The 70937-nt window shown below is 38.3% G+C and overlaps 1 protein-coding gene across 2 annotated transcripts; it reads left to right on the forward strand.

Moving 5' to 3' along the window:
• The first annotated feature begins 39328 nt into the window (after nt 1–39328).
• LOC121390474 lies at nt 39329–60403 on the forward strand. Of its 2 annotated transcripts, none has more exons than XM_041522298.1 (7): nt 39329–39851; nt 40505–40654; nt 42789–42969; nt 50444–50630; nt 52331–52468; nt 53025–53145; nt 55264–60403. In XM_041522298.1, the coding sequence occupies exons 1-7, from the start codon at nt 39528–39530 to the stop codon at nt 57511–57513; spliced, it is 3351 nt and encodes a 1116-aa protein (XP_041378232.1). In that variant the 5' UTR covers nt 39329–39527; the 3' UTR covers nt 57514–60403. The 2 variants fall into 2 exon arrangements, with proteins under 2 accessions (XP_041378232.1, XP_041378233.1); XM_041522299.1 differs by having other exon boundaries at nt 50465–50630.
• Nucleotides 60404–70937: the final 10534 nt, after the last annotated feature.

Below are 70937 nucleotides of genomic sequence, written 5' to 3' on the forward strand. Positions count from 1 at the left end.
TGTTAAAAGGTGTCCTGATGTTTGTACAAAAGAAAGAGAAAAAAAAAGAAAGAAGATATTAGGAATGAAAATGAAGTTTGAACTACTACAAACATTATAGGTCCATCAGAAACACACTGAATATACAAACACTGATATTGTTAATTTGAAAACATTTAGTAATGTAATTCTAGTTATTAGACAGTAGTCACAAGAAGTTAATTAAGGGTCACATGAACATTACATTTAGAACGGGATGGGGTGGGACGTAGCCCAGTGGTAAAGCACACACCTGATGTGTGGTCGGTCTAGGATCAATCACCATTGGGCTATTTATCGTACCGGCCAGTGCACCATGACTGGTATATCAAAGACCATGGTATGTGCTATCCTGTCTGTGGGACGTTGCATACAAAAGATCTCTTGCTGTTAATGGAAAAATGTAGCGGGTATTTTTGACATCCAATAGCCGATGATTAATAAATCAATGTGCTCTAGTGTCATTAAACAAAACAAAATTTAAATGTTTAGAATGGGATAGTTCATTGGCTCTGCCAGTGGTGTGGAGACACTGGCAATGGCTGGATCACAGAGTGGCTTACTTGCAGGCATCTGGCTACTTGTCTCATATACATGTACGCCATCATTCAACCATGCCAGCCTCAGCCACAGTCCAGAATGCTCAGTTTACATCCTGGTGGCATGTATTGTTATCAGAAACCAGATCTTTGCAAACAAGTTTATATCCTGGCAATTGTACTCAGACATGAAAAGTGTTAACATATAAAAAAGAAGGTTTACAGCAGGTGTCCAGCTTGGTCTAATAATTGTGGATTTTTTATGCATTTACCACACACTTTCTATGAGCAACCAAACTAGTGCAGACCGCACATTAAGTCAATACTTTTCTTAATGTGCAGGGTGAGTTGCTTCCCTCTATTTAGCAAATTTGAAATGGCGGGGAACTTTTAGAAGGTTGTCGTTGGAAGATTTATTTTGTTAATGACTTAAGTACTTCAATCGGGATTTAATAAGTACGGTAGGTTATATATTTTTAGTTTGTGTGTCCATTTGTTGCACTATTTCAGTTGAGAAACGGTTGAAACATGGTGCCACAAGTTTTGAATACCAGCTTAGATATACAGGGTAATGTAACCATTTTCAGACGTAGAAAGAACCACACTTTCTACATCTGTTCGGACTACAACCAAACAAGCTGTGAGTAAGAGATTGGTGTTTGTGTAATCTGCAATGCTGTAATTGTAACCTACTTTTTATTCCCTGTCACCAACCCTAAATAAATATTTATAATTTTTGAAAAAGGTAAAATTTGATACTGGCCCTTAACTTGTGAGTAGTATATAAAATTATCCTTTATGGTGTATACTATCAAATTAAATCCCATAGACGGCAATAGTAACATATGTGGCTAAAACTCCTACCTGCAGCGTATCAATCGACATTAAGGCCATGGATATAAATACCACCCCTCACCCTTAAATCAGACAAAACTGGGGGTCAAGCTGCTCATTTCTGAGATAACGAGTAGCGTCTATGACTACCCTAGTTCCGCACAAAATTCGAGTACTTTTTTTTACAAGTTTTATACATGTTTCAAGCACAATGCTACTTGACTCAGTGGTACTGGATGAAATAAAATTGCATACATTTTTTGCCCAGATGAAACTTTTTTTTTCACGACCAACACATTCACATTTATCACCAATCACAGGAATTGAGGTGTTCACTTCTCTATCAAAAGTTGGGTGCACCTTGAACTTTGACCCAGCCGGAAGTTATTTGGTTTAGTACTACCTATAAGCAGGAAACTCGAGATGGTCTAACCTAACAAGACGAAGGTTTTAGCACCTTAGGTGTTCAGATTAAGGATTGAACAAACTCGTACCCACTGGGGTTTTATTTTCATCCCAGGCAGTGCCCCACAACTGGTATATCAAGAACATGGTTTGTGCTGTCCTGTCTGTGGAAAAGTGCATATAAAAGACCTCTTTCTGCTAATGGCAAAATATAGTTCTAGGGTTTCCTCTGAAGACTACTTTGTTAAAATGGTTCTCTTTGATATTGATATTCAGATGTCTTATTAAACAATATGTGACATTTAAACTATAGTTTACTTGGTAGAGCTATTAGCTAAAAATACTTCTAAAAAACATTGCTTATTGTGTTGTACACAGACACTACGAACAGAAATGTAATTATATTTTTTAATGATATCTGACATTCAAACAACAGTCTATTGTTTGCGTCTTTGAAATTTTGTCAACTGAACATATAAAAATAATTAGTAAAAAACAATATGCTTGTGTGTGTTTAGCCTGACTGGAAAGCTGGTTTTAGTTTAGTGTTTGATTGATTCGTCCATTACAGTGCTCAGTGAGCCAGCACAGGGCTGACTGTCTGCTAGAATTGACTCGTTCAGCTGTAGTATATGAGGTATCCATGCAATGGGGGGTCCAACCTGCACATCCTGGTTCAGTGTGGGGCATGCCATGCTTTCCATTCATCACCACTGTCACATTCAGCTCACTGTGTATGTCTCACTAACTCACACACTCACATTCATCTCACTGTGTAAGTGACTAACTCACCATTTCACACCCTATTCATTGTATATGTCACTAACTCGCCTTCATCTCACACTATTAATAGAATGTCTCACTAACTCACCATCTCACACCCTGCTCACTGTATATCACTAACACCATCTCACACCCTGCTCACTGTATATCACTAACTCACCATCTCACACCCTGCTCACTGTAAGTCTCATTAAACTCATCTTTGTGTCAAACCATGTCACCTTCATCTGACACTATTCATAGAATGGCTCACTAACTCACCATCTCACACCCTGCTCACTGTATATATATCACTAACTCACCATCTCACACCCTGCTCACTGTATATCACTAACTCACCATCTCACACCCTGCTCACTGTAAGTCTCATTAAACTCATCTTTGTGTCAAACCATGTCACCATCATCTCACACTATTCATAGAATGGCTCACTAACTCACCATCTCACACCCTGCTAATTGTATATGTCTAACTCACCTTCATCTCACAATCTGCTCAATGGTTTAATTAATTCACCTTAATCTCATTGTATATATACCTCACTAACTGACAATCATCTCGTGTCTTGTTTATTGAGTATATGCCTCACTAACTCACCTTCATCTCACACTGCTCACTGTATGCATGTATATCTCACCATATCTCACACACTGCTTGCTGTATACATGTATATCTCACCATATCTCACACTCTGCTCACTGTATACATGTATATCTCACCATATCTCATACTCTGCTCACTGTATGCATATATATCTCACCATATCTCACACACTGCTCGCTGTATACATGTATATCTCACCATATCTCACACTCTGCTCACTGTATACATGTATATCTCACCATATCTCACACACTGCTCGCTGTATACATGTATATCTCACCATATCTCACACACTGCTCGCTGTATACATGTATATAATAATAATAATAATAATAATAAAATTCTTTATTTTCAGAGGGTAAACACATTCAGTACAAGGTGACTGGTCTCCCATGAGGCCCTCTCTAATCTATACATGATATTATACATACATACATTCAAAGAAACAACATCAACATACATGTAATATGTATAGCATGAGGAACAATAGCACATATTATGAATATATAAATAATATTTAAATCAATTTGTTAAGAAACTTGAGTCAGTGATAACTCAATACATCATAATTATTTTAACAAACACAAAATCAACAACAAAGGTATATCTTAAAATTGATTATTATTTGAATAGTGCTTAAAATAACTGGATTTGAATGAGGCGAGGGATTGAGAATATTTTATCTTTGAAGGTAGTGTGTTCCACAGTTTAGCTCCCCTGCATGAAAAACTATCTCACCATATCTCACACTCTGCTCACTGTATACATGTATATCTCACCATATCTCACACACTGCTCACTGTATACATGTATATCTCATTGTTCAATTAAATAAAGTTAAAAAAAAGAGTTTTTGTTTAACGACACCACTAGAGCACATTGATGATTAATCATCAGCTATTGGATGTCAAACATTTGATTATTCTGACATATGGTCTTAGAGAGGAAACCCGCTACATTTTCTATTAGTAGCAAGGAATCTTTATATGCACCATCCCACAGACAGGATATTACATACCACAGCCTTTGATATACCAGTTGTGGAGCACTGGCTGGAACGAGAAATAACCCAATGGGCCCACCAACGGGGATGAATCCCAAACCGACCCTGGGCTACGTCCTGCCCCAATTAAATAAGCTGTATCGTCATGTAGTGTGATCTAGTTTTTAGATGCTAAGATGATCTCAGAATATTACGGTGGCCTTATAAGACAGGTGGCTGCTTAATACACATCACTTTGTACTATATTAGTTTGTTTAAAACAGTAAGGTGCCCTGTAAAGATAGGTGGCAGTTTAACGTAGGTGGTTGATGAACCAGGTTTGATTGTACAGTGAAAGCTGTCTAAAGTGGAATCCTATCACAACTGGCCAAATTTCATGATCCCAAATTTTATAAATTCTAAAACACGATCCTCTAAAAACCAGATCCAGTTTAAATTGAATAAATATTTTGTCCCTAGCGTGAATCGGTTTAGACAGGTTTAACTGTATTATAATTTTTACAGACCACTATATAGATCAGCTTTTTAAATGGTGGCTGTTATATAATTGTATAGTGTTAAACCATGGGATTTACTCATGCAGCGAGGTGAGCTATGTACATGTATGTTAATTAGTCAATTAATATAGGTGAATATTTACAATATAACTGTTTAATGTAAAAGCATATTGTGCAATTAATGTTTAATTCCACCAAGATTAATATAGCCGGTTCTCTTTTCTGCGAGGGTATTCATGTGCAGTGGGTGAACATTTCTACTGATGATGGCTTTTCACGCCTTTGTAGCTAAACCAGGCCAGCGCTAATTGCCCATGGCAAGATAACAGCAGAGCTCTGATTAAACTCGCCATAATGAGACAAACCATGCAGTAATGAAATGAGGATTTTCAAAATTGAAGCACACCGAAGGAAAAAAAAGGTGCAATTTTTTCAAATACTTTTTTAATAACAGTGTGGTGTGTTGCCCCGGGTTTTGCCAGTAAGACGCAAGATTAGGGTTTTGTCAGTAAGATGGAAGGTTTGATGGACAGGGTAGGCGGGCAGAGCACGGTGGAGTGGAAATGCTGTAATGGAGCACACTTTCCATGTGGCTGGTCTTCATGATTGACTGCCTTTCAAACGCAGCCTGGCTATTTCCCAAGTCAGTTCATGCAGAACACCATGCTATTCGGTAACAAGTCCATTATACCGATCTCACTGGATTTGCCTAAACTGCAGCACGGGGAGAGTGCGTTTGGTTTCCGTGTTGGTCGGACCCTGTGAGACTACGTGAGACTGTGAGACAGGCAGCCGTGTGCACCCTGTACCTACATGACCACCAGGCGTGACAGGTGAGCTAGTAACTCAAGCGTTCTCATTAGCTCATTATGTAAACATCAGCAGCCTGACCTTTCTGATCTGACCTTATTTGTTATCGGTCTTCCCCCTGAGTCAGGCTATCACATTGTCGACTGTGTTTATTCATGCATTAACCAGAGGGGAGAACCAAATGCTGAAGAACCGCCTCACTGCTCCCAGCTAATCATTCAAGCCAGCAGTTATTGGGAATTGGGTCTGTGTATTTTTTTTTTCCTTCATCGTTTTCTGTGTGTGCGCCAGCTCTGCTTCTGACAATCTGTGTGTGACGGCAGACGAGGAAGAATACAAGGGAGTACTGTGGAGTGAAGTCAGCTCCGTTCACACAGAGAAGGATTCAGCCATGCCTGGCTATGCCTGGCTGTCCCTTCCTGATAACATATCATGTTATGTGGATCTTGATCAAGAGACATTGTGTTTCAACTCAACTAACCCGAACCTCGTATAACGCCTCACTGGAACACTGAACAAACTGGAACACTGGACAAACATCCAGCCTGGTCACACAACACAGTTGTCAACCAATTCACAGTTACTGGTATTTCATAGTTTGTGTTTTAATTATTATTATAGTTTAAAATCAAATTCAGGTATTATGTGCTTACTAATATATTTTCTCTTTTCTGTATAAATTATATTTGAATTGATTTCTTTCAGGAACTGTCTATAGTAATGTTTTTGAGTGTGTGTGTGTGTGTGTGTGTGTGTGTGTGTGTGTGTGTGTGTGTGTGTGTGTGTGTGTGCGTGTGCGTGTGCATGTGTGTGTGTGATATGGTACACTAATTAAGGGCTTTTCTACATATATTTTGTGTGTATACTTGGTATATTTTTTAAAGTACATATAAACACGTACGTACACACATTCACACATACACATACATGCATGTACACATGTGTAACAATCTCTATATTTTAACTAACTGTGTCAACAAGAAGATATTATTATATATATATGTTCAGGCCCATAGGAACAACATCTGGAGTGAGAGGCACAATTTGTAGTGGAGGGTAGCACAGTCTCTAGTGGAGGGTAGCACAGTCTAGTGGAGAGTGGCACAATCTCTAGTGCAGGGTGGGCAGTCTCTAGTGGAGGGGAACACAATTTCCAGTGGAGGGTGGCACAGTCTCTAGTGGATGGTGGCACAGTCTCTAGTGGAGGGTGGCACAGTATCTAGTGGAGGGTTGCACAATTTGTAGTGGAGGGTGGCACAGCCTCTAGTGGAGGGTGGCAGTCTAGTGGGGGTGGCAGTCTAGTGGGGGGGTGGGGTGGCCTAGTCTCTAGTGAAGGGTGGCCCAGTCTCTAGTGAAGGGTGGCACAGTCTCTAGTGGAGGGTGGACAGTCTCTAAGTGCAGGGGGACACAATCCGTAGTGGAGGGTGGCACAATCTGTAGTGGAGGGTTGCACGGTCTCTAGTGGAGGGTGGCACAGTCTGTAGTGGAGGGTGGCACAGTCTCTAGTAGAGGGTGGCAGTCTCCGGTGGAGGGTGGCACAGTCTCCAGTGGAGGGTGGCCCATTCTCTAGTGGAGGGTGGCACAGTCTCTAGTGGAGGGGGACATACACTCTGGTGGAGGGGGACACAGTCTCTAGTGGAGGGGGACACAGTCTCTAGTGGAGGGGGACACAATCCGTAGTGGAGGGTGACACAATCTGTAGTGGAGGGTGGCACAATCTGTAGTTGAGGGAAACAGTCTCTAGTAGAGGGTGGCCCATTCTCTACTGGAAGGTGGCACAATCTGTGGTGGAGGGTAGCACAGTCTCCGGTGGAGGGTGGCCCATTCTCTACTGGAGGGTGGCATAATCTGTAGTGGAGGGTGGCACAGTCTCTAGTGGAGGGTGGCACAACCTGTAGTGGAGGGTGGCACAATCTGTAGTGGAGGATGGCACAGTCTCTAGTGGAGGGAGACAGTCTCTAGTGGAGGTGGCACAGTCTCTAGTGGAGGGTGGCAAAGTCTAGTGGAGGCCAGAAGCCAGATTTTTTTTTCTTTATTTCTATAGAGTATAACAAAAAAAACCCCATGAATTTTCATACTTAAAGTAGGGCTGGGGTGGGAGATGGTAGGTGATGATGTTTTCACAGTTCCTTAAGGGCTGATGTTTATTATTTTTATATAGTATAGCAGTGATTAAATAGTACCACATGATTCCAAAGTAATTTTGACGTGTGTGTGTGTGTGTGTGTGTGTGTGTGTGTGTGTGTGTGTGTGTGTGTGTGTGTGCACCATTTCTCACAAACTATAAGTTCTACATAATGAAACTTGGTTTATAGTTACACCTATGAATGTTCATCTCAAGGATGTTGAAAAAAATAAATACAATTTTTATTTATTAAATTCACATTTTATTTTATTTTTAATTTTTATTTTTTTTTATTTTTTTTATGATTATTACTTTTTGTTTTAATTATTATTATTATTATTATAAAAAAATCTTTTTTCATCTACCCCAATCATGCAGTGTCCCTCAGCCATACCTGTTCTGTCTATGGAAAAAAATATATAAAAGATCCATTGGTATTTTCAAATGTTTGACATCCAATAACCACTGATGAATAAATCAATGTGCTCTAGTGGTGTTGTTAAACAAAACAAACTTTAGCTTTTAACTTTTCATTGGGAGTATGTGATATGTGGGCAGCGAAAGGTTCCTGTCTCTGTTGACCAAGTGTTGAAATAACCATATGCTAGACATAGCCATACATATAGTTTAACATGTGCTCAGCTTTTGTTATCAAGACAAACATTTCTTTTCTCTAATTTTCTTTCCTGTCTACGATGAAAAAGCATTTTGAACTTAGTTTACATTTTAAAAATAGTTTTAAGGCTCAAAATTGATTGCGAGGTGTACTATAGGTTGTGAGCTATTGTATGGGAATATGGTCTCAGTTAAAGGAATGCTTAAGCAATGCTTAAGCAAGGCTTTTGGACTGGTATGCATATTCAACAATATATAGTGCACATTATTGCTTAATATCAACAAGTATATTATTATATTTAATTAATAAAACACTTAAATGTGATGACTATTATATATAATGGGCGCAGCCATTTTGTTTCATTACAGTGAATACGGCCTCTGGCGAGCTGGTTGTTACGTAATACTTAAAGTGTCACATCAGGAATGAGTCTTATAGAACTAGAGAAACAAATCTACCTGGTTTTCGCAGGATGATAAAATAGTCATGCATTGCAATGTTCTGTATTAATATACATCCCAGTAAGCCAGCAATAAGTATATATTATTTTTCAATATAAAATAAACCACCATTGTCAAGGTGGCTACACAAGTCGAAATAATTATACCATATTTTGTCCATGCATTAACCTATGTACTGAAATGGAAACGGAGCATTTTCTAAAGTTAATTGGTCTCTTCTGTTAGGTGTCTCCACCTGTGATTCCTGATTGACAAGTGTGTATTTGATTGGTAACCAGACAAGCCAATTAACTGACACTGTCTAGACACAGAAATACACACCGGCATTGTGTAATATTACCTGTAGCCCCCAAAATGGTAATGGACATGGTTTATTAGTGTAAATAGTTATATAAAACTATTGATTAAGTAGACTTTCCCATCTAAAATCACAGGACTGACCAATTATGTAGACCCAAAGAAAAGAAAATTATCACTTGGGTATCGTGGGTTGTCGTTTTTGCTCCAACATAGCATACCAATAGGCCTAATAGTGTACATTTTCCCTTTGGATTATTTAACAGAGAAAAATACTATAACCACATTTCGTTCTGTTAATGCAACTTGAAATATATTTAGTTAAATAGTTTATTATATTATCATGTCATTTATATTGTTTTACAAGTCATGTTTTAGTTTACTCTCCCTTTAAGATCCTAGATAGATTTCAAGAACATGGGTAATAATTCTAATGTCATTGCTCACTTTTTTTTTTCAAAAACTATGTAGCACTTAAGTGGATTGATTTATCTTTTTACTCAGTCTACAAGACATGTTCAACAAGCTAGAATGACTGCTTGTCTGAGGTGCTTGGGTTCCCTCAGTTGATCCATTCTCTTATCCAGTGCCTCACAGTTGGTTTATCAAAAGCCATGATATGTGCTGCCCTGCCTTCGGGGAGGTGTATATATGTGTGTGTGTGTGTGTGTGTGTGTGTGTGTGTAATACATATATAATATTCCATGCTGCTAATGGGGAAAAACCCCGCTCGCTATAAACTCTGGTTGGGCTGCTTGTGCTCCCTTGCATTTGCCAAGCGGGGGAAGTCCCTTCTCACCCCCAACCCCTTTCCTGTCCTGGACAAAGGAGCCGGCCTAAGTTGACACCTGTGGTCATGACAGGCGTGCACTACAAAAGCTTGCTCTGAATGTGCATATTAAAACCTATGACCTGAGCTAATGGGGAAAAGTAGCAGGTTTCTTCTAGGACAACATGTATATATATATATATATATATATATATATATATCACAATCTCAAAAAAATTGACATCCATTAGCCAATGATTACTAAATCTGCATGTTGTACTGAGGTGTTGTATGCATCAAACCATCTGCCTTGAGGTTAGTATCCTAGTACCGGCTCCAATCCAGTGTACGTTTTAGTGAAATCATCTATCTTAAGGTTGGTACCCTAGTACCGGCTCTTACCCAGAGTACATTTCAGTGAAACCATCTACCTTAAGGTTGGTACCCTAGTACCGGCTCGAACCCAGAGTACATTTCAGTGAAACCATCTACCTTAAGGTTGGTACCCTAGTACCGGCTCGAACCCAGAGTACATTTCAGTGAAACCATCTACCTTAAGGTTGGTACCCTAGTACCGGCTCTTACCCAGAGTACATTTCAGTGAAACCATCTACCTTAAGGTTGGTACCCTAGTACCGGCTCGAACCCAGAGTACATTTCAATGAAACCATCTACCTTAAGGTTGGTACCCTAGTACCGGCTCGAACCCAGAGTATATTTCAATGAAACCATCTACCTTAAGGTTGGTACCCTAGTACCGGCTCTTACCCAGAGTACATTTCAGTGAAACCATCTACCTTAAGGTTGGTACCCTAGTACCGGCTCGAACCCAGAGTATATTTCAGTGAAACCATCTACCTTAAGGTTGGTACCCTAGTACCGGCTCCAACCCAGAGTACATTTCAATGAAAACATCTACCTTAAGGTTGGTACCCTAGTACCGGCTCTTACCCAGAGTACATTTCAGTGAAACCATCTACCTTAAGGTTGCCCGCTCCAATCCAGAGTGTGTTTCAGTGAAATCATCTATCTTAAGGTTGGTACTCCAGTACTGGCTCCAACCCAGAGTGCATTTTTGTGGCTTACATTGACATCATTACACAAAGGGTTAAAGAAATATTCCATTCAGTGTATTCATTACCCCGGTAGATGTATTTGACATCCACTAGCCAATGTTTAATTAATCAATGCGCTCTGGTGGTGTCATTGAACAAAACAAACTTCATTAGATGTATCGCCTACATTCCATCTGCTAATATACTGCCAGTCACACTTTCTATATTCCCTCTGCTAATATACTGCCAGTCACAGTTACTATATTCCGTCTGCTAATATACTGCCAGTCACAGTTACTACATTCCGTCTGCTAATATACTGCCAGTCACAGTTACTACATTCCGTCTGCTAATATACTGCCAGTCACAGTTACTACATTCCGTCTGCTAATATACTGCCAGTCACAGTTACTACATTCCGTCTGCTAATATACTGCCAGTCACAGTTACTACATTCCGTCTGCTAATATACTGCCAGTCACAGTTACTACATTCCATCTGCTAATATACTGCCAGTCACAGTTACTACATTCCATCTGCTAATATACTGCCAGTCACAGTTACTACATTCCATCTGCTAATATACTGCCAGTCACAGTTACTACATTCCATCTGCTAATATACTGCCAGTCACAGTTACTATGCATCTGACAGTCTGTTGGGATCTCACTGAACGAAAATTCCTTTCTTTTTTATTCATTATACAAAAATTACTAAAATTGTCGTCTTTGAATTTCCCTTGACTAATTATATATATAAGTACAGACAAATTAAAAAACCCCAACAAAAACATTCCTCACTTCTAACAAAAACATTTCCGCTGATTTCGATCTGTCTACATGTATGTTTGCAACAAGAGAATATTGTTCTATATTTAAACTAGTAATTTTATCAGGTATACACTTGTACTTATATTGCTGGTTGTATTGTTGAAATTGATTTCACTGATTTCTATTTGTGTAGACATTTGTCTCGGTTACTCTGTCTGGGAAAGGTGAGAAAGGATCTGCTAATGAGTAATAAGAGTGTGTCATATAGTGGCAGCTGGTTTCTTCTCACATGTAGACCAAATGACAGAATTAGTCGACCAGTATGTCTGACACTTGATAGGTGTTAATTAACGATGTGCTCAGGTGTTTTACATCCTGGCATGGACACAGACAGATTTAGCTTGATGGCAGAGCACTCGCCTGAGGTGTGATGGGTAGCATACTTAAATTGCAGCGTTGATTGGTATGCATTCTTACAGAATTGTAAACAATTAATATACATGTACTCAACAAAATTAATTACTGACCGTTAGACTAGATAGAATTAACAGCCCTCTACATTGCTACCGATATGGTCGCATATGCAACCCTTTTTCTCATTTGGCGACTAAAATGTTTCATATTATCTGTATAAAAAATACAAGTAGACACCATCTGGCTCCTAGGTGGAAAAGTTAATTGTAGATATGTTAGCAAGTTGTGATCACATATGATGTCTAAATGTTGTTTGAGCAAATTTTGACCAATGTTATAACAGTAAACAAATATGCGAGCTTTGTACATTGTACATTGTAAAACCAAACAAATATATTTTATTCCCTAAAGAAAAGTGCAGAAAATATACATTTGCTTACTCTTAGTGTGTAGCACTGTGATATTAATAAGTTTTAATTAAACTGTTGTGATTTGAATACAAACTAGCTTCGAAATTGTTTAATTGCTATATGTTACATACATGTGGGAAAGTTTTAAGAAGTCAGTCTGATCATCAGCTTGAAATACTTGAAAGAGCAGGAAGTTGAAACTTGTTTTAATCACTGTGATGAAGGAAGTGTTTCAGTGTTGTGTGGCTATAAACCCTCTGAATACGGCGTTTTACACATACTTCAACATGTATCTTACATGTACCCCTGATTGCTTCTAACTTAACAGATTAACTACTTCAGGAAACAGCTTTTGTATGTGGAAGATGCCAAACTGATTAGTCAAAACAACAATGTTTATTCACATAAAGACTGTCAAAAGTAGCACCTACTTTTCAACGATCCCACACCACCCCTGAGGGGCTGGACATAACTCAGTGGTAAAGCGCTCGCCTGATGCGTCGTCAGTCTAGGGTCAGTCCCTGTTGGTGAGCCCATTTGGCTATTTCTCACTCAGCCAGTGCTCCACAATGGGTGTAACAAAAGGTTGTGGTATGTACTATCCTGTCTGGGATATTGCATATAAAAGATATCTTGCTGTTAAATAGAAAGAGTAGGCCATTGTGTGGTGACAGCATGGTGAGCCCAAATTATAAGGAAAGACCACCTGTCTATTACGGACACTAGCTACGTATCCTGTCTACATACACATGTTTTATGCCTTTTTAATAGTCTGATACTGGACAGTTCACTTGTCTTATAAGGGTAGGATTTGATAGACGTGGAGCAGATAGAGGAAATAAGGTGGATTGATAGATGTAGAACAGATAAGGGAAACAATGTGGATTGATACGCATGGAACAGACAGGGGAAACAATGTGGATTGATAGATGTGGAACAGACAGGGGAAACAAGGTGGATTGATAGATGTGGAACAGACAGGGGAAACAAGGTGGATTGATAGACATGGAACAGATAGGGGAAACAAGGTGGATTGATAGACGTGGAACAGGAAAAACAAGGTGGATTGATAGACCTGGAACAGACAGGGGAAACAAGGTGGATTGATAGACGTGGAACAGACAGGGGAAACAAGGTAGATTGATAGACGTTGAACAGACAGGGGAAACAAGGTGGATTGATAGACGTGCAACAGACAGGGGAAACAAGGTGGATTGATAGACATGGAACAGATAGGGGAAGCAAGGTGGATTGATAGACTTAGAACATACAGGGAAAAACAAGGTGGATTGATAAAGGTGGAACAGACAGGGGAAACAAGGTGGATTGATAGACGTGGAACAGACAGGGGAAACAAGGTGGATTGATAGATGTGCAACAGATAGGGGAAACAAGGTGGATTAATAGATAGACGTGGAACAGACAGGGGAAACGAGGTGGATTGATAGACGTGCAACAGATAGGGGAAACAAGGTGGATTGATAGACGTGGAACAGATAGGGGAAACAAGGTAGATTGATAGACGTGGAACAGACAGGGGAAACAAGGTGGATTGATAGATGTGGAACAGACAGGGGAAACAAGGTAGATTGATAGATGTGAACAGACAGGGGAAACAAGGTGGATTGATAGATGTGGAACAGACAGGGGAAACAAGGTAGATTGATAGACGTGGAACAGACAGGGGAAACAAGGTGGATTGATAGACGTGCAACAGACAGGGGAACAAGGTGGATTGATAGACATGGAACAGATAGGGGAAACAAGGTGGATTGATAGACGTAGAACATACAGGGAAAAACAAGGTGGATTGATAAAGGTGGAACAGACAGGGGAAACAAGGTGGATTGATAGACGTGGAACAGACAGGGGAAACAAGGTGGATTGATAGATGTGCAACAGATAGGGGAAACAAGGTGGATTAATAGATAGACGTGGAACAGACAGGGGAAACAAGGTGGATTGATAGACGTGCAACAGATAGGGGAAACAAGGTGGATTAATAGATGTGGAACAGATAGGGGAAACAAGGTAGATTGATAGACGTGGAACAGACAGGGGAAACAAGGTGGATTGATAGACATGGAACAGACAGGGGAAACAAGGTAGATTGATAGACGTGAACAGACAGGGGAAACAAGGTGGATTGATAGATGTGCAACAGATAGGGGAAACAAGGTGGATTGATAGATGTGGAACAGATAGGGGAAACAAGGTGGATTGATAGACGTGGAACATACAGGGAAAAACAAGGTGGATTGATAGATGTGGAACAGATAGAAACAAGGTGGATTGATAGACGTGGAACAGACGGAAACAAGGTGGATTGATAGACGTGGAACAGATAGGGGAAACAAGGTGGATTGATAAACGTGGAACAGATCGGGGAAACAAGGTGGATTGATAGACGTGGAACAGATAGGGGAAACAGGGTGGATTGATAGACGTGGAACAAATAGGGGAAACAAGGTGGATTGATAGACGTGGAACAAATAGGGGAAACAAGGTGGATTGATAGACGTGGAACAAATAGGGGAAACAAGCTGTGCAGAGATCTCACATGATGTACTTCTGGACTAGAATCGAACCCCTTTGGCAGGCGCAATGTGTTATATCCGGTCCCAACTGGTATATATTAAAGATACTGTTCTGTTTATGGTGCTTTACAGGTAGGAGTAGCATGGGGTTTGTTTCCTCTCTCTCTCTGAACCAAATGTTGAAACAGATATTAAATACAAAATAGCCGTAATTTAAAATGTGCTTCTGTGTTGTTAATGAATTTTCTATTCCTATTGCTGGACCTAGTGACTCGCAACAAGCAGTGCACTACAATCCAAGTCAAATACTCACCATGGTGATTCAAACAATTCACTAGCCACTGTCTGATAGTTTTACTTTTTCTGTAAAGTGGATGAAACTGGACATCAGAATGCCCACGAACCAGACATCATTTTCCCAAAATCGAGGGTAAACATATTAAGGAAGATCACAATCCATAATTCCAATCTGTAAATAGTTTTTTGTTATAAATACTTGGATTGGTCCAAAAATGTGAGACTTTCCTCATTCACCTACTGATGGGGAAAAGCCAAACTGTAGAATGGTAGACCCATTTTTTGACTGAGTTTTTTCCCGCCATCCAAACGATCAAATGTTGTGGTATGGGCTGTTGTGTCTGTTGAAAAGTGCATATAATTATAAAGAATCCCTTGCTGATATGGAAAAATTTTGTAGGTTTCCTGTGACCTGTGTGTCAAACATTATGAAATGTTTAAAAATCCAATAGCTGTAATGATTGATTAATCAATTTGGTCTAGGGTGCTGTTAAACAAAAGAAACTTTAACTTTTTAATTACATGTACACCGGTCTGATGTGTGCCAAATGAAAGTCTAGTTTGATAATGGGTGAACACAGTATCCCTGAAGTAAAGATACAGTGTGATGACCATGAATACAGTGTAAATGTCTGATGACTGATGTGCACAGTGCAATCAGATTTCACTTTTATTGTCAGCTTCAGCCCAACATAGTCTGTTGGAAGAACACACATATTGAGTGTTAGTATGTTACTATCTTTTTACTATCTTTTTAACTACATGTGTAGTGGCCCTGGGGGATGCAAATTTGAATTGGCCTTTTGACCTAATACTCAGTAGAAGGTGTGGGATGGGTTTAAGTGCCATTCCCATGTTAACTATGTATTAGTCCTTCATTCAGATACTCTGGCAGTGTTTCTGCCAGAAAGACATTTTTAACCCTAGCCCTAAACATAACCCATTTTCTTTCTAGGGCACAGCGAGTGCATGCAGCATAAACATTGTAAATATTCACTTCAATTAGATTGCAGGATCTGTCGTCCTCTGTGAACTCAGGAGATTTTCCCATTCCAACCAGTGCCTCACAACTGATGCATCTAAGGCCTATCTTTGGAAAAGTGCATATACAAGATCTCAAGCAGCTTTTTATTAATATAAGTAACCAATGTGTATGGGGGCAGTGTTTCTGCCAGAAAGAAATTTTTGGGTATGGCACTATGGAATTGAATGCAACCACAGTCAACAGAAAAAAAATGGGTTACGTTTAGTCTTAGGGTTAAGAAAATAATACAGTAATGATAAGAGTCATTAATTTTGTCAAAATCTTCAAAACAATTTGGGTATGGCACCATATCCATTTTACCCACTAGCAGAAACCTGGGGGTGGGGTGGGGGAGATCTAGCTCAGTCGGCAGAGTGCTCATCTGAGATGCTTGTATCGTAGGATCGACCCACCTGAGTGGACACATTCTCTGATTGGGTGTTTTCCATCCTGACCAGTGCCCCATGACAGGCATATCAAAAGACTGGTCCATTCTGTGGCCAAGTGCATAATAAAGATTGAATGGAATGATGTGGCAGGTTTCCCCCAAGACTTTGTGTCAACAATTACCATATGTTTGACATCCAATAGCAGGCGATTAATATATCAGTGTGCTCTACTGGTGTCATTAACAAAATGTTAATTTTTAACCATTGTGTATGGTGGCATGCAGCTACTTTCCTCATTTCTCTTGACCAACTATCAAAATAACCACACACTAGCCAACCAAACAGCCATAGTTTAAATTGTGTATTCCATTCCTCGCCATGGAAATACTGAGCTAATTGTTGGTCAGTTACATTGGTATGACAAAGAGCTGCTGTTTGAATGTGGTGTTCTCCACACGTGAGAGTGATCTGCAGCAAGTCTAGGCTGACCTGGTATCAACTCTTGAGCTTCACCAGCTGGCAAATTCTGTTAGATTTGTGTTACCTGTTGTTATCTGCTTTACAGCTCATGGTTGCATACATGTCTGGCTATTGAGGACAACTGGAGTACAGTCACGTTTCACTGTTCACCAAGAAAGTACATGGTTGGTAGTCGGCACTCTTCCTAGAAAGTACACTGTCGATAGTCAGCACTCTTCCTAGAAAGTACACTGTCGGTAGTCAGCACTCTTCCGAGAAAGTACACTGTCGGTAGTCAGCACTCTTCCGCAAACTGTTCACTTAGAAAATACACTGTCGGTAGTCAACACTCTTCCTATAGAAAGTACACTGTCGGTAGTCAACACTCTTCCTAGAAAGTACACTGTTGGTAATCGGCACTCTTCCTAGAAAGTACAGTGTCAGTAGTTGGCACTCTTCCTAGAAAGTACTTTGCTGTTGGTAGTCAACACTCTTCCTAGAAAGTACACTGTCGGTAGTTGGCATTCTTCTGGTATACTGTTCACAATCAGCTATATAATTAAAATAATTTCATACAATCTGCTATAGAATAACTAGCAACCATTACTATTATCAGCTATATAATACATGTACACGTAACTAATAACTGCTATATATAATCAGCTGTATCAACTGCTAATAGCAGGCCCTAATCTAGAATTGAAAAAGTAGAAGTGACTACTTAAATTAATTCCCAGAATTGCTGAAAATTAGCCTTAAGCAATAATTGCTGATAACCTGCTATATAAACAGCTATTAGTCTTAAACTGTTGATAATCAGTTGTTAGTCCTCACTGCTGATAATCTATAAATGATAACTGCCGATATTCAGGTGTACTAATTAATTGCTGATAATCTGCTATAAATAATAACTGTTGAAAATCAGCTGTTAGTAATAATTGTTCTAATCTATACATTATAAATGCTGATATTAATTGGCTGTAAGTGAATTAATAACTACTAATATAACCTGCTATAACTGACAACTGCTCATAATAAGTAATAACTAAGTAATAACTGCAGATAATTTGCTATAGTAATAAAAAAGAAGAAAGTTTGTTTTGTTTAACTAGAGCACATTGATTAATTAACCATTGACTACTGGATGTCAAACATTTGGTAATTCTGACACTTTGTCACAAGAAAAATCTGAGCACTACATTTTTCCATTAGCAGCAAGGATCTTTTATATGCACTTTCCCACAGACAGGAAAGCACATACCACAGACTTTGTCCAGTTGTCGTGCATTGGTTGGAACAAGAAAATGACCAATCAGTTTAATGGATCCACCAAGGTATTTCGATCCTGCGACACAAGCACCTCAAGCGAGCACTCAACCGACTGAGCTAAATCCCCGCCCCCCACTATAGTAATAAATAAATGAATGAATGAATGAATGAATGAATGAATGTTTAACGACACTCCAGCATGAAAAATACACCGGCTGTTGGGTGTCAAACTATGGTAAATGCTATAGTAATAAGTGCTCATAATCAGCAATAAGTTATAACTACTTGTAATCAGCTATAAGTAATAACTACTCGTAATCAGCAATAAGTGATAATAACTACTCTTAATTATTCAGCAATAAGTCAGCAATAAGTAACAACTACTCGTAATCAGCAATAAGTAACAACTACTCGTAATCAGCAATAAGTAATAACTACTCATAATCAGCAATAAGTAATAACTACTCGTAATCAGCAATAAGTAATAACTAATAATCAGCAGTAAGTAATAACTACTCGTAATCAACAATAAGTAATAACTACTCGTAATCAGCAGTAAGAAATAACTACTCGTAATCATCAGTAAGTAATAACTACTTGTAATCAGCAATAAGTAATAACTACTCGTAATCAGCAGTAATTAAGAAATAACTACTTGTAATCATCAGTAAGTAATAACTACTTGTAATCAGCGATAAGTAATAACTACTCATAATAAGCAATAAGTAAGAACTGTTCCTAATATGTAAATGATAAAGGTCAACACCTCTCAGACTATGATCATTCAAGTTTTAATTTTGCTCTCAGATATATCACTTCTGCACAAGATTTGACCAGCTAGCAGCTGTTTGGTGTCTGTAAGTACTATATGATAATTGATTCAAATGAGCATCTCTTGTTGTTGCCCCACTGTGCTACTGCAGCCGTGGTTAAAGTGTACAGCCTCAAGGTGGGTAGGTGCTTGATTCACATCTCGGTACCGGATCCCATCCAGAGTCATAATTGTATGAGGATGTGCAAGACCATTACACTGACTTCTCATACTAACCACTAACAATTAATCATTGACCCTGGTTCTAGACAGGCAGTGAATACAGGTAGCTGAGGACAAAATAAATACAGTTTAAAAAGAAGAAAAAACCCACAGTGATTTAGCTAAATGATAATTGTTACACTTTGTCTTAGAAAAGAAACCCATTGTTAGAAATAGGGAACTCGTTCAGAAAGCGATTTGTTACTTCCCCACTGATGGAGCAACACATACCACAGCCTGACTACATGCGTAAGGTTAATGTCAAATGTTATGTAAATTAGTGCACTAACTTTAAATTATTTCCACTATGACTGTGTATGTTTGTTAGCTCTACAATGGTGTTTGTCACTGGAACTCTTCTCATACTGGTTTGTCCACAATCCATCCATCCAGCATTATCGTTCAACCTTTGTTTGATTTTAAACTACAGCTATTTGGTTCCCAACATATAGTTATTTTAATGGTTGCAGGAAAGTGTCACAACATGTCTAGCAAGGCTGGCTGTCATCAGTGATAACACCTTTTGTTTGTGTTACTCTTGTTATATCATGTCTATCAAGGCTGGCTGTCAGTTATCAGTGACAACACCCGTTATTTGTGTTACTCTTGTTATATCATGTCTATCAAGGCTGGCTGGCTGTCATCAGTGACGACACCTATTATTTGTGTTACCCTTGTTGTATCATGTCTGTCAAGGCTGGCTGGCTGTCATCAGTGACAACACCCGTTATTTGTGTTATTCTTGTTATATCATGTCTATTAAGGCTGGCTGTCATCAGTGACAACACCCGTTATTTGTGTTACTCTTGTTATATTATGTCTAGCAAGGCTGGCTGTTATCAGTGATGACACCTCTTGTTTGTGTTACTCTTGTTATATCATGTCTATCAAGGCTGGCTGTCAGTCATCAGTGACAACACCCGTTATTTGTGTTACTCTTGTTATATCATGTCTATCAAGGCTGGCTGGCTGTCATCAGTGATCACACCCATTATTTGTGTTACTCTTGTTATATCATGTCTATCAAGGCTGGCTGGCTGTCATCAGTGACAACACCCGTTATTTGTGTTACTCTTGTTATATCATGTCTATCAAGGCTGGCTGGCAGTCATCAGTGACAACACCCGTTATTTGTGTTACTCTTGTTATATCATGTCTATCAAGGCTGGCTGGCAGTCATCAGTGACAACACCTCTTGTTTGTGTTACTCTTGTTATATCATGTCTATCAAGGCTAGCTGGCAGTCATCAGTGACAACACCCGTTATTTGTGTTACTCTTGTTATATCATGTCTATCAAGGCTAGCTGGCTGTCATCAGTGACAACACCCGTTATTTGTGTTACTCTTGTTATATCATGTCTATCAAGGCTGGCTGGCTGTCATCAGTGACAACACCCGTTATTTGTGTTACTCTTGTTATATCATGTCTATCAAGGCTGGCTGGCTGTCATCAGTGATAACACCTCTTGTTTGTGTTACTCTTGTTATATCATGTCTATCAAGGCTAGCTGGCTGTCATCAGTGACAACACCCGTTATTTGTGTTACTCTTGTTATATCATGTATGTCAAGGCTGGCTGGCTGTCATCAGTGACAACACCCGTTATTTGTGTTACTCTTGTTATATCATGTCTATCAAGGCTGGCTGGCTGTCATCAGTGACAACACCCGTTATTTGTGTTACTCTTGTTATATTATGTCTAGCAAGGCTGGCTGTCATCAGTGATAACACCTCTTGTTTGTGTTACTCTTGTTATATCATGTCTATCAAGGCTGGCTGGCAGTCATCAGTGACAACACCCGTTATTTGTGTTATTCTTGTTATATCATGTCTATCAAGGCTGGCTGGCTGTCATCAGTGACAACACCCATTATTTGTGTTACTCTTGTTATATCATGTCTATCAAGGCTAGCTGGCTGTCATCAGTGACAACACCCGTTATTTGTGTTACTCTTGTTATATCATGTCTATCAAGGCTGGCTGGCTGTCATCAGTGACGACACCCGTTATTTGTGTTACTCTTGTTATATCATGTCTATCAAGGCTGGCTGGCTGTCATCAGTGACGACACCCTTTATTTGTGTTACTCTTGTTATATCATGTCTATCAAGGCTGGCTGGCTGTCATCAGTGACGACACCCATTATTTGTGTTACTCTTGTTATATCATGTCTGTCAAGGCAGGCTGGCTGTCATCAATGACGACACCCATTATTTGTGTTACTCTTGTTATATCATGTCTATCAAGGCTGGCTGTCATCATTGACAACACCCGTTATTTGTGTTACTCTTGTTATATCATGTCTATCAAGGCTGGCTGGCTGTCATCAGTGACAACACCCGTTATTTGTGTTACTCTTCTTATATCATGTCTATCAAGGCTGGCTGGCTGTCATCAGTGATAACACCTCTTGTTTGTGTTACTCTTGTTATATCATGTCTATCAAGGCTAGCTGGCTGTCATCAGTGACAACACCCGTTATTTGTGTTACTCTTGTTATATCATGTATGTCAAGGCTGGCTGGCTGTCATCAGTGACAACACCCGTTATTTGTGTTACTCTTGTTATATTATGTCTAGCAAGGCTGGCTGTCATCAGTGACCACACCCGTTATTTGTGTTACTCTTGTTATATCATGTCTATCAAGGCTGGCTGGCTGTCATCAGTGACAACACCCGTTATTTGTGTTACTCTTGTTATATCATGTCTATCAAGGCTAGCTGGCTGTCATCAGTGACAACACCCGTTATTTGTGTTACTCTTGTTATATCATGTCTATCAAGCCTGGCTGGCAGTCATCAGTGACAACACCCGTTATTTGTGTTATTCTTGTTATATCATGTCTATCAAGGCTGGCTGGCTGTCATCAGTGACAACACCCATTATTTGTGTTACTCTTGTTATACCATGTCTATCAAGGCTGGCTGGCTGTCATCAGTGATAACACCTCTTGTTTGTGTTACTCTTGTTATATCATGTCTATCAAGGCTAGCTGGCTGTCATCAGTGACAACACCCGTTATTTGTGTTACTCTTGTTATATCATGTCTATCAAGGCTGGCTGGCTGTCATCAGTGACAACACCCGTTATTTGTGTTACTCTTGTTATATCATGTCTATCAAGGCTGGCTGGCTGTCATCAGTGACGACACCCGTTATTTGTGTTACTCTTGTTATATCATGTCTATCAAGGCTGGCTGGCTGTCATCAGTGACGACACCCTTTATTTGTGTTACTCTTGTTATATCATGTCTATCAAGGCTGGCTGGCTGTCATCAGTGACGACACCCATTATTTGTGTTACTCTTGTTATATCATGTCTATCAAGGCAGGCTGGCTGTCATCAATGACGACACCCATTATTTGTGTTACTCTTGTTATATCATGTCTATCAAGGCTGGCTGTCATCAGTGACAACACCCGTTATTTGTGTTACTCTTGTTATATCATGTCTATCAAGGCTGGCTGGCTGTCATCAGTGACAACACCCGTTATTTGTGTTTCTCTTCTTATATCATGTCTATCAAGGCTGGCTGGCTGTCATCAGTGATAACACCTCTTGTTTGTGTTACTCTTGTTATATCATGTCTATCAAGGCTAGCTGGCTGTCATCAGTGACAACACCCGTTATTTGTGTTACTCTTGTTATATCATGTATGTCAAGGCTGGCTGGCTGTCATCAGTGACAACACCCGTTATTTGTGTTACTCTTGTTATATTATGTCTAGCAAGGCTGGCTGTCATCAGTGACCACACCCGTTATTTGTGTTACTCTTGTTATATCATGTCTATCAAGGCTGGCTGGCTGTCATCAGTGACAACACCCGTTATTTGTGTTACTCTTGTTATATCATGTCTATCAAGGCTGGCTGGCTGTCATCAGTGATAACACCTCTTGTTTGTGTTACTCTTGTTATATCATGTCTATCAAGGCTGGCTGGCTGTCATCAGTGATAACACCTCTTGTTTGTGTTACTCTTGTTATATCATGTCTATCAAGGCTAGCTGGCTGTCATCAGTGATGTTATTTGTGTTACTCTTGTTATATCATGTCTATCAAGGCTGGCTGGCTGTCATCAGTGATAACACCTCTTGTTTGTGTTACTCTTGTTATATCATGTCTATCAAGGCTGGCTGGCTGTCATCAGTGATAACACCTCTTGTTTGTGTTACTCTTGTTATATCATGTCTATCAAGGCTGGCTGGCTGTCATCAGTGACAACACCCGTTATTTGTGTTACTCTTGTTATATCATGTCTATCAAGGCTGGCTGGCTGTCATCAGTGACAACACCCGTTATTTGTGTTACTCTTGTTATATTATGTCTAGCAAGGCTGGCTGTCATCAGTGATCAGTGATAACACCTCTTGTTTGTGTTACTCTTGTTATATCATGTCTATCAAGGCTGGCTGGCAGTCATCAGTGACAACACCCGTTATTTGTGTTATTCTTGTTATATCATGTCTATCAAGGCTGGCTGGCTGTCATCAGTGACGACACCCATTATTTGTGTTACTCTTGTTATATCATGTCTATCAAGGCTAGCTGGCTGTCATCAGTGACAACACCCGTTATTTGTGTTACTCTTGTTATATCATGTCTATCAAGCCTGGCTGGCAGTCATCAGTGACAACACCCGTTATTTGTGTTATTCTTGTTATATCATGTCTATCAAGGCTGGCTGGCTGTCATCAGTGACAACACCCGTTATTTGTGTTACTCTTGTTATACCATGTCTATCAAGGCTGGCTGGCTGTCATCAGTGATAACACCTCTTGTTTGTGTTACTCTTGTTATATCATGTCTATCAAGGCTAGCTGGCTGTCATCAGTGACAACACCCGTTATTTGTGTTACTCTTGTTATATCATGTCTATCAAGGCTGGCTGGCTGTCATCAGTGACAACACCCGTTATTTGTGTTACTCTTGTTATATCATGTCTGTCAAGGCTGGCTGGCTGTCATCAGTGACGACACCCATTATTTGTGTTACTCTTGTTATATTATGTCTATCAAGGCTGGCTGTCATCAGTGACAACACCCGTTATTTGTGTTACTCTTGTTATATCATGTCTATCAAGGCTGGTGGGCTGTCATCAGTGACAACACCCGTTATTTGTGTTACTCTTGTTATATTATGTCTAGCAAGGCTGGCTGTCATCAGTGATAACACCTCTTGTTTGTGTTACTCTTGTTATATCATGTCTATCAAGGCTGGCTGGCAGTCATCAGTGACAACACCCGTTATTTGTGTGACTCTTGTTATATCATGTCTATCAAGGCTGGTGGGCTGTCATCAGTGACAACACCCGTTATTTGTGTTACTCTTGTTATATCATGTCTATCAAGGCTGGTGGGCTGTCATCAGTGACAACACCCGTTATTTGTGTTACTCTTGTTATATCATGTCTATCAAGGCTGGCTGTCATCAGTGACAACACCCGTTATTTGTGTTACTCTTGTTATATCATGTCTATCAAGGCTGGCTGGCAGTCATCAGTGACAACACCCGTTATTTGTGTGACTCTTGTTATATCATGTCTATCAAGGCTGGTGGGCTGTCATCAGTGACAACACCCGTTATTTGTGTTACTCTTGTTATATCATGTCTATCAAGGCTGGTGGGCTCTCATCAGTGACAACACCCGTTATTTGTGTTACTCTTGTTATATCATGTCTATCAAGGCTGGCTGGCAGTCATCAGTGACAACACCCGTTATTTGTGTTACTCTTGTTATATCATGTCTGTCAAGGCTGGCTGTCATCAGTGACAACACCCGTTATTTGTGTTACTCTTGTTATATCATGTCTATCAAGGCTGGCTGTCATCAGTGACAACACCCGTTATTTGTGTTACTCTTGTTATATCATGTCTATCAAGGCTGGTGGGCTGTCATCAGTGACGACACCCGTTATTTGTGTTACTCTTGTTATATTATATCTAGCAAGGCTGGCTGTCATCAGTGATGACACCTCTTGTTTGTGTTACTCTTGTTATATCATGTCTATCAAGGCTGTCTGGCAGTCATCAGTGACAACACCCGTTATTTGTGTGACTCTTGTTATATCATGTCTATCAAGGCTGGTGGGCTGTCATCAGTGACAACACCCGTTATTTGTGTTACCGTATATCTTCGCCTATAAGTCGAATTTTTTTCACCCAAAAATTATTTTATAACTTGGGGGGTCGACTTATAAGAGGGTAAAAAAAATTCAACAAAAAATATTACTGTTTTGTGGATTATTTTACAAGTTTTATTGTTGAAGTATGCCATGTATTTATACTCAAATATGTTAATTTGACACATTTATTTTTTATAACCTTTTTTTTTTGGCATTAGAACGGTTTTGGTTATGCGAAAAGGCGTACGATCTCACTCACATGCCAAGACAACAGTCCACTTAGTTAAATTAACAATCATCACTAATAGTAAAAATGTAAACAATACTAACTACCTGTTGCCTGAGTTTATTTTGAAATCTGGTCACTGGCATTAATGGTTGTTCAAACAATGTTTTGGCGGTGATTAACTTCATGAATATTACTGAGCTTTCCCTTAAAATAGACTGATCTCTGCAGTTCACTATCTAGAGCAATAGGGACACACATCATTTGGTACAAAAACCAGTGTACTTTCCAGAGTTATCCTCCTTACATGTATTAATATGGCGGCAAAACGTGATACTTTCAGTTTTATCGTAGTGATCTGTTGTCAGTGTTTATAAATAAAGTTGTTGTCTGTGCACAAAACCATCTGTACAGTACTATACAGTAACAGTCAAACAGCTTTCACTCTCTACTAAGGGAATATTTCGTTTTGATGCTATGTAATAATGATAGTTTGATTGGAATAGTCTGATTATATTGCGATGTACAAAACGTGAAAACCGAAGTTTGTAAAATAATTTTCTTTTGTTCAAATATTATTGTTCTCATGTGCTGAAAATAAGAAATATTTCAATATTTATAAGTAGTTTTTCATGGGTCGACTTATAAACGGGTCAATAAAAAAATACGTTTTCAGGGCTTGAAATTAGGGACTCGACTTATAGCCGAGATCGACTTACAGGCGAAGATATACGGTACTCTTGTTATATCATGTCTATCAAGGCTGGTGGGCTGTCATCAGTGACAACACCCGTTATTTGTGTTACTCTTGTTATATCATGTCTATCCAGGCTGGCTGTCATCAGTGACAACACCCGTTATTTGTGTTACTCTTGTTATATCATGTCTATCAAGGCTGGTGGGCTGTCATCAGTGACAACACCCGTTATTTGTGTTACTCTTGTTATATTATGTCTAGCAAGGCTGGCTGTCATCAGTGATAACACCTCTTGTTTGTGTTACTCTTGTTATATCATGTCTATCAAGGCTGGCTGGCAGTCATCAGTGACAACACCCGTTATTTGTGTGACTCTTGTTATATCATGTCTATCAAGGCTGGTGGGCTGTCATCAGTGACAACACCCGTTATTTGTGTTACTCTTGTTATATCATGTCTATCAAGGCTGGCTGGCAGTCATCAGTGATAACACCTCTTGTTTGTGTTACTCTTGTTATATCATGTCTATCAAGGCTGGCTGGCTGTCATCAGTGACGACACCCATTATTTGTGTGACTCTTGTTATATCATGTCTATCAAGGCTGGTGGGCTGTCATCAGTGACAACACCCGTTATTTGTGTTACTCTTGTTATATCATGTCTATCAAGGCTGGCTGGCTATCATCAGTGACGACACCCATTATTTGTGTTACTCTTGTTATATCATGTCTATCAAGGCTAGCTGTCATCAGTGACAACACCCGTTATTTGTGTTACTCTTGTTATATCATATCTATCAAGGCTGGCTGGCTGTCATCAGTGACGACACCCATTATTTGTGTTACTCTTGTTATATCATGTCTATCAAGGCTGGCTGGCTGTCATCAGTGATAACACCCGTTATTTGTGTTACTCTTGTTATATCATGTCTATCAAGGCTGGCTGGCTGTCATCAGTGATAACACCTCTTGTTTGTGTTACTCTTGTTATATCATGTCTATCAAGGCTAGCTGGCTGTCATCAGTGACAACACCCGTTATTTGTGTTACTCTTGTTATATCATGTCTATCAAGGCTGGCTGGCTGTCATCAGTGACAACACCCGTTATTTGTGTTACTCTTGTTATATCATGTCTATCAAGGCTGGCTGGCTGTCATCAGTGACGACACCCATTATTTGTGTTACTCTTGTTATATCATGTCTGTCAAGGCAGGCTGGCTGTCATCAGTGACGACACCCATTATTTGTGTTACTCTTGTTATATCATGTCTATCAAGGCTGGCTGTCATCAGTGACAACACCCGTTATTTGTGTTACTCTTGTTATATCATGTCTATCAAGGCTGGTGGGCTGTCATCAGTGACAACACCCGTTATTTGTGTTACTCTTGTTATATCATGTCTATCAAGGCTGGCTGGCTGTCATCAGTGACAACACCCGTTATTTGTGTTACTCTTGTTATATTATGTCTAGCAAGGCTGGCTGTCATCAGTGATAACACCTCTTGTTTGTGTTACTCTTGTTATATCATGTCTATCAAGGCTGGCTGGCTGTCATCAGTGACGACACCCATTATTTGTGTGACTCTTGTTATATCATGTCTATCAAGGCTGGCTGGCTGTCATCAGTGACGACACCCATTATTTGTGTTACTCTTGTTATATCATGTCTATCAAGGCTGGCTGGCTGTTATCAGTGACCACACCCATTATTTGTGTTACTCTTGTTATATCATGTCTATTAAGGCTGGCTGTCATCAGTGACAACACCCGTTATTTGTGTTACTCTTGTTATATCATGTCTATCAAGGCTGGCTGGCTGTCATCAGTGACCACACCCATTATTTGTGTTACTCTTGTTATATCATGTCTGTTAAGGCTGGCTGTCATCAGTGACAACACCCGTTATTTGTGTTACTCTTGTTATATTATGTCTATCATGGCTGGCTCGCTGTCATTAGTGACAACACCCTCATTCGTGTTACTCTTGTTATATCATGTCTATCAAGGCTGGCTGTCATCAGTGACGACACCCATTATTTGTGTTACTCTTGTTATATCATGTGTATCAAGGCTGGCTGTCATCAGTGACGACACCCATTATTTGTGTTACTCTTGTTATATCATGTCTATCAAGGCTGGCTGGCTGTCATCAGTGACGACACCCATTATTTGTGTTACTCTTGTTATATCATGTCTATCAAGGCTGGCTGGCTGTCATCAGTGACGACACCCGTTATTTGTGTTGTGCTTGTTAAATGGCAGGTGCCAGTCACACACAATTCACTTGTCCTCTCCAGTGCAGGACAGTGTGTTATTGATTTTGTTTGTTTGGATTACGCTTGGTGGCGAGTCTTGTTACAGCGTCACAGTGTCTTTCCATGGTTCACACAAGAACGTGTATGTCATTAGCGTGGACCAAACACACATATCAGTTATATCAGCCATATATCCCACTCGTGACTAACATATGGCTGATTCTCTCACATCATCACCTTTCCCATTAACCAAGTGCTGTATATGAACATACAGGTACATAACAATAGCTGTAATTATGTAAGCAAAGAAAGAAATGTTAAATTTAATGACACACTCAACACATTTTAACTACAGTTATATGGTGTCTGACGTAAGGACCATAGAAATATTAGAGAGGAAACCTGCTGCTTCATTTCCATCGACTACTCTTTGATTAGCAGCAAGAGATCTTTTTTATGGGTCATCCCACAGACAGGATAGTATATATACCACAGACAGGATAGTATATATACCACAGACAGGATAGTATATATACCACAGACAGGATAGTATATATACCACAGCCTTTGTTACTCCAGTTGTGGAGCACTAGTTGGAACGAGGAATAGCCTAATGGGCCCACCGGTGAGGCTCGATCCTAGACTGACCATGTATTGGATATCCACTTTACATCTGGGCTACATCCCACCCCCTATAATTGTATAATACATTTACATGTTGTATATAACACAATTTAACATGTGTACATTGTATTAACAGCATCAGTTGTGCAATACATTAATATAAGTAACAAATGCTGCATCACTCAAAGCAGTATAGATGTATTGAGATAATTACATGTGAGTGCCATACAAAATTTATGGAATGAATCAATTTTATTAACCGCAAGTGTGATAATTTATATATTATTTACCAACTGTAATTTACTAATAAACTTTAAGTATGCTTTTATTCACTGTACAATTGTTGAGATCCATTGAATGAAGCCAGTTACTAAATGTAGGTTGTCAAAGTACAACCATAACATTAACATGCATGTAGTAAATAGATCAACTTTGTTATTATTAGAATAACACACAAGTCCAACTATACACCTGCACAAAAGTTTAGCACCAAGCACAGGCCATCCCATACTATGAGAACGCCAATAATGTTTAACATTTTATTCACCACTATCTGATTGCAATAGATAATACTGAAAGAAACAATATAGTGCTAATGATGTCATAGAGATAGTAAAGGCTTTTATTAACACTTTAACAAGTGAGTTAAAATTAGCATTTGCCATACTGCTTACAGCTATTGCTGCACTCAATCTGATGGTCGGTAAAACCATAGATCTGTAAATGTGAACCAACACACGGAAACAGTTTTGAGCATGTCATTGTTCAATATTGGGTATATTTACCCTGTGCCATGATGATGTATTGGACATGTCTTCTCATCCTAGACGCCAATCAACGAATACTCAAGCACTTTATTTTCTGTCATTCCTTGTCATGTGCCTGTAAAGTCTACACTGGACCATCTCTCTCTCTCTGTAACCATGCATCCCTGATATGCTATCTAAGGTTTAGGTCAGGGCTTCTTCCAGGCCATAGTAGAATATTAATTGTATTGTGCTTCAGGTCCCCGAAAACTGATGTGGCACAATGAGGTCAAGTATGTCATGCATGAAGACACCTTTGCATGCATGATTGACAAAAAGAGGAATGACAACTATCCAAGATAATATCCTGGTATCTCGCCTGTTGAGTGTTCCAAGTATTGTCACAAGGAAAATGTTTTATTTAACGATGCACTCAACACATTTTATTTACGGTTATATGGCGTTCGACATATGGTTAAGGACCACACAGATATTGAGAGAGGAAACCCACTGTCGCCACTTCATGGGCTATTCTTTTCGATTAGCAGCAAGGGATCTTTTATATGCACCATCCCATAGACAGGATAGCACATACCATGGCCTTTGATGTACCAGTCGTGGTGCACTGTTTGGAGTAAGAAATAGGCCAATGGGCCCACTGACGGGGATCGATCCCAAACGGACCGCACATCAAGCGAACACTTTACCACTGGGCTACGTCCCACCCCTAGTATAGTCACAAGATTCAGTTTACAGTTAAAGCCTGATGCGCGATCGAACACCCTCTTATGTGTTCCCCATCAGACTCTAACATTCTTCTGTTGGTCATTGGGAATCATCTTAACACTTAGACGAGGCACTGGATAGAGATTCATGGAATTATCCACTATTTTGCCAAATGCCCATTTGACTCTGCATTGTGTGGAGATACGGCTCTGATTACGTGTTACGGTTTTGTCTTCTCCGACTGTCCAGATCTTCGGCTATCATTGGCATCATGTGTTTATACATATTATTGAATCTAACGACCGATGCCAGTGTAGTTATGTTCAATTGTCTGCCATATTCTCTGAGCATGACAATCCAGTGTTATGTATGTCAATAATCCACTATTTCATGTCATCATTCAACTGTTATCTTGCCATAGTAATGGTTATAAAACTCATTACACCATCCAAATGGTTCTTTTTTTTTGTGTGTGTGAACACTGTGGCAAACTAAAGGTGACACAAAATAGTACATTATTGGCATGCGTAGCACTGGACTGTCACGCAGACAGAATGGGAGACAATTGAACATAACCACACTGGCATCAGTTGTTAGAGTCAGTAATATGTACAAATACATGATGTTAATGGTAGGCCAAGGTCTGGACGACGGAGGAACTTTTCACATGTCCAGATGTTTCTTTTCACTAATGGGTGGTGCTTACCTTTTGCACAGGTGTATACCACTTTTCCAGTATTAAGTTGGGTTTTTTGTTTTTTCAGTTTGAAAGAAAGAAAGAAGTGCTTTATTTTACGATGCACTCAACACATTTTATTTACGGTTATATGGCGTCAGACATATGGTTCAGGACCACCAAGGTTTTGAGACGAAACCCGCTGTCGCCACTACATGGGCTACTCTTCCGATAGGCAGCAAGGGATCTTTTATTTGCGCTTCCCACAGGCAGGATAGCACAAACCATGGCCTTTGTTGAACCAGTTATGGATCACTGGTCGGTGCAAGTGGTTTACACCTACCCATTGAGCCTTGCGTAGCACTCACTCAGGGTTTGGAGTCGGTATCTGGATTAAAAATCCCATGCCTCGACTGGGATCCGAACCCAGTACCTACCAGCCTGTAGACCGATGGCCTGCCACGATGCCACCGAGGCCGGTCCTTTTCAGTTTGAGTACTTTTGTGATGAATAAATGAATATGAATGAACTGTCGTACCAATACTCACTTACAGCTGGGTGATGGGTGATATCTATAGTCCATCCCATCCTTCTACAAAAATATTTTTTGGTAAATAATGTAAGTTTGGTGTGCCATTTAGAAAACAATCGGGTCAGAAATAATAACTTTTAGTAAATTCCATAGTATGAAATAAGATGTCACCTGTGGGATGGACTATCACTATCTATATTTATATAGCCTACATATTCATGTCATTGTAAATTATCAAGATTTAAAAATATGCATGACTGATATTACTTTACTGCATGTTCCCATAGCAATTTACAATTTACTTAATGTTTATTATTTTATTAATTGATACAAATAGCAGTTGCAACAATACAACTTTTACAATAATGCATTTACAATAGTTGTATGATCCCATTTTCAAGAATATTAAGTGTAAATAATTAGATTTGGATTATTCACAGCAATTCAAAATGTATAATGGACTGAGCACACTAGGAGTCATGCTCCACCGAACATTATGCTGTATCGCATAATGCAGCCGTTTTTGTAACAGCGGTAACGGGAAGTTTGGCAATAATCGGAGCACTTCTTTGAAGCAGTAAATAAAAGCATTGTTCGGGATCGCGGTCAGTCACGTGTGACGGATGGTCATTCAGTACAGTAAACACAGAGTTGCCAACTTTGATGCTTTTCCAAACTCTAACATGGAGACATCCCCAGCATCGTGTGGTTCAATAGTCTTGTGTGTGTGTGTGTGTTTCCCAGTCGGCCAGTGTTTGCGGTTTGTATACTTTAAGGTAAGCATGTCTGCACGTCATAGGGCCATGACGAGCGGTGAATAGATTGCCGTTCAGGTTGCATGCAGGCGTTTCGTTGGTCACGGTCTGCGTTTGTGGCACGGCTTGTTTTCTGTTTGTTAAAGGTGTTGCAGTCATTACACATTCTCAAGGGTAAACAGTTTTAACAAGTGTGTTGTCCGTCCTTTGTGGTGATCATGTAGGTTTAGATTCTGAAAACATCCTTGTCGCGGATTAGCCTTGTATTGAGTGCTTTTTTGTTTTTACAAATAATACTAGAATGTAATATATATTGATCTGCATATTAAGTATCAAGTATGTTCATGCGTGTTATTGAGGTTTCTTGTTTCACTTATATTTACATGTATATACATGTGTGTGTGTGTGTGTGTATGGATTTAAGGACTGAAATGTGTGTACATGTAGTTCTCAACAGAATTAATTATGCATAAACTTAACTGCATTCTAAATGAACTGTTCAGTATGTATTGTGGTGTTTTTATTATTGTGTATATATCCAGTTTGTTTTGGTTTACATGTAATTCTGTTTTAAATATATGAAACTCACAGAGATATTAAACAAATAAATTGTAAAATGTGTATGTATACATGCACTAATTCATTGCCAAAGCGATAATGATTATCTATTAGTTTATTATTAAGTTGGGATCCCATTAAATTTATAACACACAGCAAATCACACTGTTTACAGGAACATACACAATGTAGTTGCAGTCAGTCAGTGATATTGGGGGGGGGGGGGGGGGGGGGGGGGATGGATTGAAATGTATGGGGTCATGGTATGTGGATCTGTCTGTGAGGGGGGCAGGATTTAGTTCAGTCAGTTGAGTGCTCGTCTGATGTGCTTTCGTCGCTGGATAGAACCACCTTGGTGGACCCATTCAACCAGTGCACGAGAACTGGTCAACGGCCATGGTATGTCTGGGAAAGTGCATATAGAAGAGCCCTCGCTGCATTAGGAAAAATGTAGCGGGTTTCCTCTGATGACTACCAAATGTTTGACATCCAGTAGCCGATGATTAATTAATGACACAAACTTTAACTGTCTGTGAGATTTTATGAGAATGAGGTTTAAATAAATAAATAACATGATGCTACACAAATGTATGTTTTGACCAATTACACGTAGGTGATTTTTGGATTCTGTGCATGTTAATCAAGGTAGTCATGCTCAACTAGCAGTTTAAAGTTCCAACCATGCAGGCCTACTGCATACTGCAAATATTTTACCAACGTTTATATCACTTAATATTATACTCATAGAAAGAAATAAGGGAACGGATTGATAGTAACTACTAACGGTGTGTATATTGACTGCAGCCGAAACTCTCATACGATACATGCATGCATACATGTAGTATCAGGAAGTGGCCTGTGTTACAGGCAGTCAATCCCACATTGCATCTGAGTATTTTATACAGAAATAACTAATCTAATAGTGAATTCAATCTGGTCTACAATATTTTCCCTTAATTCTTTCCATTAATATATAATATTGACAACCCCTGCAATTGGCCACAGCAGTTGGCAGTGCCGTGAAGATTGTTGTGGAGTTAATAATTTTCTGCCTTGGACTATGTTCAGTGTTTTTACAATGGCATGTTTTTTGGCTATGAACATTTTTTTAATTGCAGGGATTGTATAGTAATATGCCAGTGTAATATAATAATTATTTTCACAACTCTGAAATGTTTAGGCTTAACCCTGAGTTCTATACTGTACAGACAAAAATATATATTTGCATCTATGGTAATCATCATGTTCTGAATTTGGCATAGCATGAACTCACATTGCATTCCCATACAACATGTACCTGTATCCACTTAGGGTTCAGGCACATCCATCCTGGGCACAGTCTCTGATTTAGTTGGTGAATGAAAGAGAGCCGATGAAATTTACAGTCACAGAACACTTTGTATAAAATTGCCAGAAGAAAGAAATATTTTATTTAATGATGCACTCGACACATTTTTATTTATGGTTATATGGCATCTGCCATATGGTTAAGAACTACACAGATAATGAGAGGAAGCCTGCTGCCACCATTTCACTAGTTTTTATTAACAGAAAGGGATCGTTTATATGTGCCATTCCAAAGACAGAATAGGACATATACCACAGCCTTTTTTACACCAGTTGTGGAGCACTGGCTGGAACGAGTAATAGCCCAATTGGCCCACAGATGGGGATCGATTCCAGACTGACAGCGCATCAGCAGAATGTTTGACCACTGAGCTACATGGGTATATATGTCCTCTCTGTTGGCCAGACTAACCTGTAACAACATACAGGTGTGGCGAGCCAATGATTCAGCTGGATCAAGGGGTATCAGAACAAGTTGAAAAATAACAGATGGTGTAATGTTGGTGGGGGTGGGGATAGATTGTGTTCATACAGAAAAAACAGAAACACATGGGACCATTTTGTACAGTATTGTGTCACCATTATACAAGTTTCAGTCATCACTAAGCACTTCTCACCTCACAATTCTAAAACATTAAATACTAGTGGCTAATCAATTTTAAAACATTAAATACTAGTGGCTAATCAATTTTAAAACATTAAATACTAGTGGCTAATCAATTTTAAAACATTAAATACTAGTGGCTAATCAATTTTTAGTTTGATTAAACAATATTTTAAAATATTTTGTTTTATGCAACCTTCCCCCCCCCCCCCCCCCCTAAATCCAAAACACATAACGAAAAGCCCAAACAGAACAAAACCCCAAAGCATACATACAATGTATACTAATTGTTGAGGGTGTGTTCCTTTACTTAAGATACATGTATCATAAAAGGTGTTTAACAAAATAGATTATGATATTCCTTACATGTATGAATTTGCTGCATGTATGTACTTTACCTTAACTCTTATTCAAATTAGCAGTAGGCGTTACGGTCTGATAAAGTCTTTTTGTTTAACTTGTGAAACGGAACTGGTGGGAAGATGAATAAGTCTCAGTTTCATGCCATAATGCAGTTACCCTCTCATAATCCTTTGTCGACTGTTTTGGCTTATGTTCATGAACGATCATTCTCTTAACACCCCAATTCGGGCGGAACCACTTTGTCAACAGTCATTTGTCCAAGTGGAATACTCTTTTTTTGTCGCTTGTGGTGCGCACAGTGACCTTTGACATAAATCAGTTGTTGGACTCGGCTGAGTGGAGAGTCTGAAAGAAGCCGACATTAAAATTGCACGGTGCTGCACGCTACTTGGTCTGATCGGAGTGTTAGTTTGATTGTACACACTCTACTCATATTGTATAAATCTGATGATGATCATGCTGTGAGGCATCTTGAAGCACAAGTCATCTGAATGGTCAGTTAAAGTAGATGGGCTTAATTGCTTTATTTAGAGCTTTTTGATGAACCCGGTATAGGTATTTTATAGTAAAAAGGTTAACTTTATAGTAAAATTGTGAACCCATCATGCTGTGAGGCATCTTAAACCACAAGTCATGTCAAATTAATGGTCAGTTAAAGTAGGTGGGCTTAATTGCTTTATTTAGAGCTTTTACATGAACTCGGTATAGGCATTTTATAGTTAAAGATTAACTTTATAATAAAGTTGTCAACTGTAAGCTATATGGTTTACTGTTTACTTTGTATTCCCAGTACAAAGTAAAAAATGTTATTGCTACTTTTGCTTTCATGCAAATATTAAGTGTCGAAAACATCTTAGTTCTTGCAGAATATAATACCTATGCTAAATGTTTATTCGAAAACAAGGATGACATCATTATTTGTATGTGACATCATCAGTGGCATACATACATATGTATATAGTGAGGGTTGGACCCCCAATATGGGTTGCCCCCCTCCCTTTAAAATCCTGGCTACGCCAGTGGACATTATTGTAGATAATTTTTAGTGTGTGCAGTATGCAGCTGGATTCAGGGAAAATCACACAAATTGCAGAACTAATCTAAAGATTTGTCATGGTTGATTTTCCTTTTATAGCCAAAAAGCAATTTTAATATGGGATTGTTGATAATTTTGATCAAATTGAAATAGCCTGTATTGAAAATTGAAAACATGTATTGTCGTGTATGTGATATTCGACTATAACATGGTGAAACATTACTCTGTTAGGCTTAACATTAAAGTCACAGACCCTAGTTTTTAAACACTGCACGGTTATTTTTTATTATTAGAGCCATTTTTTATCATTGAAATTGGACATTTCTTACATTTTATTGTTTAGATTATCCATTTCTGAATATCCGAAGTGTTTCTGGTCATCCTGGTGTTTGTAATACCATGAAATGAATTTTTCGTATTTTAAAAATGCAAACATCTTTGAGAAGTAACAGTTATGGAGACAAGCTCTACTGGTATTCTATTTTTAGAGGGTATTTCCCCATTTCAACATCGCAGACAGATTTTATTGTAGCTTTATCCAGATGTATTACAGGTTTGTAGATTAACCAAATTGTGTCCATTTTTATAGGTTGAAACTACACAGTTTGCGACTTTAATATTTGTTATAAAGTATAACTATTTGAATTTTTTATATCAGCCAAATGGTTGTAATAGATGAAGTTAACAGTGTTGTCATTTCCTGCACTTTATTGAAGGATAACATTCAGTTTTGTAGTGGCATCTCCAGTCAGAAACAACTAAATCCTATAACATTGCTCCAGTTTGTGCTTGCATGTTTATTACCTGAACAATGAATGAATGAATGAATGAATGTTTAGCAACCTCAGCACAATAAATTCATTGTTATTGGGTGTTAAACTAAGCGAATACAACTTGTTGTTGAAATTTCAGTACCAAAATTGAAATGTTGGGGGGGGGGGGGGGAGGTTTTTTGTTTTATGTTTGTACTATTTGATTAAGCTTCACAAGTATACACCAGGAAATTAATTAAGCAATTAAATTAATGCAGTCAAAAAGGCACTTAGAAATGCTTGGCTGTGCCAACAGGGTTTAAACCTGATATTGAGTTTTTACATATACATGTATATTCTATATTTACTGGGTATTTACTGAGATGTCATGAATGAATAACTTACACCAGTTTGATTTCAGCTTCATAGTTAATTAGTAGGGTCTCCACGAGTACTCGAGTACTCGGACATGGGTCCAGTCTAGCTAGACGTGATTCTGTTCACAGGACTCGAGTACCCGTGCAAGGAAGAGCACTCTTGTTTAATTATATTTTTGCGTCATTTTGCCATATACTTGCCACCTGTTACATTATAGGGCTACAAGACTTAAAGACAAAACAAAAAGTCAAATGCGTGGAGTGCAATACAATGGCATTATTTGGCATCCATGTATTCATAGGACATTAATTTCAGTGTATTGTATCCACGAAATGTTCAATTGCTTGTGAAGTATAAGCCATGCAGTTAAAATCAGATTGTGCTTAATTGATTTCCAGGTGCGTACTGATATGTATGAAATGTTCAAATACTGTACAGCTAGCTGCTAGAGAATATTTTGTTTTCAAAATTTTGATTAGCAACATTTCAAAGGTCAATGACAGTCACTTTTCAAACCCTTGTTTTGGCTTTGTACACATTAAATAAAACATATCCAACGGTAATATTTTGATATGATATAAAGGTACTTTTTATTTATTTCATCTTTTAAAACTTAAAATTAATATTTTGTTCAGAATTATGAAAAAAACACCGACCTGTAAACAACATTAATTGTCTGCTTGTTATAGAAATTTGACGGGTCAATGTTAGTAGACCAGTTTTTATTTTAATGTGGCGAAGCATTGTAATAATATAGCTAATTTTGAATTTGAATGACATCAGTATTCCAGTGACGTCTCTTTGCATCTCCTTTACAATAACCATAAACTGGGTACATAACGTTTCCGTTTTAAGAATGCTGAAAAAATTGCAATGCAAAATTGCTGTTGAATTTTTTTGATTTGCACCTAAATGTGTTTGAAGAAAATCTTGTGATTAAAAAATTGTACCTTTTATGAAATATGGATTTCAAGTGAAATTACGGTAAGATATGCTTTATTTATTGTGTACGAAGCCAAAACAAGGGTGCAAAAAGTGACTGTCGTGGACCATAGTCAATTGAAAATTTATTAGCAACTACTGTTTAATATTTTAAAATTATGTAGCGAACTCTGAAACTTGCATAGTGAATCGCATCGCGATACTGAACAAAATGTTCCTTGCTGTATATGTAATCTTGAATCAGTAATCATTAGAACTTGCTCTAGGTGGGAGCTGATACCAGGCTGCGAACCCAATACCTACCAGCCTTATATCCGATAGCTTAACCCGTACGTCACCGAGGCTGATGCATATGTTCATGTCAGGTGAATGTAGATTGGATTATGGATATTTTTTTTATCTTTCAGTGACATCAAAAACTGGTCAGAAAAATTATTAAAATACATGTAGATACCAAACTTTTGTTTTTATTTTAATTTCTTCCAACAGTATTAAAAGAATGTTTGAAAGAATTTTTTTTTACATGAATACATATATATATATATATATATTTTTTTTTTTCAGGTTAAAGATGCTGCTGTGCAATTGACCATAAAATGACTGATATAAATGTGACATCCCATGTGAAATAGACAGTGAAATATGTGACTGTTACCAGTTGAACTGGACTGAAATATGTGACTGTCACGTTTCAGTAGGGAGGCATTCTCCACTTTGAAATGTCTTGTGCAATACATTCTCTCAGCATCCGTTCAGCGGCAGAAGAAATATGCCCGCGGAGTCACGGTCAGTGCAGATAAAACTGGAAGAGACGGAACATGGCCAAGATGAGGCGGTCAAGGGAGGTAAATCTGCAGACTTAACCAAGGGAGATAAGTCCGATCCGACTGAACCCTCCGAAGTGGAACCGTCTGTTGCTGGGAGTGAAAATGAGACGAATGATGTGGCTGCGTCCGTCGATGTCAATGGGAAATCGATAAGTCCTGCCAATGTGTTGGAAAATGTTGATGGAAAACCCACTGTTGATGCAACTGATAAGTCAGCTGATGAGGTTTCATCAACATCAACATTTACATCTAATGGAAATTCACAGGTAGCATAATTGTTAAATAAACATAAATAAATAAATAAGGTTGTTTTCTTTTAGACTTTGAAAACCCCATTTAAATGTCAGAATGTGTGTTTCTAAAAACCTAACTTAGGACATACATGTAGACAGCTGTGACTGTTAGCCGCTGACATGACAGGACATTTTACCCTGTATTTAATATTCTGCCTTTAAAGTTCATCACCCTATGCTATGTGGTATGCTGGACAAATAAAGCATAATTAAATTGAGTAAATATTTAATAATCCTAATTTTGCAGTCTGATTATTAATTTAATAGAACTTGCTGTAATGTTTTTATAAATGTCCCTTAATATAAATACATTTTTCTACACTGTTTTGTCATTCCATGCCAAACTTTAAGAAATCTCTATGGGTGATGCCCTCAGATTTCACTGAAAAAATTCTAAAAAATACTAGTAGAATGTAATTGTACAAAATTTCAACTCAAAAATTAATTCACATACATGTGCAAAAAGGAGCATGGCAGCCTTATTTCAACAAACCATATCTCCAAAACTATTAATTATCATTTTAATTCAAGTATTTTGAATTGTGGGCTGAAATTTTGCATAACTCCATTCTAGCACAAGAGATATTATTATTGTGTGTTCAGTTCTCTTACTTAATGTTAAACAGGTCGCGACAACCCAGCAGGCATTGGTTATCCCCCAACCATATCTCCACTTCCTGCAGCAGACGATGTTCCAGTCGCAACTACTACAGCAGCATCAGAGCATCATCAATTCCGTGGACATGACTGCGCGTCTAGCGGAACAGGCCGATGAAGTACACTTGTTTTTATTAAATACTTTTTATTACAGACAATAATTATAACCTCTTGCCTTATAGTGTGATATTTTCTTCTTTAAAACATTAATGTTTCTTCTTGTAAATCCAGTGTGTTTCTGATCATCATAATGTTTATAGTAGCTCAAAATTAATTTTATCTTTTAATTTTTAGATTACTGGATTAATTTTTTACAAAAACAACATTGAGTGGGTACAAGTTTGTTATTTATACTCACATATATTCACTTATAAATGTTTTATAAATACATAAACTAAATTTCATATTTGAATCAGTAAGTATTATTTTCGTGGGATTTTATAATTTTAATGATATTTAAGATCAGTTAACGTTGATTAAAATTAGGCAAAAAATTGAAAGTCACGTCTACTTACGAGCATTTGTGGCCAGCTGTCTGGTATTTATGTCCACAATTCCTGATACTGTGGTTTTCTAAACCAGAATGAAAAAACCCAAACTATGATTCATATCCCAATATGTGGTGATTTTCGTTGTTAGTAAAACAATCAACTTTATTCTCATATTAGCTGTCACAATCAGCTGTTGATCCCTGAAAATGCAATTGTTGTCAAGTGAAAATACTTGCTGAAAACCACTTTTTTAACTCAAAATTCCAAAGTATTTTCGATTAAAAAACATAAAACAAAAGCTAGCATGCTGTCAAGTAAACTGTTTCCTGTATTAAATTTCCGTTTCTGGTGAGTGCCGTGTGTAAAAACGGCGTGAAATATGAATTGGGGAATGCACTGTATACAGTGTACAGTATGTGGCCTGTAGTAGTCAGAAGGTTAATACACACATGAAATTATTGGGAGTTGGCATTAGGATGACCAGAAACACTTTGAATGTACTTACAAATACATGTAGCTTACATCACAGGGGCGGGATTTAGCTTAGGATCGAACCACATCGGTGTTTCGATTCAACTGATTATGGTTTTTCTTGTTCCAACCAGTGCACCACAACTGGTTGAAGGCCATGGTATGTGCTTTTCTGTTTGGTGGAAAGTGCATATAAAAGATTCCTAGCTCCATTAGGAAAAATGTAGCGGGTTTTCTCTGATGACTACAAGTCAGAATTATCAAATGTTTGACATCCAATAGCCAATGATTAATTAATCAATGTGCTCTAGTGGTATCATTAAACAAAACAAAACTATAATTTACTAATTGAAATTGGCCTACAGGAAATAAACACATTCTTGCACCAATATGTGATCCATGGAAAAAACCTTAACTATTAAGGTACCATCACAAACAAAAAGAAGAGAGAAAAGAGTGAAAAGGCTGTTCCTGTGATTGTCATTCTAGTGAGATGAATAGCCCACTACACTGCTACACTGACATCACTCTCACTGAGCCTTAGATTAAACAATCCACACAGCTGAAGGTTGTGGACAGGACAGTGTGCTGGAACTTGTTGTATATAAGCATGAAAATAAAATAGTCTAGTACATGTAGATTAATCTAAAACAAATTTTTATTTATTTTATATTTTTATAAATTAAACAAAAAACTTAAGATAATTAAGAGAAGCAACTGTGGATGCAACTATTAGTGACACTGTTGTGAATTTATGATAGGCAAGACATTATTTTCCACAGAATTCTTGTTTAAATGATGTTTTCTTCTTGTTTTCATCTGGTGTATGGTCAGTCTGGGTAGATCCCCATCCGTGGACCCATTTGCCTATTTCTTGTTCCAACCAGTGTACTAGCAAGAGATCTTTTATATGCACCATCCCACAAACAGGATAACACATATCACAGTCTTTGATATACCACTTGTGATGCACTGATTAGAACGAGAAATAGCTCAATGGACTGCTAGTGATGGTGATCAGTTCCAAACCGACCGCACATCAAGCATGGTGCACTGGTTGGAACAAAACCCTTTATCACTCAGGGGTGGGAATTCTCTTCGGATCAGCTGTCTTCTTCTCATGGAACATTGCGTTTCCTCGCATTTTAATCGTCCTTTCCTCCAAAATGTGTCAGATGGCACAGATTTTAACCTAGGATTTGAAGATATTTCGGGACCCCTCTAGATTTCCTCCTTTTTACAGTTCATCAATTCTCTAGTGGTGTCATTAAACTGTTTAACTTTGTTTTAGGTGCAGCATGGCGAGACGGCGTTCCCACATCGTGAGCCGGGCCAGCAGCATGGCAGCGCGGAGGCGAGCGGGGCGGAAATGTTGTCCGACGACAGCATGGAGTTCGAGGATGGCCTCTTCACCGACGACGAACTCGAGGACATGATGAAACGGAAAAACGATGGGCGAATCAGACACTCAGGTACTCACCGTTAGTGAATCTTTCATGTGTAGAATCAGACACTCAGGTACTCACCGTTAGTGAATCTTTCATGTGTAGAATCAGACACTTGGGTACTCACCGTGAATCTTTCATGTGTAGAATCAGACACTCGGGTACTCACCGTTAGTGAATCTTTCACGTATAGAATCAGACACTCAGGTTCTCACCGTTAGTGAATCTTTCACATATAGAATCAGACACTCGGGTACTCACCGTTAGTGAATCTTTCACATATAGAATCAGACACTCAGGTACTCACCGTTAGTGAATCTTTCACATATAGAATCAGACACTCAGGTTCTCACCGTTAGTGAATCTTTCATGTGTAGAATCAGACACTCGGGTACTCACCGTTAGTGAATCTATGTATAGAATCAGAAACTCAGGTACTCACCGTTAGTGAATCTTTCATGTATAGAATCAGACACTCCGGTACTCACCGTTAGTGAATCTTTCATGTATAGAATCAGACATTCAGGTACTCACTGTTAGTGAATCTTTCATATATAGAATCAGACATTCAGGTACTCACTGTTAGTGAATCTTTCATGTATAGAATCAGACATTCAGGTACTCACTTTTAGTGAATCTTTCATGTGTATAAAACAGTGGGAGAATCAGACATTCAGGTGTTCAGTGTTAGTGAATCTTTCATGTATAGAATCAGACATTCAGGTGTTCAGTGTTAGTGAATCTTTCATGTGTATAAAACAGTGGGAGAATCAGACATTCAGGTACTCACTGTTAGTGAATCTTTCATGTATAGAATCAGACATTCAGGTACTCACCATTAGTGAATCTTTCATGTATAGAATCAGACATTCAGGTATTCAGTGTTAGTGAATCTTTCATGTGTATAAAACAGTGGGAGAATCAGACATTCAGGTACCCACAGTTAGTGAATCTTTCATGTGTATAAAACAGTGGGAGAATCAGACATTCAGGTACTCACTGTTAGTGAATCTTTCATGTGTATAAAACAGTGGGAGAATCAGGTGTTCAGTGTTAGTGAATCTTTCATGTGTATAAAACAGTGGGAGAATCAGACATTCAGATATTCAGTGTTAGTGAATCTTTCATGTGTATAAAACAGTGGGAGAATCAGACATTCAGGTATTCAGTGTTAGTGAATCTTTCATGTGTATAAAACAGTGGGAGAATCAGACATTCAGGTATTCAGTGTTAGTGAATCTTTCATGTGTATAAAACAGTGGGAGAATCAGACATTCAGGTGTTCAGTGTTAGTGAATCTTTCATGTGTATAAAACTTTTAGATCGTTCGCATGTGGCTACGTCAACTGGGTTGGCTAATCCACATGTGGTACGTTGGGTTCAGAATTCAGTGCAGGATTTGTACGTGTACGAATTTCCTGACGGTCCGGTTCAACCGACACCACCAGTTCCGTTGTCTGCTTCGGCTGGGATCAGGGAAACTGCAGCTTTCTTGGGTGCACCTGTGTCTACACCGATGGTCAATCCGGACCTGTCAGATCGGGGTAGAGGTTCCAGGCGTTATCCCTCGACTGCGTGGGCGTTCAGGGTCCGATGGTTTCGGGTCGCCCTCAGGGGCAGACTTGGGGGGGACTATGTTTCTCTTTTTGAGAATTTCATGGCCTGGCTAGGGGAATCGCCTATACCAGTCCCTCCACCGCCGGGGTTTCCAGCGAGACCGGGGTTGGACCAGTTTGCGGATTTGGCCTGTCCGCATCGTCCTGCCCATGCAGTTTCGTTTCCGTTACGGTCAGCACATGGCGCGTCGTTTGAGAAAATTTCTTCTTCGGAAGAGGATTTCCCCCCCGAATCAGTGTGTGGTTCGAGGGAAGGGTCGACACCAGGTTCGGTGCTCGATCAGATTCCCATTTTTGCCGATGGTACGTCAGACGGCGATTATGATTACCAGGCGGTTCTTGATTTTGTACGGGAACAGGTCCAACTGGTGTGCGTGGATGCAATTCCGTCGGAGGAGGCTGTTCAGTCTTACAAGGGTGTTTCGTTTGGAAACCGGCCTTTAGCGACGGATGCTCCACGGCAGGATTTCGACTTGCCATTAGCGCATGAGGCGCATGAATCTCTTGCGGAGATTGACGCTTTGATTGCGGGTAGCGATCGTATTTTGGGGGCGGTGGTGGAAGAGTTTCCGGCAGCGTTAGCTAATGGGAAACTGTTGTCTGCGGCGAAGGTTTTGTTCACGTCTTCGTATAAGACATTGGGAGCTTCCTTCCTTTCACATCCAGCGGTCGTTTCCGCTAGGGTGAAGGCAGACTGCCATCCATCTCCTAATGTCAGTGTGCCACTCACGGATTTAGAGACTTTTCCGACTTCACGCGTTGTGGTTGTCGGGGTTTCCCTCTGAAACCGAGGCTTTTCTAAACGGGTTGCTGAGCTCGTCTCCTCTTCGAATCGCCAGTCTACGGAGAGGGTCTACCAGTGTCACTGGCGCGCTTGGGTTCGTTGGGTGACTGAGAGGGACGTGGATCCCTTGTCACCTACTGTTAATGATTTAGCTGAGTACTTTCTGGCTCTTGTCCAAGAAAGACAGCTGAAGGTTCAAACAGTGAGAAGTCACCGGTCGTCCATTTTCACTACTCTGAGGCAGTGTGGATGTCAAGATTTCTCAACAAATCTTGTGTTGCATGACTTGCTTAAGTCGTTGCAAAACACGGTTGAGAAGCCTTCCATTTTGCCTAAATGGAATGTTTTTCTGGTTCTGCATGCACTCAAAGGCAAGCCCTACGAGCCTTTGAAATTTGCCAGTCTTTGTCATTTGACGTGGAAAACTTTGTTTCTGGTCTCACTAGCGGCTTGCCGTCGTATTAGTGAGATTCATGCTTTTTTGCATGATTTGGTGGATTACAATACGGATGGGTCAGTTACGTTACGTACTGATCCTGTTTTCGTGGCTAAGAACCATGTGCCAGGGGAAGAGTTTCCTCCGGCCATCATTCAGTGTTTATCTCGTACGCTTTCTGCGGATAATTCTGATAGACTTCTTTGTCCGGTGTGGGTTTTAAAATTCTATTTGGAGCGTACTAGAAATCTCTGGCAAAACACTAAGAGACTGTTTATCTCTTTCACGCGCCAACCGGGAGACATTACAAAGAATGCTTTGTCGAGATGGATTGCTGCAACCATCAAACTGGCATATGAGAAGGCAGGTGATCATGTTCTGCGGAATTTCTCCGTTCGACCTCATGAGATTCAGGCGATTTCTGCTTCCCTTAATTTCCATGATTCTTTGGACATTTTCAAGGTCATGAGTGCGGGGATTTGGAAAGGTTGACACACGTTTGACCGGTTTTATTTCCGTGATATGGCTGTTGGTCCGGACGGAACTCGGCAGATTCAATCAGTCATTGCAGGGCAGCAAGTCGTTTCAGTGCGCAGGGCCACGAGTAGGGGGCAACCCTTATTTCGTCCGGTCGCTAGCGGCAGTCTTTCTGGGAGATAGTTCTCCACCTCCTGTTTGGAGAGTGGGGGGGTGGATGGTTGACTATCTGGGGCAGTCGAGTGTCTTTTACCATTACTTGGTGTGCGGGTTTCCTCACCTTGTTAACTTGGTTTACTTTTAATTGGGGTTGTAGTTCTTCAATTTAAAAGTCACTGACATTTTATACCTCGTATGATGTGGGTTGCTTTTTCACTGTATCATTACTTGAGACGAACACTACTGGTTGAATGGGTAAGTCCTCCTTGTTTTCTTACCGCCTCCCTTTAATGTTAAATTCTCGTGCTTTAACGGTGTTATATCACGTCTGTTATAGCATTGTTGTTGTGCTAGTACGGTAAGTTGAATAAGACTATTAGAAAATATGTTTCTAATTTTCATTATTATTCATACTTACCTAGTACTAGCACAACAACCGTTACCTCCCACCCGCCCCGAGGGAGGTCTTTTTTGATTCAGTCATTCCGGACTTTGAATTGATAACGAGGATATATGGTCTACCCGTGCGCGGGTGTAGGTTATACATCCAGCAAGGGGAGATAATTCTGCAGTGGAGGTTATAACTCAGGGTCTTATAGCATTGTTGTTGTGCTAGTACTAGGTAAGTATGAATAATAATGAAAATGAGAAACAAATTTTCTAAATTTATTCAATTATTTCAAACATTTATAAACATATGTATACTGCAGGGAGGGAATAAGTTTCCAAAACCAGATTTATTATTCTTAAATTTGGATTATTGATGAAAAGGTACCCATAACCATAGGTATAATTATTGTATCAATACTAACATATACTGACACACAATGAAAATGCAAAAACAACTTTTCATTGCAAATAACGACAAACTATTAATGAATTGATGGATAATGTAATATGACATTAATGACTGGTATTCATGAGATACAGTCACATGGAAACATGGCCAGTTATCATCAGTAATCGAGTTGCAATCGTAATCGAAAAGTTCAACCCCAGCCCCATATCAAGGTCAGTATCTGGTGTGTCCACCATTGGCCCGTGTGCATGCGTGAAGACGAAGGGGAAAGGATTGGCACAAACATCTCAAATAAGCCACAGGAATGTTCCTCCACTCCTACAACGCCTGTGCAAGCTCAGCGACGTTACATGGTGATGGCTGGCAGTGACGTACACGACGTCCTAACTCATCCCACATGTGTTCAATTGGGTTCAAATCCGGTGAAATGGCGGGCCTGTTCATAACGGTGATACCGGCTTGTTGCAGGAATGCCTGGGTAATTCTTGCAGTATGTGGACGGGCATTGTCTTGTTGAAACAGAAGGGGACCTCCTGATCTTCGGTGACAGCGCAAAAGTGGCTGGAGAACTGGTCTTAGAATAATGTCAACATAACACTGGGCTGTAAGGGCATCGTGGACAATGATGAGATCACTCCTGAAATCACAGTTGATTGCACCCCCATACCATCAGACAACCGCTGCAAAACCGATCACGTTCCCTCACACATCCGTCAGCATACCGTTCATGGAGTCTCCTGTACACACGTGCTCTTCCATCGGCAAAGGAGAATGAAAAACTGGACTCATCTGTGAAAACAATGCTCCGGTAAAAGGCTTGTGGATGATTAGCATTCTGGAGAGCAAACTGTAGTCTCGCAGCACGATGTCGCGGTGTTATGATGTTACCATTGTACAGGCGTCTGCATCTGAGTCCAGCCGTTCTGAGTCTACGGATGACCGTCATCGGATGGATAGGCCTTCCATGATGTCCTATCGTGTTGCTTGCTGTTCACGGAGGTGGTGTCATCGAATCTGCCAATCTTGGCATGGGGTTGTAACGGGACGTTGACCAGGTCACGATCGATCACGGACACTCCCGGTCTGTTGATGACATTCAACAAGTCGTCCAATAGTTGATGGATGGACTCTGAAGGTCCTAGCAACTTGGCTTTGCAAAGTCCCCCCTTGAACCATGCCCAATGCTCGCTCCCTTTGTTCCTCTCTGAGTCGTGGCATTCTTAATGTGACGAGGAATATGACACCGTTATGTGACTTTTATGTGTCCACATACTGGCATTTCACGTGCATTGCATGCAGCATGATTGAGCATGTAGTGAACACATTTCACACCATTTTGTGTGTTTCTGCTAACGAGTGTAACGAGAACAAAACCAGGATTAAAACCCAGACAAAAGTACCAATCAATGGCTTCCTCATAAATTGTTATTTTAAGTCCAATAAATATATTTTTCATTAATCACAACAAAATATTGAAAAATATCTGTTTTGCATTTTTATTGTGTGTTAGTATATATATTTTGTTATATTATTGAAATAAGCCATAATTAGTAATTGCAAACTGTCTGATCACTATTACTTGTGGGGCTTTTTATTGTTTGTAGAACGTATACCATTTAATACCATCCACAAATTAAAATAAAAAATTTTTTTTTTTTAAATCTGTAAATGAAGAAATAAAGAATGAAAGAAAAGAACAAACAAGTAAATAAATAATTAAATTGATATCTGCATACATATACATGTGCACAAGTTGCTCATTGCATTTAATTGTTGACATTCTAAAAATGACTTATCAATGAATCGATTTGCAGTCATGCTTGCTTTGTGCCATATTATAAGGATCCAATTATATCGGTGAAAATTACAAGTATCTTGGTCTGGGTGTGTTTATTTTGGTATCGTTAGAAGCGCCGTGTTTCATAGAACATCTATTAAAATCAGCTTTTGGGAATTTTTATCAGACATATTAATATTTTAAGCTATTTTAAAGGAAAATAAATCAAGGTTTATCGTGATAGACTACTTTCAAATGGGTGTTTGCTCAATTAGTTACGTTATTTGTGGTGTCTGTGAGGGTGAGGATGACTGCCCATGGAATCAAGCTTGATACGACTGGCTGGCTGCCCGTCTGCAGTCGTAACCACTAACAAAAGAAAAGAAAGTTTGCCACTGTACCATTGGTGGACTTTCAAACCTGTGACAAAACGAGATGTTGTCAAGCGTTTCTTAGTTGAATTCAGACCCGTGATAACGCTGTATAAGCATTCAGAGGAACGCAAGTGTTTTATTATAAAAACAAATATATATATATATATATTATTCCTTTTTTACGGCAATGAATTAGGACACAGAACTGGGGCATGGTGCAGCACCCTTTTATATATATTGCTAGCTAGAACACTAGCATTGAAGTGGTTTTATAGTAAACGTAAACACGATAGAGACCATTATGTGAATGTGTGTCTTCATCCCCTGGGTAACATTCATTTGATAATCCAGACGTTATGATCCCCTGTTTCTCAAGGCAAATAATAGTTCTACTGTGAGAGTAGTAGACAATGGGAGATCAGTTCTACTGATTGACCAGTACTGATTCTAACTGGTTTATTAAATAATTATGAGTAATCATGAAAGTAATCGCTGATTACGATTACATTAGCAATGTAATAAATTAGGATTGCGATTACATGACATTCTCAAACAATGTAATCGATTACGATTGCGATTACATGAAAACATGTAATCGATTACGATTACTGATTACAATTACTCCATCTCTTATATATATATATATATATATATATATATATATATATATATATATATATATAATTGGGTACAATTTATCCAATGTATAAGGTCATTATCTATTCATGCTGAAAGAAAATGAATAAAATCTATAGAATTATTATTAGGGCTTTAGCTGGAACGAAACACATGTTAGCAGTTAAGTGAATTTGGTGTGAAAATCTGTAGCCAAATTCAAGTTTCACCCCCAAAAATACAAGTCAAAATACTTCAAAGTGTCATTAAACATCTATTCTATTCGACTTCAATTTTTTTTATTTATTTTACTTTTGAATTAGTTTTCTGGTGATAAAATCATAAAATTCATCTTTAATTCACATTTGCCAATTTATTATTTTCATTCATTAAATTGTTCTGTTTCCTTCATTGTCGTTTTATTAAAATTAACCCTGCATTATATTTACCTTTGGCATTTCAAGCGATGCCAATTTCTGTTGTAGGTGGTCGGAACGTGAACCAGTACGGCCGGGAGTTCACTAACGGGCGGCCGCTGCCCGACCACCTGCGCGTCCAGATCCTTCAGCTGGCCTTACAGGGCATCCGACCGTGTGAGATCAGCAGACAGCTGCAGGTGTCGCACGGCTGTGTCAGCAAGATCCTCAACAGGTAATACATGTTGGAATACTTAATGACATGGTAATACTCACACCATGTCAGTGTGAGTAAGATCCACAACAGGTAATATGTGTTGTAATACTCACGCTCACATGGTAATACACCATGTCAGTGTGAGTAAGATCCTCAACAGGTAATGTGTTGCAAAACTCACTGACATGGTAATACACCATGTCAGTGTGAGTAAGATCGTCAACAGGTAATACGTGTTGTAATACTCACGCTGACATGGTAATACTCACACCATGTCAGTGTCAGTAAGATCGTCAACAGGTAATGTGTTGTAATACCTCATGCACACATGGTAATACTCACACCATTGTCAGTGTCAGTAAGATCCTCAACAGGTAATATGTGTTGTAATACGCACACATGGTAATACTCACACCATGTCAGTTTGAGTAAGATCGTCAACAGGTAATATGTGTTGTAATACTCACGCTCACATGGTAATACTCACACCATGTCTGTGAGTAAGATCTTCAACAGGTAATATGTATTGTAACACCATGGCTTCTCAGTTATAATAATATCACATCTTAAAGTAACGGACCCTAATTTTTAAACACTACAACATATTGTTTTACTATTAAAGCCATTTTTGATAATTTAAAGTAGAAGTACACAATGTACTTATATTTTATTATTTTGAATATTAATTTTCATACACCTAAAATGGTTCTGGTCATCCATTTTTTTGTGTAATACTCCAAAATACATTTGTTTAATGACACCACTAGAGCACATTGATTAATTAATCATTGGCTATTGGATGTCAAACATTTGGTAATTCTAACTCATAGTTATCAGAGGAAACCTGCTACATTTTTCCATTACAGCAAGGGATCTTTTATATGCACTTTCGCACGGACAGGAAAGCACATACCACAGCCTTTGACAGCAGTTGTGGTGCACTGGTTGGAATGTGAAAAATACACCAATCAGTTGAACCAAGGTGGTTCGATCCTGCAAGGCAAGCACCTCAAATGAGCATCCAACTGACTGAGTTAAATCCCCCCTCCCCCTCTTTTATAATTAAAAAAACGCACGTTCTTCTGAGAACTGATGGTTATTGAGACAAGTTCTAGTTATTTTTAGATGGTATTTTCCCATTTAAACATCACAGACTTTAGCTTCTCTCAGAGTCTGTTATAACCGTATCTAAATGTTTGTGGCAGGTTTGTAGGTTAACTAAACTTAGTGTCCATTTTCACAGGCTACAACTAGGGTCTACACCTTTAACATTTATTTATCCTACAACCATTCTTTACCTTAATGCCCTAGTCACATGCCTCAAAGACTGAAAATTAAACCTATTGTCTGAACCAAATTGTTAACAACTACGAAAAATTACTCTCCTACTCTCAAGATTTCTGTCTGGACAAACTTTGGAGGAAATCTAACGGCAATTAAAGGTAGGAGAGTAATTTTTTTTAGTTGTTAACATTTGGTTCGGACAATAGACTCATGCCCTTATTTGCCAAATTTGGGGACTGTCAGTACACTACAAATCTTTGTTACCAGACATTAATTAGGTTTGATTTTAATGTTTTACAATTACGATGTTTTCGACATGACACAAATCACTTTATGAAGTTATTCCGCTTTTAGATGTGAGGATCTCTCTATCTGTGATTGATGAAAATACTGAACACTAGTCAGTATTCCTAAATGTCTGCTATTGTTTGCAGATACCGTAAAACTGGCAGTATTAATCCAGGACAGATTGGTGGCAGTAAGCCGAAGGTGACAACCCCCGATGTTGTTACTAGAGTTCGACAGTACAAAGCCGAGAATCCACAGATGTTTGCGTGGGAAATCCGACACAAGTGAGTACAGTGCTCATATACCATAGTGTGTTGAATTCCTCATTTGAGGAAATAAAGTACAAGATGCATTGTCAGAAGTGAGGATTAGAAAAAAAATGTTTCTCAGTCAGTAAATCAGTGGCTCCAAGTAAAATAGCATAAGTCATGCACAAACAAAATGATCAGATCAAACCGGCCTCGGCAATGTCGTAGTTAAGCCATCAGACATAAGGCTGGTAGGTACTGGGTTCACAGCCCAGTACTGGCTCCCACCCAAAGTGAGTTTTAATGACTCGATGGGTAGGTGTAAGACCACTACACCCTCTTCTCTCTCACTAACCACTAACAACTAACCCATTGTCCTGGACAGACAGCTCAGATAGCTGAGGTGTGTGCCCAGGACATCGTGCCTGAACCTTAATTGGATATAAGCATGAAAATAAGTTGAAATGAAATGTATGGATGATCAGATGTGCAATGTATGGAGACCTACACAGAAATGGTGCTTCTCTTCCCAACCAAGTCTCAAAGTGGCATGGTTGTAGACATTGAGCTTTTCTCTCTCTCTCTGTTTCAGGCTCATACAAGATGGTATTTGCACTGAGAAAAGCATTCCCAGCATTAGCTCCATCAACCGCATCATCCGTGACAAGGCCATGCTGCATCGGCGAGGCTTCAACTGCAGCTTTGATGACGAGGTCAGTTCACAGATTGAAAAACCTCTCAGTTTTATTCCTCAGCTTCAGGTTTTATTGTCAGTAGGGGGTGGAGGTCAGTTCACAGATTGAAAAACCTTGTTTTATTCCTCAGCTTCAGGTTTTATTGTCAGTAGGGGGTGGAGGTCAGTTCACAGATTTAAAAACCTTGTTTTATTCCTCAGCTTCAGGTTTTTTTGTCAGTAGGGGTCGGAGGTCAGTTCACAGATTTAAAAACCTCTCAGTTTTATTCCTCAGCTTCAGGTTTTATTGTCAGTAGGGGGTGGAGGTCAGTTCACAGATTTAAAAACCTCTGTTTTATTCCTCAGCTTCAGGTTTTATTTTATTGTCAGTAGGGGTCGGAGGTCAGTTCACAGATTTAAAAACCTTGTTTTATTCCTCAGCTTCAGGTTTTATTGTCAGTAGGGGGTGGAGGTCAGTTCACAGATTGAAAAACCTCTTCAGTTTTATTCCACAGCTTCAGGTTTTGTTGGGACGAGACATTGCCCAGTGGTAAAGTGTCGCTTGATGCACGATCAGTCTGGGATTGATCCCTGTCAGTGGGCCCATTGGGTTATTTTTCGCTCTATCCACTGCACCATGGCTGGTTATCAAAGGCCATGGTATGTGCTATCCTGTCTGTGGGATGGTTTTTATAAAAGATCTCTTGCTACTAATGGAAAAATATAGAGGGATTTCTCTCTAAGACTATATGTCGAAATTACCAAATGTTTGACATGCAATAACTGATGATTAATAAATCAATGTGCTCTAGTGGTGTTGTTAAACAAAACAAACAAACTTTTTATTGCCAGCAGGAAACTGTTCCTGTCCGTGGTCTTTGACAAGATGGGGATGGTTGGATTTAGCTCGGTTGAGTGCTCACTTAAATTGCTTGCGTTGCAGGATCGAACCACCTCGGTGGATCCCCTCAGCTGATTGTTTTTTTTCTCATTCCAACCAGTGCACCACAACTGGTTAAAGGCTGTTGTATGTGCTTTCCTGTCTGTGGGAAAGTGCACATAAAAGATCCCTTTCTGCATTAGGAAAAATGTACCGGGTTTCCTCTGATGACTACATGTCAGAATTTCCAAATGTTTGACATCCAGTAGCCGATGATTAATTAGTCAATGTGCTCTAGTGGTGTCGTTAAACAAAACAAACTTTCTTGAATTTTGCTTACATTGATTTATCATCTTGATCACATTGAACTATATTTCTAGTTGAATATAAACAATTTTTAGATGAACATGTTATGGATGCAACTATCAGTACACTAAATATGTTTATCGTAGGCAAGACATTTTATTCTGCGGAATTGTTATTAAAATAGCACTGGTTTCAACAAAATCTTTTAAATTCAACACAGAATTAATTTTAAAATACTTAAAATACTATTCAAAATTTAAAAATATACTTACCCTGATATTTGTATTGTAAGTACTTTTCCACACAGCTCTTTACACTGGATTTTTATAATTGTATAAATAATATTTCCATATACTTACCTTTTATGACACCCAGCTGATGTGTATTTTTGTGCTGGGGTGTCATTAAACATTAATTCATTCATTGAAGAATAATGTTTGCATATACATGTAGGGTACATGTAAGGGAGCAGGTTGACTCGCCCCAAAACTAACTTGTCCCCTACCAAATCGCCCCACACTGATTAGTCAACTCATATCATGACCCTTTTAGTAATTAAATATACCAATATTTTAAGGAATAATGTGTATTAAATATTATTGAATATGCACACTAGTCAGAGTCCAAAAGCCTTGCCTGATCATTCCTTTATGGATATATTGGACAAACTCACACACGTTGTTAAGATAGGCTTGACAATTCATTGTAATTAATTATTGGATCTCCCCAATATAAAACCATTTTAATAGCGGAGTTTCACTGTAATATTAATAAATAACATGACACCAAAGTTGTAGACGTTCATTTTTAATTTCTTCACAATGATTTATGGACAGTAATGTTTGGGGCAAGTTGTCCAAACACTGGGGCGAGTTGACCAGACACTGGGGTGAGTTGGGTTTGGGGCGAGTTGACTAGAATTCCATGTAAGTTGGTGATGTTAACCTACCTGTACTGTGTGTCTGTCTTCAGACGGCGATTAGCGAGGATTACACAATGGATCCGGAGGCGATGCAGCAGCTGATGGCTCAGATGAGTGCCGCAGGGACCCTCCCACGCTTGACGGGCAGTCCCAAGGACTGCAAGGAAGAAAGTGCCGGCAGCCAGCGGTCCAGCTGTGCTGGGTTTGTCTCTCACTCTGCGGATGGACTGCCGTCCGCATCCAGGTCTCCACACTCCCCACCAGCAGACACCACGTCACCGTCAGCATTGTCACAGTCAGCATCGGCGTTACCTACAGTATCAGCAACCACAGCCACAGCATCTATTGCAGCAACACCTCCAGTGTCTTTGCCTGTGTACGCAGCAGCAGTAGCAGTAGCATCACAGCCTGCTGCAGATGTGGATGTGACGGCACATCGATTGGAGCAGTTAGCCTATCTAAGTCATTTACAGTCGCAAGCTATGAGTGCAGAGAATTGTGTGAGTGAGAAACTTAGCTTGTCCAGTGTGGAATCTGTCTCAGGTAGTCGGTCATCCCCAAACAAGGATTCGGAGCTTGTCTGTAGGAAGGAAGAAATTAAGAAATCTCCAGACTCGTCGTCTAAAGGTTACAATGGGAAAGGCAGGCTTCAGGCTGTCATTTCGCAGCTGTCCCTGGCACAGGAAGGACCTGTCATAGATGGGGCTCCAGTGTCTAGTTCCACAAAGGATTGCGATAGCACGGCTTCGGTGGAAAACAGTGGTAAGCAGGATGGGCTGTCAGCATCTGTCGGTGTCAGTGGGAACCTAAGTCCAGCCAACATAGCGGAGACTTTGATGAGTTTATCCCGTCAGCCGGACATCTCTGCATTGTCCCCAGTCTCATCACATCCCGTCAGTGTGTCATCCACATCCGCTGGTTCCAAGTCGCGGGCCTCTCCCGGCAAACAGTCCACCAAATCATCACCTCACTCGCTTGGTGCGGCCAAGTTTAAGGTCTCACGCCATCACATTAAGAAGGAATTACCCATGGATGGGCAGATAAATGTGCGTCCCGTTAGTGCTAAACGTTTTGTGTCGTCCCCACACATACCACCAGCTAGTGCTGTTGTGAACACGTTTCCCATGGCTTATGACAAGATACCAAGTGTTTACGACTACACACTGCCAGATCGCGGTCTGGGAAGTGCAACAGCTGCAGCAGCGGCAGCAGTGACGGCAGCGGCTGCAGTTAGGTTCCAGTCGATGCCACCATCTGGGGTGATGATGGGTTATTTCCCCTTAGCCTCTCCGGGCTGGACAATGCCCAGTCCACTTATTGCTGGGACAGAGGCAGGGGAAATTTCCACCGGTGGCCCATTAGATTTATCATCTGGAAAAGAGTTACTGTCAGTTAACTCAAGTGTTGTTCCGTCTGACTCTTCTAACGCCCTTGGTCAAAAGTCTGCAGCTGAAAAAGAAATAGAAAGGCCGATAGCTAAAAACTGTGAACCTATGAAAGAAAAAAGCAGGCAAAAAACTAAAATGACTTCCCGAGAGGAAACTAATGTGCCATCGACTAAACCAAAGTATGCGAAAAATGTTTTGCTCTTTGGGGAACAGGAGATAGAGATCATCGCAGTGGAGAAGAACAAATGGATTGTTCGTAATGAGTCAGAACTGTACAGCCTTGCACAAAAAGAGTGCGGGAAGCATGTGAATGATTCTCCTCACTTTGTTAAACAGTCTGTCACCGAGGAGAGCCGACCAAACTCTTACCTGAATCATAGTCACAGTGCAGAACAATCTTCCCCGCATGACGACAACCGCTCTACCCAGTCATCACCATCTAACAGCCAGCCCGCGTCATCAGCTTTACTCCGGATGTGTCCAAACAATACAAAAGGCATTCCAATCCCAGTGGTGTCTGGTATAGTACCTGACGATGATGTCGTCTCAAACAAGCGATTGTCAGAGGGTGTCATCTCAAACAAGCGATTGTCAGATGGTGCCGTCTCAAACAAGCGTTTGTCGGAGGGGTCACTCTCATTTGTGTCCAGTGCTAAAGTGGCTAAGCAGGATGAGCAGACTGAGTGTGCGGTGGATCCCGTGCCCGACTGTAAGCTTGGTGAGCGGTCGTCTGTGGTGAATGCGGGCTGCCTGGCCTCACAGACACCTGCCTTGATTCCTATCGCTGGCCGCATTATACCTGCTTTAGACAGTTCCGTCGAAGAGTCACAGGACTTGGCTGTGGTCAGTGAAAACCAAGTTCATCAAAAATGTCCTGTCCTTCAAAAAATGCTTAAGAATGCATGTACATGAAGATAACCTGATTCTGTCATCTTCATTATAGAGTCTTATGTAATGCATTACAAAAATGACAGATTAAAAAAAAGTTGTGTTCTAGGCTAGAATTTACCAAGTTCACCATGCCTCCCACGAATCCTGATTCAGAGTTTACGGTTTCCCGTATTTGTTTGTAGGGAATATTGCTTCACACAGCTCATGTTTGTAGATGATCATAACCATGTCTTTTAAGTTGTAAAATCATGATGTGTTTTTATCAGCTGTCAAAATGTTGATTAATGCAGTTCAATGTGTTTTTTACGACACTTCCTTTCAGTATCTTAGTGTTGTGGAATATAATATTTTAATTACATTCATTATTGTGAGATTTGTCAACTATCATAATGTATCCATGATTACATTTCTGTTTTTTAAATCCAATTGAAATCCAGTGTTAATATTGTGATACAGATGTATGTGGTTTAAGATACTGCCATCAGTTATACTGAAAACTATGTTTATGTCTTAGTACAATGTTTTTTTTATTGGTTTCGTTTGTGTATTTTTTATTCTTAGCTTCTCGTCTCTGCAGTGTGTTTCATGAATGGTTACTGAATAACTTTTTAAACAGTTGCCAACTAGAAATAGTTTTCTGTATATGTTGTTTTGGGGTTTTTTTGTGTTGGTTACACCAGGTTCCTCCACTATGTGTACTTTTTATTATATTAGGTTTATCATCATTGTCATTTAGCACAAAAAAAAAGGAATTGTCTATTTAAAAATTATTTGTTTAACATACCTGTTTAGCATATTATCTGAAGCATTGGATGCAGTTATTCATTATATTTTATAAATTCAAAGTGAAGTTCATGATTGATATTATGATCAGATGGTAAACACTGAAATTATGAACGGATGGTAAACACTAAAATTATGAACAGATGGTAAACACTGAAATTATGATCAGATGGTAAACACTGAAATTATGAACGGATGGTAAACACCAAAATAAATGACGGATGTAACCATTCATGAAATACTAGTAATAGTTTATTATATAATTAAAGGTTCTGTCTGTTCTAATGAAAATTATTATCATTTTAATAGATGTACATACCCCAGTCTTGAATCAACACTTAGCACAGTTACATTTTACATTTAATATCAATTTATTTTTCATGATATTGTAAAACTAAAACTTACTAGTAAAGATATTGTTTAAGGTTGAAACACACCTGAGCTATTTGTTGAGAACAGTGGAATAATGGTTAGTGGTTAGTGATAATGAGATCACTGAGCTGTTTAAACCCTTATTGGGATGCCAACTAAAGTCCATGTTTTTTAAACTATCTTAGCACTGCGAAATCATAAAACCACTGGGGACTTTGACGTGTGTTGTACATGTAGTTGCGTCATAGTATCCAGCGGTTTTACAATATCGTAGTGCTAAGATAACTTTGAAAATATAAGGCTGATGGGTTAATGACTATACCACCAGCGTTGAGCTGACCAAAGTGACTGGACGGCTATTTGAGTTACCAATATGATTTTAAGTTTCTTATTTTAAAAATAAATTGACTAAATTTTACATTGAACAAAAACAAAATGAAAGTTTTTATTATTATTATTATTATTATGATTGCTGGTTAAACAAATTAAATTATACGCATCTGATGCTACATGTATGTGTGTACATGTAGTATCAAAACAAAACAAAAAAGACTGGAAAGGGGGGCGGGGGGGTCTGTAACTTAAAGCAAATCCCATTGCATTATTCTCTCCTTTGAAAACTTGACAATCATTTGCAGTTATATATAATCTACTTAGGTGAGGTTATTTTTAGTTACATGTGAACATACCCTATTTACCAGCCATTGAGCCATGTTATGTGTGTGATCAGTTAGGTGAAAAGCTTACTAGTAAAGATATATTTACTTTTTTCTTAAAGATAACATTCTAAAGTGTGATTGTCACAGTATGTATGTAAGTTTACTATGTGACTATATTCAAGGTAATAATTTCCAATTTTAAAAATAAATGATATTCTACTCAATATTTCCATATTTCTAAGACAGGATCTTTAATTATTAGTTAGTATTTCTTTGATGTGTAGTGTGTGCCCGGTAATCAGAAATCCAAACTAGCAGGAAATTAAATATATCTGCTTATTTGTACCTATACAATATATTTACTACTTTAACTGACCGTCAATCAACAGTATTCCTTTGATCTACAGAAAGCCAAATACACAATCATCTGTTTATATCACTGTCATATTACATGTAGATCTAGGTTGTTTGTTACGCTGTTATTTTTATCACTTTAATTCCTTTAACATTTAGTGCTTTTGGACAATCTGCATGCAGTTTTACCCATTTTTAATTTTATTTTAGCATATAATAGAATTAGTGGGATAAAATTTTAAATTGTAATTTTGTAATTGTTAATTTGACGTAATTATTTGTTTATTAAAAGACATATATGATTCTGAATAGTCTGATCAGTAACATATTTTAAAACCAGGGCCATAGCTAGGGGTTTTTTTTTGGGGGGGGGGTAAATACTCATTCTTTTTCTGCAATCCCGGCCATGTCAGATGGGTAGTCCAGTATTGTGGACAAAGTCCACCGTCTGCCTTAGTGATGTCGCCGGTCCCCACAGCTTCAGTAAATACAAATACTGGTTATTGATATTGACGTTTTAATTATGTAACCTCCCTGAAATGGCTTCAAAATGGTATTCAGAGCTTTTAGATTTCAAATTCTCCTGTGGGGCATACCCCCGGACCCCTAGTGTCTTGCACTCTCCATGCTCGTTCGTTCCAAACATTTATCTGCTCCCATACCCCCGGACCCCTAGTGTCTTGCACTCTCCATGCTCGTTCGTTCCAAACATTTATCTGCTCCCATACCCCCGGACCCCTAGTGTCTTGCACTCTCCATGCTCGTTCGTTCCAAACATTTATCTGCTCCCATACCCCCGGACCCCTAGTGTCTTGCACTCTCCATGCTCGTTCGTTCCAAACATTTATCTGCTCCCATACCCCCGGACCCCTAGTGTCTTGCACTCTCCATGCTCGTTCGTTCCAAACATTTATCTGCTCCCATACCCCTGGACCCCTAGTGTCTTGCACTCTCCATGCTCGTTCGTTCCAAACATTTATCTGCTCCCATACCCCCGGACCCCTAGTGTCTTGCACTCTCCATGCTCGTTCGTTCCAAACATTTATCTGCTCCCATACCCCTGGACCCCTAGTGTCTTGCACTCTCCATGCTCATTCGTTCCAAACATTTATCTGCTCCCATACACAAAAAATCCTAGCTATGGCCCTAAAAACAAATATTTATAATACATGCTGTCTATAACTTTAAGCATTTCATGTTAGAAACACGATCCATAACTCTAAATATACATGTGAGAAATATTTCAGATTGGCAAAGACCCTAACTCAGAACATACGAGAAAAAAAATTCACATTAACCCTGGTAAAACCTGTTTAAAATGTTCATACATGTACCAATGTATGTGCATGTATGTATGTAGCCAAAATGTTTATTTGTTAATAGTTGAAATAATTTTGCATGTTTGTGCCATTGTTATAATTTATGTTTGTATTGTAAAAATGTAAGCTGATCTTAGATACAAACTAGTGTTCTATCAGTTAATTAAATTATTTGTTTTTGTTTTGTTTTACTATTTTATATTTGGTTATTGTTTGGGTTTTTGTTAAAGACAGTCAGTGTTTATAGCTTTGTCTATAGTGCAATTATACAGATTAGTTTCCTAGAGATATATACATGTATATATATATTATATATAAATATAAATACCAAATGATTTGCTATATAAAGTCTGCATTTACATGTATGCCTGCTTATATGGTGTCAGCTACATCTTTATCCATGCAGCTGTGTTTAATACCTTTGTTTTATACTAATTATAATAAATTAATTTGCCAAAGCATCACAAGTGCACTTTTTTCTAGTACTGGATAAACCCTTTACTGTTTTTTTCATTTTGCCACCATAACCAGCTAACTTAGGCCTCGGAAAATCCCATGTTGAGGTATTTGAGTTTTTCATTTTTGTTTCGATTAGCTGATGACTAATAAATCAATGAGCTCTATGATGTCATTAAACAAAACAAAACTTTTTAACTTTAACAGGTGCATGATGAAATTAAAATTGTGTTGTCACACCACTGTGCAAAAGACTAAGTACCGGGTACATTGACTGTGTAATTGTGTTTGTCACACCACTGTGCAAAAGACTAAGTAACGGGTACATTGACCGTGTAATTGTGTTGGCACTTGAAGAATAAATATTGATTACAGCAGAAATGTATGAAATGAATCAGGAATTAATGTCAAAAGAACAAGTAGAGTTATTTATGTGTTAGACACTTCCACTGTTTCTTGTGTAACTGTAAGGGGTCATTAACAATACATTTTCAAGAGTACATGAACCTATTTTTGCTTCCCCTTCTTTCTAAAAATATACAACAATTTTTTTTTTTTTGAAATATTTTATCACCTTTTTATGCATGTTATAACTTAAGAATACTCTGGGAATACTCCTATTCCCCACCCCCCAACATTTTGTATGCCTTGAAATTGTTGATATTTATCAAGATCCCCATAAACTCTAACTCTTCAGTATTTGAAACATAAGTATATTTGAATAATAAACAATTGCATGCATTTCCAAAATAAACCAGTTATCTTCGATGCTCAGAAGCGTGAGTTAGTTGGTTACGGGTTAAATATTTAGTTTTAAATTAGTAATTGACTTGGTGACAGTCTGGGAAAATGTTCACGTTATTATGTAGTGGAGTATTTACATAGTGCTATTATTAATATGTATCTCCTATTTTTTATTTTTTTAAAATTTGATTCTTGTCAGCAGTTATGTGTCATGAGGCCCTAATTTTAAAAATTATGTATCAATTTTTAAAATATTCTGATCTTGTCAATAATAATTCATTTATTTAAATTTACATTATGCTGGGGGAAACTTTTTAAACTGAGAGCAAGAGTAAACAAATAATGCTCTATATTTTAGAAACTGTTTTAATGTAGTATAAAATAACAGTATAATATATCCTTCCTTTATCAAATATTTTGTACACATGATACAATTAAAAATAGAATTAAAAAAAAGAAAAAAAGATTTTAAAATATGCATCAAAATTATGAAACAAATTTCTCTCATATAGAAAATGCATTGTTAAATAAGAATACTTTTTAAAAGTTGCAATAGACCCAGATAAGTTCCAATTTTATGATAAACTGTTGACTACAGTTTCAGTCCTCCCATTGGTCCAGCCATACATGTAGAGTGTTCATTTCCCTGTGAATGTGAACATGAAGATGGAGAGTCTGATGACATAGCTCTATATTTGTACTCAAAGGATCATCTGGGGGTTTTGGTGGGTTTTTTTACATTCATGGGGGTATGAACACAAAAAGGTTTAACATCTGCAAATTGATGTGTGAATGGCTTTACCGATTCACACAATTTACAGATGTATTTTTTTGTTTTTGTGTTATTCACACCCTAGTGAATGTAAAAGAAATAACGGACAATCTTTAAATATTTTAGCTTTAAGTGTTTTGAATTTTTTAAGATTCCTCCCCAGTATAACTGATAACTATACTAATGAAAAGAAAGAAGGGATCACACCAACACTAGCAGGAAGGAGTGACTGTAGCCATAGTGTCCACAGATTAACTCTGTTACTCACATTGAATTCCACATGGTTGATATTCAGTCCCACATTACATCTTTCAATTTTTGCACACATAACTGCGCTAATAGTGAATTCAGGGCCCATGCTTATAAAACTTTTAGAGTCCAGACTCAATCTGTAATGACATCACAAACATGCAGTTTGTATGGCGTTGTCATGGCATTAGTGTCTCACACTCTATTAGTGTCCAGACTCAATCTCTAATGACATCACAAACATGCAGTTTGTATGGCGTTGTCATGGCATTAGTGTCTCACACTCTATTAGTGTTGAGTGTAGACTTTTATAAGTACCAGGCCAGTTTGGTCTACAATATCAACATGTTCCTTTATTTCCTTATCTCGATATATGTAAATTGAATTTTGTCTTCATGATCAATGGTGATACGACTATTATACTAAGCCAAATTAATTTTTCAGTTTTATGTCTTATGTAAACTCCACTGATTGGTTGTGCCATTTGTCTTGAGTGCTCTTATTGGCTGTTGGTCACAATAAATGTGTCATTGCGGTAACGCTGTAGATACTTTAAATATTATAAGTGCTATATTTTAATTATCTCACTTTGTATGTTGAAGGGATTTGTATTATGTTTTCTGTTGTTTGTTTAGGTGTTTTTTTAATAAAAGTAGTGTGTCTGTTTAAAACCACAAGTTTAAAATCTCAATGTTTCGTCAACTAAATGTTGACATCGTCAGGAGAAAATATTTTTATGTTTAGTTTTATATATATATATATATATATATATATATAGGCTGCCAATATATATAGGTTCTTACCAGAGTGTTTCGGTATCGTCAATATCATAAGTATTAGGAATTAAATTGTATTATGTAAGCATAATATATTATTTTTATTCCTAATATATGATATTGATGATACTGAAACAAGGGTAATAATCTTTTTATCATATAATCTCAAGTTTCATACAACATGTTTTTGTAAACTGTATAGGCAATTTTAATTCCAGTAAGCGATTACTCGATATTTACATGACATAAGAATATGTGACACCTTGTCTTTTTGAATGGAAATGACATTAAACTCATTTTGGTATCCCTACATAAAAATAAACTAGTGCTTAACAATTTTTTTTTTTTTTTTAACACTGGGCAGCTTTCAATGTAAAGTTGCTATTGAAATGTTTTTGTTTAATGACTTATGAATGCATTCGTCAATTATGGAGTGTCACTGTAATATGTTTGCTTAAGTATTAATAAACATAATGATGTGACATCGATTAATTTACATCTAATTTGGAAACTTGTAAAATTTTGAAAGTATGTGATCTGAAAAATATCACATTCTTTGATTACATTGGATTAAAAAAATTATGCTAGCTATTACAAGGTACATTATTTGATTATATTGAAATATATAACTGGTTGTGACTGCCATCATTCACTAGTCCTTAACATGGCTCCCATTTCATTTCAACTTATTTTCGTGCTTATATCCAATTAAGTTTCAAGCATGCTGTCTTGGGCACACACCTCGGCCATCTGGGCTGTCTGTCCAGGACAGTGGGTTAGTTGTTAGTGGTTAGTGAGAGAAAAGAGGGTGTAGTGGTCTTACACCTACCCATTGAGTCATTAAAACTTGGTCTGGGTGGAAGCTGGTACCAAACCCAATACCTTCCAGCCTTGTCTGATGGCTTAACCACAACACCACCGAGGCCGGTACATGGCTTCGTTGTCGTCTGTGTAATTAACCCTTTTAGGCAGAGCATAGCAAAGAGAAGATCCAAAAATAAAGATATTAGAAGCATATTAATAATTTAATAACAGAAACTTGATGCCAATCCCTTCAGATTTTGTTGAATTTAATTAATTTGACTTCAACAGAATCATGTCCGTTTTCCATGTATAGTTGTTTTGTTGTTATATAAATGTTTGATTACACAAACTGATAACCAAAGTGTTATATGCTGTTGAAGTTTCACAAAGACAGACATATAGTAAAACATGGTTGTGAAAGAGAATACCTCTGTTTGGAAACTACATGTATATAGACCCTGTGTATTTCTAATTTTAGTGTTTTATCAGTTGCTGAATTATTGAAACGTTGATGTTCATTACACATATCAAGACTGTGTCACTGCATCTCCAGAAAGTAAATGTAGATTTTAAAGCCACTGGCCATAACTATTAGCCAGTGTAAGATATGTTTCTCTTACAGGGTGTTTTTTCCCCTATTTTTCTAACACCCAATAGCTGATGTGTATTTTTGTGCTGGGGTGTCATTAAACATTCATTCATTATTACAGTTTTCTTCACCATTCACTTACTCACAACATTTTACTCACAACATTTTGCTCCTTACAAACTGTTTACAGAGAAGCAGGGCCCCTATTTTCATAGCCATCTTTGCCTACAAAATCATAAAACCATTGTAGGTTGTGACGTCACTATGGTGTGTGCTGTAGTGACGATGGTTTTACAATTTGGTAGGCAACGATTGCTTCGAAAATACAGGCCCTGGATATAGCTGAGTTAGTAGAGAGGTCACTTGATGTTTGGGTCGTAGGATCAAACCTGAGTGCACTCAGTGGTATTGGGTTTTCCCATTCCAACCAGTACCCCCATACCTGGTGTATTAAAGGCCATGATGTGTGCTATTAAAAGATCCATTGCTGCTTATGGAAAACAAATGTTGAATGTTTCCTTTAAAGACTACATATCAGAACTAGCAAATGTTTGACATTCAATAACCGATGATTAATAAATCAGTGTGCTACAGTGGTATTGTTAAACACAACAAACTTTACTAACTTGTCATCCTTATGTTATGTTTGTAATAGCTCCTAATGTTTGACACACAATAGCCGATGTGTATTTTGTGCTGGGGTGTTGTTAAAAATACAAAAGGTACATGCCTCAGAAACTCTGGTCAGTGGCTTTAAAATGAATTGATGTTTGTTGACACTCCACACTTTGCAGATGACAAAACTGGATTAACAAATAGTTTTAACCACTATAAATAATACAAATGATGGAACTTAACAATTGTTTGTGTCTGATCATTTTTTTTAAAAACACCTAAACAAATGGACAGGTGTGTCATGTTAAACAGCATCATGTTGCTGAGTGAGCAGACGCAAGGGGTGATGTTCTGGGCCTTGGTTTACGAATTGATCTTAGTGCTAAGATCACCGTAAGGACATATGGTATCTATGCACGTAAGGTGATCTTAGTGCTTAGATCACTTTGTAAAGTGGGGCCCTGCTGAGTATAATGTGTACTCAGTCAGTAAAGCAATCTAATTAAAATTAGCTCTACTATTACATGTGGATCTAACAGCGGCCCATTGGAGCTCATGTCCAGTTGACCTTTCATTCAACCAATCAAAACCTTACTTGCAAAATCATGCCAGTGATTTGAAAAGAATTTGAAAATATTTGGGATTATGCCGAGGGTATACGAAATGATTCGGGTGAATTACGAAGTATGCCGGAAACTAATTTCAATATAACATTTTATATAAAATTTGTTTCAAGACGAAACAAAAACCGTGATGGTATAGCCATAAAATCTGATTATACTAGTATACAATCCAGAGTTTATTAATGCACTTTTTTCCCTGTTTTTCAATGTTGAAATAGACCAACAAGTTCACCTATTGCATAAATGGTCTCGCATGATATTTTTAGAATTTTTATGCTCCCGAATAATGCTATAAAAAGGTGAACTGTAATTGGTCGATATTTAAATTGTTATCTATCACATGTTACAGTACCAATACTTTTTGTTATAGAACATTCAGTGAAATATCTGAAAATATCTCTTGACAAAAATAATTCTAAATACATGCGATATGTTTTTATTTTTCATAATTTTAGACCAACTATTAAGTTTTAACTTCATAAAGATGAAAGAAAGAAAAAAGTACGATGCATTATATATAAGATTTTTAAAATCCCATTGGATATGTAATATTTATTGTATTGAAGCCAGGATGATGGTGTTTAATTGTCTGTCATTAACCTTAGTGATATTACAAATTAGTTTTACTGAAACAAAGAATGATGGAAATACAATGACTTAATTTTTATATAATTCATTATACTGATATGGTTTGTGTCTATATGTACTTTGAATTAAACATTTCATGTGAATAACTGCCATCTGCATAAATCAGTTTATAATGAAATGCATGTTATGTCACCCTGTAAGTACAGGCACACAGTTTTCATACAAATTCTTTTGTTTTAAGACACTTAACCAAGCCAAACATTTTTGCCATGCCTATATCCAGTTACATTTGAGGCATCCCCCACACCCGGGTTCCTCCTCTGGCATTGCCATGTGTCCAGGGCAATGTTATTAGACACCAACTATTTCATCAATATTTTCAATTCAGCTGAATTTTATTTCCTATTTAATATATTAACTTTACTTATGTATTTGGATAGATGGAAATATTGTTGCAATTATTCCCCGCAGAAGATAGAAATACCCCAAATAGTTATCATGCATATGGCAAAGGAATAGTACACAGGAATAGTACACAATGTGGAATATGCATTTATCTGTTCAGTAATTTGGCAGATAAGTCGCCAACGGAAAATTGGTATATGTATATAATTTTAGTACTTCATACTCTTACTACTGAATCATGATGAGTTGAGGGGTGGGGTATTGTGAGATGTTGTTCACTTTGTGACAGGTATTTGTTATATGTATTTCTATTACAAGGACAACACTAATGATGGTATAATATAATCTATATTCAAACAATCTATTGGCAAAATATTGATATCAAATTATTATTTTTCAAGCATTAACAGTATTTGTAAAATACTTGCATATCTCAGTTTGAGTTCTTGCTATAGTGATTTTCATAATAGATATCATCAAAAAATTGGATTCTAAATCCACATCATTGTTAACTGGCCAAAGTGTTTTTCAAGTAGAGAGAAACCAAATACTTAGATATTGTTAGCTTTAACTATTTATGGAATGTTTAAAAATGTGATATTTATTGTAATTTTGGAACTATCTTTTGTTGTTGTTTTATTCTGTATTAAATGTGAAAACATATCTCATGTTCATCATACATTTTTTTTTTTTTTTTGATTTCTATCATTTGATTTGGTCTTGAACAAGTATTTGGCAGACTGGTTTCCCTAGTCATTTCATTGTTAATGCTTTTGTTCACTTGTAGGTAAGAAATGACATGGGGAACAGTGTACTTTCTTTTGAAGTATAGAACACAATCTTTTCAGTTTGTTGAACCAAGAGATTATTTTAAAGTTAAATTTAACAAAACTACAAATCTTCATTAATGGTTTAAAAGCAGATATTGTCAAGCCTGTTAAAAAGCTACTGGATATCAGTTTACTACAGGTCAGTTAGATTTGGTTAACAATGATCGAGATCCACTGATGCATCCAACCACTCAGAAGTTACAAAACACTCGTTCCCGGGTAGGCTAGGTTTTGCACTTAATATTGGTTACAGAAAGTTTTAAATATAAATGCTCATGTTTTCTTGGACATTTTAGGTCTGCTTTCTTTACACGAGGAATGGGTAAAGGGGTGTCCCTACCCACACTGATTCTGACAGTCTTGTTATATGTTCTGTCCACTGTTCAATAGGTTTCACTGTACATTTATAGACGTCACAACTTGCGTTTTAGAATGTTAATTTAAATTGAAAACACAATTTTTAATATTGATTTTACATTATTTAAAAAATACTTTAAGAAAGATAAAAAAAACGTTCAACAAACTGGAAGGGGTGGTGTTCGTGAGTAGACGTGTTACCATTACATGTAATTGAGTATGATTACTAAACTATTATCATTAATTCATTATGATTATACTAAACCAAAGATTTCCTGACACCACAGGACAATTGCTTTATGAATGAGAGATTTATTTTTTATCAAGTGCTTTGGTGGCTTTATGCCTTTGGCAGTGTTGTTATGTGTAGTGTGCAAAATTAACTAGATGGTACACCATCAGACAATCAGTAAAATGTAACAAAACGTTTCTTTGTTTGTTGTTCTTTTGTTTAAATCTTAATGTTGAACACTACATGGCTGAAGTGGGTCTACTTATTGCACTCTTCTGGCTACAGGGGCTCGGTGATACAGTGCCCGTCTGATGCGTGATCAATCTCGGATCAGGTCAGTGGGCCCTATTTCTCATTCCAGCCAGTGCTGTACAACTGGTGTAACAAAGGTTGTGGTATGTACTATCCTGTCTGTGGGATGGTGCACATAAAAGATCCCTTGCTGCTAATCAAAAATAGTAGCCCATGAAGTGGCAACAACAGGTTTCCCCATCTTAATGTGTGTGTTGTCCTTAACCATATGTCTGACGGCATATAACCGTAAATAAAATGTGTTGAGTGCATCGTTAAATAAAATATTTCCTTCCTTCTAGCTACATGAGTGGAGTTTAGCTCAGTATAGGTAGATTGATCCTTTCATGCTAGCACCTCAGATGAGCAAACTTCCTCCAGGGACCTATTGTCGGATTGGGTTTCCTCCCTCCCAACCAGTGCCCCACAACTGATATATCAAAGGCAATGGTATGCTGTGATCCGTTTGTGAAAAAATACATATAAAAGATCCCTTGCTGGTAATGGAAAAAAATATAGTGGGTTCCTTTTAGACTACATTAGAATTATCAAATGTTTGACATCCAACAGCTGATGATATGCTATAGGGTGTACTATACCAAATAAAATCCCATAGGCAACCATGTTGACATTTGTGTTTGGTTGATATATTGCATGTTTTTAAACTGATCTATAAATATGTGCTACAACCCCTACCTCAACGGATTAACCGAAGAAAATGGTACCTTTACAACACCCCAAGTTTTGCACAAAATTCGAGTACTTTTTTTTTTTTTACAGGTACCCCATACATGTACAAGGCTACTTTACAGTGGTACCAGACAAAACTGAATTTCATACATATTTTCCCCAGATGAAACTTGTTTGTTTTTTTAACAAACACCAATGGCACGACTTGTGGTATTAACTGCTCTATCAAAAGCTAGATGCACCTCGAACTTTGACCCAGTCTGATGTTATTTGGTTTAGTACTACCTCTAGTGATGTCATTAAAAACACTTGCCTGATGTGAGGTTAAGGGTCAGTTCTGCTAGATGAACCCATTGCATTTCATTTCAACGTGTGTATCAATTAAGGTTCAAGCATGCTGTCCTGGGCACAACCTCGGCTATCTGGGCCATCTGTCCAGGACAGTGGGTTAGTGAGAGACAAGAGGGTGTAGTGATCTTGCACCTACCCATTGAGTCATTAAAAACTAGCTCTGAGACGATAAGAAGGTTGCGAACCCTGTACCTACCAGCCTTATGTCCAATGGCTTAACCACGACACCGGTTTCTTACCTTCACAGTTATTCTTTATCCTGCAGACCATACAAATGAGGGGGAAAAAGCTATTATTTCTGTTATTTCAGCTACATTATATTCAGGGCTTAATGCAGAAAGTTGCTAAGTGCAGTTTTCATAGTTTTGAGATAATCAAGGTTTTAGGTTTGAGTGTAAAAAGTTAAGTTATTATTTGTTTTAAAATGAAATGACATCAATAAGTAGCATAGCTCTTTAGCTTTAAGTGTTTACAAATTGAACTCTGTGACCTTTGCGATTTTTACCATATAAGGATTTTAGCACATAGCACCTTCTTGCACAACTGATTTTCATCTAATCACAAGTGCAGAAAGGGGCTATTTACC

The sequence above is a fragment of the Gigantopelta aegis genome, chromosome 15, assembly GCF_016097555.1.
Source record: "Gigantopelta aegis isolate Gae_Host chromosome 15, Gae_host_genome, whole genome shotgun sequence".
NCBI classification, from domain to species: Eukaryota; Metazoa; Mollusca; class Gastropoda; order Neomphalida; family Peltospiridae; genus Gigantopelta; species Gigantopelta aegis.

Excerpts from the sequence above, each read along its gene's own strand:
- LOC121390474 (XM_041522298.1), top strand. The coding sequence starts at position 39,528 with ATGCCCGCGGAGTCACGGTCAGTGCAGATAAAACTGGAAGAGACGGAA. Across the intron at positions 39,852-40,504 it reads CATCTAATGGAAATTCACAG|GTCGCGACAACCCAGCAGGC; the intron begins GTAGCATAATTG and ends AATGTTAAACAG. Across the intron at positions 52,469-53,024 it reads GCGTGGGAAATCCGACACAA|GCTCATACAAGATGGTATTT; the intron begins GTGAGTACAGTG and ends TCTCTGTTTCAG.